General features: G+C 44.5%; 2 protein-coding genes, 1 long non-coding RNA gene and 1 gene segment (V, D, J or C); 2 read left to right on the plus strand and 2 right to left on the minus strand.

The window, feature by feature from the left end:
• Positions 1-3,961: 3,961 nt before the first annotated feature.
• PRSS58 (serine protease 58) lies at positions 3,962-9,490 on the minus strand (the record flags this gene model as incomplete). The annotated part of the gene is made up of 5 exons (XM_082632499.1): positions 3,962-4,113; positions 4,515-4,651; positions 6,604-6,854; positions 8,476-8,629; positions 9,451-9,490. The coding sequence occupies 5 exons, from the start codon at positions 9,488-9,490 to the stop codon at positions 3,964-3,966; spliced, it is 732 nt and encodes a 243-aa protein (XP_082488625.1). The 3' UTR covers positions 3,962-3,963.
• A 6,847-nt stretch (positions 9,491-16,337) lies between these two features.
• On the minus strand, positions 16,338-20,357 carry LOC309810603 (trypsin-like; the record flags this gene model as incomplete). The annotated part of the gene is made up of 5 exons (XM_082632717.1): positions 16,338-16,487; positions 17,021-17,157; positions 17,714-17,967; positions 18,719-18,878; positions 20,318-20,357. 5 exons carry the CDS (start codon positions 20,355-20,357, stop codon positions 16,338-16,340), a joined length of 741 nt encoding a protein of 246 aa, XP_082488843.1.
• A 7,828-nt stretch (positions 20,358-28,185) lies between these two features.
• LOC309810489 lies at positions 28,186-34,499 on the plus strand. Its single transcript, XR_014294996.1, has 3 exons — positions 28,186-29,036; positions 30,617-30,691; positions 34,417-34,499. It is a non-coding gene; the product is annotated as an uncharacterized lncRNA (long non-coding RNA).
• A 2,545-nt stretch (positions 34,500-37,044) lies between these two features.
• Positions 37,045-38,620, plus strand: LOC309810487 (T cell receptor beta variable 4-2-like). The segment is given in 2 exons: positions 37,045-37,104; positions 37,217-38,620.
• Positions 38,621-72,089: the final 33,469 nt, after the last annotated feature.

Consider the following 72,089-nt stretch of genomic DNA (forward strand, 5'->3'; position numbering starts at 1 on the left):
CTCTCAATCAATCAATCAATGTATAAAAATGCCTGCTCAGTTGTCAGTATTTTACTAGATAGGGTGTGACTTTCAAGAAATATGAGGCATGTTTTCTCTTTACTTCCTCCAAATTTTACCCCTCTTATTTCCTTCCTTATTCTTTCATTTAGAAGGTCCTCAGAGAGCAGAAAGCATGAGCTCAAAATTTCGCTTGTAGTTTCGAGTGGCAAAGAAAGGAGTTATATACCTTTGTGTAACATCTTGGTTATAATTCAGACTCTGGAGCCCCAAGCAGAAACACAGCTAGTATTTAAGACCCATATGCCAACGTTTCAGGGCCCCTGAGTAGGGGAGCAAGAGGGGGTCTAATGTGAAGGTAAGGGATTAAATACAGGTGGGCTTGGGGAGAGGGGAGTTGATAATGAGTTAATAATTGTTAGGGTTTCAGGATCCACGCAAGGGTCCCTTGAGCTTAGGCATACACACAGAGTGCCCTGGTGGGAGCTTGTTGATGATAAACTGGGATGAACTAGATAAACTGGATTTGGGATGAATCCTGACATGTTTGGACATGAAAATAGTTTTCATTCTTTTTTTTTTAAGATTTTTTTTTGATGTGGACCATTGTTTTAAAGTCTTTATTGAATTCGTTACAATATTGCTTCTGTTTTACATTTTGTTTTTTTTGGTGGCGAGGCATGTGGGATCTTAGCTCCCCGACCAGGGATCAAACCCATACCCTCTGCATTGGAAGGCGAAGTCTTTACCACTGGACCACCAGGGAAGTCCCAGCAAATAAGTTTAATTCTAATTGAAGAAATAAGCACAGATGTAAAGAAATGGTGACTGATTCCCAGTCATCCCTTGGTAAAGGCTTCAGTGGAATTATGATTTCTTGAGTGCCTACTATGTGCTAAGTATTATGTTATGTGCCTTACATAAGTTATTTATGCCCAACAATCCAGAAGAGTATTATGGGTCCCATTTGAGAGAGAAATACACTAAGGCAAGAGAGTTTAAATTACTTAATTACTTGCCCAAGGACACACAGCTAGTAGCTGTTGAAGCTAGGATTAAATACCAGCTTGGATCCCAAATCCACACTCCTTCAACTACACTGACCCTAGGTCACTCTTTGGGGGAATCTAGAAATTAAATGAACTTGCAGTGGTGGGGCAGATGGTAGGAGTCAAAGAGCGGATGGGGGTGACAATAACAGGAGGGGGTCAGCTAAGCTAACACCAAAGCATACTGAAGTGAGGGTAGAAGGGCATCCAGGCAGGCTGTCAGGGCCAGGTGGCCAGTAGAGGCGTGGCAGGCCAGGGAAACTAAGTGTATGGCAGGCACTTAGCAGCAGGATGTTCTGAGAGCAAGAAGCTGGCCTCTTATGGGTTTCTAGCACCACCTGGGGAGAGTAAGGCAGAGTCCAGGCTTATAGGAGCCAGAGAATCAGACAAGGTTGTCAAGTCAAAGACAGCATTAATGCAACTGGGATACAAGGGGTGAGTTTACTGCAGGAACAGAACAGAAGCCCAGTCATTAGAATTGGGCCTGTTAAGGTAGAAAAATGTAATAGCAAGTTTGGCTTGGTGATGAGTCACTTGAATAAGGAGGATGTTTAAACTCCTTTCACAAAGGATAGCATTGGACCCCGGTCTTGGGCTGCTGTTGTAGATGGAGCTCTACGGATTATAGATGTGCCAATTAAATTGATCAGAGCTATCTTCTGAGGGTTTCAGTCTCTCTCCTCCCAAACCAGAGGTCGTCTGCTGAAGGCAAGCCCTGAAAGTTGGAGGAAGAGAGGAGAACATTTGAAATGGTCATCATGGAGAATGTTACAGATGATGATTTGGAAAATATAGGATGGTCAATAAGTGCTGAAGATGTAATTGAAGAGTTACGTGAAGTTAACTGAATCACTTTGCTGTACACCTGAAACTAACACAGTGTTGTAAATCAACTATGTCAATTAAAAAAAAAAGTTACAGGGGCTTCCCTGGTGACGCAGTGGTTGAGAGTCCGCCTGCCGATGCAGGGGACTCGGGTTCGTGCTCCGGTCGGGGAGGATCCCACATGCCGTGGAGCGGCTGGGCCCGTGAGCCATGGCCGCTGAGCCTGCGCGTCTGGAGCCTGTGCTCTGCGACGGGAGAGGCCACAACAGTGAGAGGTCCACGTACTGCAAAAAAAAAGTTACAAGAAGTGATCAGATGAGCATTTTATTAAAAACTCTGGAACAAATATAGATGTGATTCAGTAAAGGGAGCAGGGAGCACTCGTCAGTGAATCAGAGACAGGAAGCAGGGCGTAACTGGGGACAAGCCCACTGGAGAAGAAAGGCAAACACAGGGGCTTGTGGTTCCGACGGGCCAAATATTACAAGAAAAAGAAGTGTAGTTGAATTAAATGGCCTTAGTGTCCAGATTTGAGGATATGGTTTTTCTCTATGTGCCAGGATAAGCTGTGGTCTTAGTCATAGCCCGGATGGTTTTTCTGTTTTGTTATTGTTGTTTTGTTTTGCTTTGCTTTAGTAGGAGAGAAAAAGCATCCATGCTCAGAGTATTATCAATGACCAAAACCCAGCCCACCTCAGCAATCTCTACAGACACACAGATTCACCACCTCCCTCATGAGATGCAGCTCCAAATCTCTTCACTCTTTGCAGTCTTTTTCTCCTGTGTCATGATTCTCTCTGCTCATCTCACTGGCCCTCTCTGTTCCTCTTTCCCTTTTTAACAGGTAATCCCATATCACACTGCCCCTCCCCTACATGTAACTCTATAGCCTCTCATATATCACTTGAACCCCTACTTTTGGGTCATTCAGCATCCTCTAAATTCTGTATTCTTAGGTGTCCTGGTCAATGGGTTTGGGATGCTGTACATCTTCTCACTTTGTGCCAGTGTGAGAGAAGCACTGAGCATCCATCAGAGCTCTTCCCAGTAGCACAGAGCTTTACTAAAGTCTGCACCTACTACCTATAAACACAGAACCCACCCCATTATTATTTGGATATCACCTGAGAGCCAGATCTTTGTCTGCTTGAAACGACCATCTCTAGTTCCTTCAAGGACCTCAAATATAACATGCCCCATCTCTCTGATTCATAACCATCGTTCCTGACCCATTACACATGAAAACATTGCTTCTCTTTAGATTACTGTTTAGAACCACCATCTAGGCCGTTGTGAAAGTCAGAAACTCAGCTGACTTTCCCTGACTCTGCCCCTGTTGTTTCTACTCACAGTCAATATGTCTAAAATGTACAGACTCTGCTTCCCTACATCTCCCAATTCAGAAGTTTGACAATGTTTCATTTACCATGGTGGCTTTAATGACATACCCTCTGATGCCTACAAGATAAACATCTAAATTCCTTTACCAAACAGGTCAGGCCCTTTGCTATCTAACACTTACCTGCTATAAATAATACTCTTTTATCACATTCTCTCTCCCCCTCTGCAAACAATTTTCTACCCTCCAGTGTTACTTATTTACATATATTTTCCAGCACACATCACAGTTTTTATGCTTTTCTGACTTCTACTTAACTAAACCTCAGTTTTACAATATTCTCCCCTAATTTGTCTGCCTCTTGGGTGGTACCTCCCGTGACTCTGATACCCTAATGTTTTTTCGTCTATACTCCCATGGAACTTATTGTTCATTCCATTGTAGCAATTGTCACAAGGTATTGGCTAACAGATGGCAAAGTCTGTGTCATAATGTATCCCTGGCATATGCAGTACCTACCAAATAGCTGATATTTCAATAATTTTTGAATGAACAAATGGTGAGGATGTTGCTAAATTTCTCATCATGTTTACAGTTTATGTGATAAAGAGATCAGGGGCCACGGCCCAAGTTTTTAGTGTCATTCTTGTTTTTAATGAATTCTGTTCAAGAACAAGAAAGGTAGAGTCGTGGATCCAGTGTAGAAATCAAGAAGAGGCTGTGCTGAAGGGATGGAGGAACAGAAGAGCCTCAGTAGCTTTCAATGATGCTCACGATCCATCTTGCATAAGGATTAACTTCTGTGAAGAATCCTTCACTTCCCAGGGTGACACTTCCTTTTGCCCAAGTCAAGATGCCATGCAACCTCCCACCGCAGATGGCTGGAGCTGCTGAGACTTCCTGCCAGAGAGAGGGAACAGGAGATCAATCGTGCTTTGTCCTCGTGGAACAAGAATTCATTGCAAGAAGTGGCACATTATAGTAGCAGAAGCACCTCACGGCCTGGAATCATTGTTCTTGAGAGGTGACAAACCTCTCTTCACATCCACGTAGGGCTTACCTCTCTTGGTTTGAATTTGACCAAACTGAGAGCAAGTAGGGGGAGAAAGGACAAATGGCTCCTCGCCCCGAATCTCTCCCACGGTGAAGGAAGGCAGGGGAATTGATGAGAAATCCAGACACTGAGGAGAAAGAGCAGAAGGGCTCCAGGCCTTCCTGTTGGGCACCATTTGGTTTCCCATGGGCACCTCTCCTCCTCATGGACCCCTTGCTATCTTCCTGTCTGGGGAAGGGAAAGATACCTTATTTTCAGATAAGGTCTTTAGAGGTTGTCCCACACACATGATGTTTATTGCCACTCTTTCATCTTGCATATTCTGGCACTCATTGTAGGGGAGAGTATATTGGTTGATCCAAGTCAGCATGTCAGGGTCACTAACTGTGGGGAAGAGAAATGAAGTCCAGGGTTACTCTTCTTATCACATATACTCTTGTGATCAGCCTCTATTTTGTGAATACATTAATACCCGGGAATATTTATGGCAGGTATCAGACATTCCATCCTTCTTAGAGTCCCTTGTTCAGTATCTCTGTGTCAGAGCAGTGGATTCAGAGCATTATGTGAGCCTTACGTCAGATATCATCAGATCTATAATTCTCTCTGTAGCGTGCATAACTTAGAAAGCTTGAAAAACCCACAGGAAAATTATGAATGATTGTGAGAAGAGAGAGACACAAAGCCATTGTCCCCAAGAAAGCTTCATTTTTGGCACCTACTTCATCATCTTTACATTTAATCATAAAGGTAGAAAACTATTTTTAATGTGTCTAAACATGCTTTTTTAGTGAGATAATTTATAAATGGATTATTTATAAGTGTATGTGCGTGTATATGTATAAATATACGTATATATTTTCCCCTAAGAAGTAATATTGCTCATCTCACTAATAGCAATTGTTACTATGCTGTTAACCTCAGGATGCAAGGAGTCTAACCAAGGCATTATATAATTTTAATCTCTGGTAGAGAGTAACAAGGAGGAAGGAAACAAAAAATTAACCAGAGATTGCTCAGGCTAAGCCTAGTGTTACTTACAGAGAAGGATTTTTCTGATATATATCCAATCTAACGTCTTAAAGCAGATTAGACCAGAAAATGTCAAGTCAGAAAAGAACAAGAAGAGTTATGTTCAGTTTTAAGTTTTTATGGAAATTGAATTGAAATACATAGAACAAGCTAGGTGAAAATAACCTAGTTACTTGAAATAATGAACTCAATAAATATTGGGAGGCTGGCACCAGAGAGCTTATAGAATTGGTTTGTCACTATGATTCTGACACGCAGAGCCTATGGGATAAAACATTTATGTAGTTTTATTTTGTTTTCAAATGGTGTGTAATGAATTACTTTGTAAAATGTGATACAGTTACTTTGAATAAGACTTAAAATCTTCAATTTGTTCATAAAATATGTTCACTTAGATTCCCTGGAATGTTGCTTCTAAATTGAAAATGAAGTTGCCAAATACTGAGAATACAAAAGTTCCCACTTTCTACTGTTGTTTTCACAAAACAGACTGATAGACAACACAGTCTCCCACTTTTTTTTTTTTTTTTGCGGTACGCGGGCCTCTCACTGTTGTGGCCTCTCCTGCCACGGAGCACAGGCTCTGGACACGCAGGCCCAGTGGCCACGGCTCACGGGCCCAGCCGCTCCGCGGCATGTGGGATCTTCCCAGACCGGGGCACGAACCCGCGTCCCCTGCATCGGCAGGCGGACTCCCAACCACTACGCCACCAGGGAAGCCCCAGTCTCCCACTTTTTATTTTTACAGAACATATGAATTGTTCTGTAACTACCAGAGAAGGGTTTAAACCTGATTATCACCCATGACAATTTGCCTCAGTGAACAGGCTTTGGCAAGCCAATCAATCAATGTCACTTTTTAAAGTCAGCAAATCAGACTCGCCTCCAATAAACATGCTGAGTGCCAACCAATCAACAACAATCTCACCCAGGTAACCATGCCTCTACAGATGATGTCAACTTTCTTAAGCCCCAGAAAGTCTTCCAAACCCTGTATGGAAAGCTTCCCACAAACCCCATATAAGCCTAGGACTCTGCTCCTTGAGACTGTGTCTGCCCAGCATTGCTCTTCTATAATAAGCAATACATTTAGCTTTATCAGTTCATTTCAGATATCGAGTGGTGGTTCCAGCATCCTTTGGTAATACTGAAAGAGAGTATAATGGTAGTGTAAGGCCCTGCAGTAATCCCTCTAGGGTCAAGAGCATTACCTCATAGCAGCTATTTCCTTCAGGTATATCCCTCCACATTTTCCCCAGTGCCAAAACCTTCTCAGGATGAAGAACACAGAGTCAAACACTTACGGTTTTTATATTTACTCCAGGTCCAGGTTGGGATAAAGCAGGAATCATTAAGTGATAAGGGTTCCATAGCTATGGCTATGGTTCCCACTTGGTTGTTGAGTGCAGCAGCCTTAGACAGTTTTATCATCACCAAGTCATTGTTCAGAGATCCTGCGTTGAATTCAGGGTAGGGCACCATCATTGAGAAATTCCGTACCTGCTCTTTCTTATTTTCGATGTTGGGTTGATAAACTCCCAATCGGATTTTAACACTATGGAAGAAAGAAGGCAGGGAGTTGGGAGAGAACAGGGTCACAGAATGTCAGAATTGCAAGAAGTGTCAGAGGTGACCTCCTCCAATCATCTTAATCTTATCTCTTAGACCTGAGAACTCAAGTGACTGGCCTTGGTCTGTAAAATAGTAATAACAATAGTTTATAGGACCGTTGTGTTAGACTCAATGTATATACATACAACCTGACATGGTGTCTGCCACCTAGAACATACTCAGTGCGATCTAGTTGTGATGATGGTGATGCTGGTGATGATGCTGGTGATGATGGATGATCTGAATGAATAGGTAACAGAGATGGCACCACAATCCTTTATTCCAGAGGTCGTTGTCTGCACTACACTGTCTCAAGAAACTCTTGAGCAAGCATATTGTACCCTTTGTTTCTGGATATTCTTAGGCCCTTCCCAGCTCCTCTTGGGGCCATATCATTGTATTTACCATGTGCTGCCTACACCGATTATAGATTCACAAGACTCTTAGTAGTCTATCAGGACTCCCATTTACCATCTTCCATTATATTTCCTGGACAAGTTCAAACCCACAGACTTCCAGTGTCAGGAGTCCAGTCACGTAACAGATACGCTGGAACCACTGCCTACCAGAAACAGTTCATGCATTAGGCCTGGCTGAGAGAAGAACATCCAATTTACCAGCTCCAGTTCTTGGAGGGGATGAACTGTCTTTATTTCCTTTGTATGTCTCATAAACACACAGAGCACGGCTTCAATCTGGGTCTGAGTAAACTGTCTTGAACAACCAGATGGCTAAGAGTTCTGAGTTAGAAATGACCCTTATATACGCCTGAAACTCTGGCTAGGTCCCAGTCATACAACCGTTTCTCACACACAACAGAGACACTGAGGTTTGTAAGGGACAGCATCATCTCGTGCAGAGCTCCTTTGCCCTTCTCCTGTTACCTGCATCGCGTGGCTTCTGCTAACACTTCGACCTCAGCCTGTGAACACCCATCCCTACTCATTACACCCACTCAGCACTGGTCTCTCAGTTTGGCAAACACTCAGTTATCTTTACTGCTTCATAGACTCTGTACACTATTCCCTCTGCCTGGAATTTTCCCCAGGATTTATTCACTTGGTTGCATCCTCCTCTTCCTGTTGGTCTCATCTCTTCAACTAGGCCTGACATGATCACCCTAAGTAAAGTAGATATCTTGCTTTATTCCTGTATTTTACAGCTTGGCACTCTTTTTAATATTTTATTTTGGGACATTTATTTGTTATGGCTTACTTCCTCTACCAGAATGTGAGCTCCATGAGGGAAAACGAATTTCTGTCTTGTTCCCTTGCTGTTTTTTCAGTGCATTAAGCAGTCCCTAGAATATAGTAAATGTTCAATAAGTATGTTGAATGAATGAATATTATTTACTCTCTGTGAGAAAGAGTCTTCTGACACCTTCCTCTTCATCTCCTCCTAAACCACCCAAGTGTGTATTATTTTCCCCGTTGGGAAGATGACCCTCTCTCTTCCTGGGTCTTCTAATTCCCTAGGATGCCATTAGAACTTGCTGGGATGCCTCATCAGACCTGATTTTGTTTGAATAGAACCCTCATGGCTCCCAAGAGCAAACGGATACTTACGGTAAGGGGCAGTGAGCAGCGGTCAGTACCCACTCAGGGTGAATGAGAGACCCCACACAGGGTTCTGGGAAGGACTGAAGATAGACCATGTAAGGAATAGTAAAATCTTCTGCTATGTTCATCTTCTCAGTGTTAGAATCTTGGGCCAGAATGACTCCTAAAGAATCAGTGGGGTCACAGGTAGAAGGAGAGACAGGGCAAGCGGTGAGAGTTGGCTAGGATAGTTTTTCCCACCTTAAGGTTTTCAAGGACAATGTCAAGGTCTTCAAGTTATTTTTAAATATTCTTTTAAATCAAAGGGCAATCATGCATGTCACCTGAGCTCTACACATGAAGAAAACTGACACATGTCTTTGCTTGAGATGGAGGTATATTAAAGTTCTGTGAAACTAATGCAAAGGCTTATCTGAGGCTGATCAAAAACACTGATTGGCAGTGCTGTGTATTATAAAAATGAAAAAAAAAGACTTAACTACTTTAAAAATAGTAGTTTAAATTAACTTTTGCCAGGAATGAAAGGAAAAAGTTAAATACTACCTGACTTTGGTGGTGAAAGGAGTGGAAAAGCTTGGGATAGGGCCACGAGGCTCTCAGAGCCCCTGACCTAGCCCCCCTTCCTTTCCTGCACTCACTCCTCCAAAGTCCATCTGCTCAGAGAAAGGGAAGATATACTTTTCTGGTGTCTGTCCAGGAGACACGGCAATCTAGGAAATCACCCACTCAAGAGCCTTGGGAGAGTGCAGGGGACTTATAGTGATGTATCCTAACATGCTCACAGGCACCGGAGAAGCTCAGAGAGGCTGCTGGTGGGGTGAGCTGTGCATCGAGAGTGGTTCCTTTCGTTTGCATCAACAGTTACTTGAAGGAAATGCCCACCAACTCCTCTCTCTTCAGTTGTGGCTAGCTACCTCCCTCTCTGACCCTCCCACACACCACCGCATCTCTGCCTAAGCAGCAACAAGACCTCAGACTCACCAGCTGCGCTCATGAGTGCAAAGATGAGATAGCACTTCATGGCAGGCTGGGATCTCACCAGGAGCAGACAAGTCAGATCAAGCTGTCAGCTGTCTCAATCTTTAGTCCAAGCGTCCTTGGCAAGAACAGCGGGGAGAGAAAATATTAAGTTGGGGGGGTAGGGGAGAAGCAAGGCTTTTACAGATGTCTTCAAACAAGCCCTGATCAAAATCCAGTTACATAAGGCACACCTGAGATCTGTCTCTGATGTGGGTGAAAGGGAAAGGGGCAGACCAAGTCCAGCCCCTGGTGCCTCTTCTCTGACCCTAAAAATCCCAGGAGTACCTGCTGACATTCTCCTCCCCTCTCTGTGACACAGTCTTTCTTTGTTGTCCTCTCCTCCCTTTGTGACTGTGAACCTCTCTCCCTGCCCTCACTTGCCATCTCCCTTTTCCCCAAGAGTCCCTCTGCCCCTCTCAGAGACTCTTCAAACATTGGGGTATGAAATAGATTTAACAAATCATCCTCCACTCGCCATTTTACTGACAAGGATGCCGTAGGCCTCGTGGAAGTTAACAGGCAAGTCAGGACTCGGAACGGTGTTTCCAGATTTCCCCTGATGTGTAGAACTTTACCTGAGCCCTGTGCTCCAGAAAACAGCAGTGGGTGAAAAATTCTTGGAAATTCTGTATTCTGAGAAATGGCTTATCACAAAGAGTGACCCTTCCCCACATGAGTTTGAAAAGGCTCCATCCACTCTTTCTCATGGCTCCCATAAGACTTTGGATGACTCCTTTGTGGACGTGTGACAAGGACAGCCACAGACCTTCCCGCTTTTGCCTGAACCATGCAGACCCTCCAGCTCCCCATTCTTTCTCTCATCAATGATTAGCTGAGCTTAGAACTGTTTCCTCCCCCGCCCCCCCCCCGAATCTAACTACAACTAGAGATAAACACTTCCTGTTCAGCTAACTGAGAATTCCCCTGATTGCAAAACAACCTCAACTGTTAATCTCCCCACCTGTAACTTGTCTACATCTCCCTACAAAAGTCTTAAGGCAAAAGCATCCTGCTGAGGCACTCTGATCTCCAGATCTGGGATATTCTTATTGCAATAATCTGAATAAAATCAATCTCCCTACCTGTTCAGTTTCTGTGTTTGACACTTAGTACTCTTTTTAATGCACCCCACTCCTTCTTTTTATAAGTTAGCCTTAACTTTCTGACTGCCCCCCCCTCCGAGATATGTAACAAATAGTGGTTTCAACCATGGATATTGGTCTATAGTTTTCTTGTGTTGTCTTTCTCTGGCTTTGATATCAGGGTAATGCTGGCCTTGTAGAATGAGTTGGGAAGTGTTCTCCCTTCTTCAACTTTTGGAGGAGTTTGAGCAGGGTTGGTGTCCATTCTTTGAATGTTTGTTAGAATTCTCCAGCTAAGCTGTCTGGTCCTAGGGTTTTCTGTGTTGAGAGGTTTTTGATTACTGCCTCAATCTCTTTATTCATTATTGGTCTGTTCAGATTTTCTATTTGTAAAGTGCTTAGAACAGCAAGTTCTAATGGTAAATAGTAAGTCCTATATAAATGCTTGTTAAATAAAATAACTATAACCTTAGGATCCCCGTATTTTCTAGGCCTCTGGGGACACTTTTTTATCTATGTCCAAATATTGTTGTAAGTCCTTAAATCTTTGTAACATTTCCATGTTTATTAATAGCAGTGAAGAGCATAGACTCAGGAGTCAAGCTCCTAGGTAGGGTTCAATTCCTGGCTTCAGGACTTTCTAGGTGCCTTGTCCTGATAAAAACATTTAACCTCTTTAAGCCTCAGTATTCTAATTTATAAAATGGGAGGAATATTAGCACCTAATTCATAGGATGGACATCTTGTTTGCTTCCAGGTTTTGGCAATTATAAATACAGCTGCTATCAACACCCATGTGCAGGTTTCTCTGTGGAGATACATTTTCAGCTCCTTTGAGTAAATACCAAGGAGTGTGATTGCTGGATCGTATGGCAAGAGTATGTTTAGAAAGTTTCCACAGCTTAGATGGAATATAAATTAAAAAGGGATTAGACTGAGCTACTCAGAAAAAATGGTTATTTTTAAGACTAAATAAAGACTTTTATAGTCGCATTTTTTCAACAAGGCAGACATTCTTACTTGACTTTTAAAAGTAAGGCTAAAATCATACCAAGATAGTAAATATCTTTATTTTTTAAAGGTCTTTTAAAATTTGATTTTAACACTAAATTTACTTGCCATAAAAGATAAATGATTAAACTAGTTTTCATTTAAATAATGAATTAAATAAGATTTCTAGGGAAGAAGAGGCTTCTATTTGTCTTATTAAGGCAAATATTCTTAGATAAATTCATCTTGAGTATACCTTAAAATTTTTTGCTCGTTAATGGGAAAACTAACAGATTATGGAGTGTACCAGTCTGAAGGGAAGTTACTTCTATCCAGCTTATATATCCCATGTGAAAAAATATTTACATAAGTAGCTAAACTTCCAAGTGCAAATATTGCTTTATTTTACATAACCATCAAAGGTCCTAACCGTGAAGTTGACAGTTGAGAGCCGTCTGAGAGTTTTCAGAGCAAGTGATAAATAAATTAAATCTATCTGTTACTGTAATGAGACACAGCAAGCAAAAAAACTTTTTTCCTAATCTCAGACTGTTACCTCTTTACATTGCCTTAGTTTTGCTATGAAATATCATGTCTTCCTGGATTTTATTGAATCATGAATTAGGTATTTATTTGTAGTAGATATCTTTTGGTGAGAGATATCTCTTCTGACTACAAAATGGGTTTTTAAATCATAGTATGCTTTCACAGGTCTTTTGATGTTTTTCTTTTGATTATACTTTGGAAGCAGATCTTTGCTTTCCATTTATCCATTCTTTGATCCAGTTTTCTTTTCCTGTGGCATTTGCATTGATTAGCATAATATTCTCTAGTCTCTATTTATTTGTTTTCTGTTTACCCAATCAGAATGAATACACCGTGAAGGCAAGGTTTTAACTGTTTTCTTCCCTGCTGTATCTTTAGTGAATTAAACACTGTGAGGCAGGTAATAGGCCCTCAATAAGTTAAGCGGTTGGATAAATGAATAGAATAGTTACATTGTCTCTACTGTACAACATACCACGTTTATTTAATCAATCCTCTGTTAATGACTATTTGAGTTATTTCCGGATTTTCATTGTTATGTAGACAACACATCAGTAAGCATCCTTGATTACTCTGGTGGAGACTGTGGCTGCCTCCTTAAAATCTACACCTCCTTTTCTTGATAGCTAACCTTATAATTACTCAGTTAACCAAATATATACCAAGTAGGCCATGTTTATTGCAAAATGAATATCCATCGTGCTCTGATGGTGTGCCATGTAACTTAATTATGTTCAACAGCATAATCCTCTTCAGTTATTGGCTCAGGGATGTGAGAGTGACCAAATTCAGTTAAGGAGACACAATGTGTCCGACAGGGGCTTCTGGGGAAAAAGCTTCTTTCTCCCTAGACACAGGCAAGGGAGAGTATGGCTCTGACAGCTGTCTTGATCACAAGGCTTTATCCTTAGGATAAAGCTGACAGTGATGCAGAGGGCAAAGACAGAAATAAATTGGGTCCCCTGATGGCATTTTTGAATTGCCGAATCAAACCATTCTTGCAGTGCTCACTATTTCTAAGCTTCCACCAGTGCATTTTAAAGTACATGTTAAAGTATGAGTTGGACATTCTGTTCCTTGCAACTGAATGATTCCTAAATGATACACTCACACTTACACATTTTTGTTTTTATAAGCACATTTTAATAGGATAGGATTCTAGAAGTTTAGCTGCTGGGCCAAAGAGCATATAGATTTCACATTTTAATATAATTTCACAAATTGTAACAAGTCAGATTTTAAACAAGAGATAGAAAATGCCAAGATATGCTGAAAAGGGACTATTGGATGGTGTCCAGAAAAATGATTTATTTGCCTTTTCATACTTTACTTTGGGCCTGCCCTGATCTCTCATCTTTTATGTTATCTCACTTATCTTTTCAGGTCTCTGAATCTTCCCTCTACCTGAGGTGGTTAGGTGAGTAGGCGTATATTGGTGGTGGTGATGGGTGGGGTAAAAGAACGTTTCAGAGGGAACAGGGAAATCTTTAAACTCATTTGTTTCTGTAGAGAAGCCTAAGATGTTTATTTAAGGTAGATATAAGGTACCATTTAAAAACAAAAAAAAAGAGGAGTTATATGTGAAATTATTTTAGGCCATAAGCAAACATAAAAGCAATTCGATAACAACTAAGGAAATACACAGGACAGATTAGTTATAACTGAACACTTAAGAGCCCTGAATGCAAGGCTAAGGAATCTGGGCTCCATCCTAGTGGCATGATAAGGTAACATGAAGGGCTTAGGACTGCTCCCTGCAAATGTGCCATCCAGAGGTATACAAAGGGATAGAAAATTGGTAATAGGGGAATGTATCTTCCCATACCTTCCTCTTCTGAGATACCTGTTATGGACTGCATATCTGTGTCCCTCACCACCAAAATTTGTATGTTCAAACCCTAACACCCAAGGAGATGGTATGAGGAGGTAGGGCCTTTGGAAAGTTTAGATGAGGTCATAAAGGTGGAGCCCCCATGATGGAATTAGTGCTCTAATAAGAGGGAGATACTGTTACCTAACACACGTCTGTGTGCCTGACACACAATGAGGCCAAACAATACCAAAACATCAGAGTTCGGAGCAGAGAAAGGTTTATTGAAGGGCCATGCAAGGAAACGGGTGGCTCATACCTTAAAAACCCTAAACTCCCTGAAAGCTTTCAGCAAAGCCCTTTTATAGGAAAGCTGAAGGAGGGGCATGGTTAGTTGTTACAGATTTCTTGGTGTCAGATCCTTTGTTCTTGAGGTCAGGTCGCGGTCAGGTCACGATGTTCCTGTAAACCTCCACCAAAACAAATGTTGTTCTCTGTTCTGACAAGAAAGTGCAAGGTCCCAAGGCTGGACTTTCGCCCTCTGAGGTCCAGGCCCTGGCTAAGAGGAGGGGGTCCCTGCACGGGAGGGTTACCCTACCCGGGAGCGCTCGTCCAGCATCCAGGCCCTGCCGTAGAGGTAGTTCTCCGCTGACGGTGCCCTCAGGGCCAGGTCCCCAGACCCTGCCCAGCTGTCATCACTGAGGGAGCCAGGCGCCCAGGACCCAGCCAGCGCTCAGGCTCCTCAGGCCACCCAAAGCGGACCTGGGGAGCAGGTCCTGTGGACCCGTGCAGACTGCTGTGGCCATTAGGTCGCAGAGGCAGGGATGGGGGAGAGGTTCCCCCTGCCTCAAGGCCTGGGCCCGGCCAGTGGGCTGTCGTAGCGAGGACTCTGGAGCTCTGCAGGACACAGCACCCAGCCTGTCCCCGAGGCCCCCCCAGCTCACCCACTGGCCCTTGATACACCTCTTACCACACGCACTGCCCCCCGCAAGGACCACGACATGGCCAACCATTGGCCAAGGGGGACCTCCACCCGCCAGGTGAAGGGTCTCCTGCTTCTGATCTCGCAGTAACAGTTGCTCAGTAACAGGGTAACGGCCACGTGCTATTGGCTGCATGCCTGCCCCGCCCCTATTACAATACTAGAGTCAGTTCTCTCAGCCATGTGAGGATACAGCAAGAAGGCAGCTGTCTACAAGCCAGAACAGGGCCCCCACTACCTCCTGTGTCACCTTGATCTTGGACCTTCCAGTCTCAACAACTGTGAGTAATTACTGTCTATTGCTTAAGCCACGCAATCTGTGGTTTTCTGGTTACAGCGCACCAACTAAGATCATACCCATCCTTCACCGTATCCCATTCTCCTACCGGGACTGCACACGTATTTACCTTTCAGAACTCCTCGACCTATTCCAATGCTGTTACGCTCAGACCATATTGTATCTTTCATCCTTGATTCATACCAAATACACATAGGAATCATGTACTGGGACCTGTACTCCTAATCATCCTCTAGATGATCCAAGGAAAAATGAAAAGTTGCAGGGAACAACATTGAAGAACTAAAGCGGGGTGTCTGTGCTGCCTCTCGGGATAGGGCGGAAGAGAACAGAGAACACCACCCCTATAGTCAAGACTTTTATGGTCTCGGTAACAGATCAATTTTCCACAAAACTTATCTGCATTTGCACCTTTTTTTGCTTACAGTTCAAAATAGTACCTACGTTGAGCTGGGATTTGGGCGGTCTAGTGTGGGAGGGGGTACAGATTACTGGCAGAAATCATGCATGCCGTAGCAGTAAAATTCCAGATGGAAAACAAGAGTATCTTGGAGAATAAAAGAAATAGGTAGATGAAACCTTGGAAATGCAGGATCTGTGCTTTTTAAAACATTCTCCATGTCCTAGTCTAGCCTCACAGAGTTTCAGGTAGATTAGAGACAAAGGGAGAGCACAGGGTCACACAGCAGCAGCAAAGCGATGGGATAAGAATGGCTGGGGCTTCACTTCAGCTGCACAATGAACTAGTTGAGTGACTTTAGTCGATTTTAACTTTCTGCATTTTAGTGTCATTATCTGTGTAAAAATACAGTGGTAACAGTGATGGCTAACCTTATTCATCTTTATAGCCCAAATATCCACCCGGAGTCTGGCATATAGTAGGTGAGCAGTAATTTATTTTCATGAGGCTGAATGAATGAATGACTAAATAGCCTTTCAAATTCCATCTTCATGTAATAGTTCAACTCTATATGCACCCTATTCTCAGTAGCCACATTGAAGAGAAAGTACACAAACCAAGTAAGGACACTTCTCGGATATATCTGGTACAGGAGAAAATGTTTTTATTTAGATACTGTTTTCAGGATGGGAGGAAGGTGAAGCTGACTAACATGTAGGGTCATGAAGAGATGAAGCCGTTTAGTTGGCAGCGATGGTCTTCTCAATCCACCTCACGAAGTTGCAGACCTTGGTGTAGACACCAGGTTTGCCTTTCTGAGCACAGCCATAGCCCCAGGAGACAATGCCCTGGAGCTGTCCTTTGCAGACCACAGGGCCACCAGAGTCACCCTGGGCAAGAAGGAAGAGCCAGTTAGAACTCACAACTGTGCCCAGATGGGAGAAAGGCTCAAAGGTGTTCCTCCTTTACCCGGGACCACCTTCCCAGGCTACTGATCCTCCATGAAGCCCTTCTCTTTGACTGGAAAACCAACCCTCAATCTCCATACTGGACCCCTATTCTTTCTCCTCCTTTGAGCTCCCTCTTTCCTTAGTTGCAGGGCTGTAGTGCCAAGAAGAGGTGAGGACTGGGCAGTGCAATGCTGCCCATCTAACCTGCTCCTTTCAAAGTTTCCTTCTGCTCTAGCCCTCCTCAGAAGCCCACCTGGATGTACTGTTTGCACATGATCTTCTGTATATCTTTTCCCCTGATCCCGAACCATTAATATGGCAAAATGAATTTATCATTTATCCCAAATCTGTCCCTCAGCCCTCATAATCAGCCCCAGGGAGAACTTTTCAATTTTCTGAGTTTCAGGAAATGGGAAATACTGTGGAGATATGTGAGGCTGAGCTGGAAGGAGAAGGCGTGCAAAGCAAGTAACCTGGCAAGAGTCCTTTCCGCCCTCCAGGAAGCCCAGGCACATCATGCTGCTGGTGATCTGGCCGGGATAGGCACTGCGGCAAGCGCTGTCAGACAGGATGGGAGCTTTCAGACACTGCAGGAACTCAGGGAAGCTGGCTGTTGGGGGCAAGAGTGGAAATGGAAGAGGATTACCCATCCAATCTGGGGCATTTCTTTCTCAGGATCTCTCCCCCCTCTTCCCAATATTCCCATTCCTTCTCTCAGATTGCCGGTAACTTCTGTTTTGGAAGAACAACTTATATCTGGAGGGTCTTCCGAACGGTTTTCATCAACAGATTGTTCTCTCTCTGACACTAGCATCAGTGACCATAGATCTCAAATCTAGAGATTTTATTTCTGAAGCAGGGCTATGCTTTGAAAAGTTCCAAATCTCTTAGTCTCTGTTCTGTGTACCTCCTCGTGGTTTGGTTCCCTGCAAATCACTAATCACATTTTAGTTGCATACCTGGCAACTTTACCATAGTCCTTTTTTTGTGGTGTTGTCAAGCAGAGGAACGTTACGCATTTCAATTAGTATATTCTAAGACTCCATAGAATCCCACTATTCTCTGGGAACATAGCCTTGAGTGACAGCTAGGGCTAACTGACTCTGAACACGTTTTTCACCTCTAGGATTCTCAGACTTGGTGATTCTGTTCCAGGTGACACTTACAGCCACTGCTCTTGGTGTTGCCCCAGCCAGAGATGAGACACTCGGTACCAGCACGTGCACAAGATCTTGGCAGAGGGACAGCGGCTACTTGAGCATTGAGAGTGGCAGGTTTGTTCAGTTTAATCAGCATGATGTCGTTACTGAAGGTTTTTTTGCTGTAATCGGGATGGACGATGATCTTGACTGCTTTGACGAATTGCTCATTGCCGTCAAGGACCTCAATGTTGTGTGCTCCCAGACCCACCTGCATTCGGCTGGATTAAAAGGTTACAAGTTCTCTAAGTCTCCAACGTGAGCTCCTTCCCATTCCATGACAGCCCAGTCTTGAGCATAAGCACAGACAGAAGCCCCCTGAAGCACTCACATACACACACAGGTTAGCGTGCACTTAAGGTAGTCCTACCACCTACGGTGCAGGTTAGAGGATTCCTTGGGTAGGCGTCACTCCAAGGCCAGACTCACAACCCAACATCTTGCTAGATTCATTAGGTATAGGAATGGGAACCAAATGGTGCCAATCCAGCAGTGGGAGGTGAAAAGGCAACTGGTGTTGGTTAATCTGGTTGGGATTATCAATTATTGTAAGGAGCCGTGGCAGGCCTCAGAGATATGGCAGAATATTAAGGGAATAGAATGAGTTGTGTTTATCTTTAGGTTGTACTGGAAATTTCCTGTGTTTTGTTACTTGCATATGCCATGTTTTTCCTGGTTGAGCTATAATGATTAGTGCTGTTAAGGTACTCTAGGTATAGTTAATCACTCACTATTTTTCTTCCTGTGTCTTTATTGCCCTCATTTGCAAGGCCATCAGGGAACTCTAAGGGTATCTTTTTGTGGGAAAATCCCTCAATGCATACAACGCCTGGGCAGTGGGGGGATAATGAGGTCTTGAAATCTGAATGCTCCCCCCTCAAGCATAACTCTGTAGTTCTCCCTGATTGTGCTTTGTCAGGGCTGGGGATGACCTGACCTCAGAGAACAGGGCTGTGAGTATTGGTTACTTACGACTTGTAGCAGTGAGCTGCGGACACCACCCACTGACTATTGATGAGGGAACCCCCGCAGAAGTGGTAGCCAGAGTTCAGGGTCACCTGGTAGGGGACAGAATGCGCTGCACAGGTGTAGCCCCCGACAATCTTGTCATCATCGTCAGTGGGGAAGGCAACTGACAGAGAGAAGTTGGAGCTATTGTGGAATTTCTACTCAGCAGCAAGGTTTTGCAGATTAACCAGAAAAAAAAAGGTCATGTTTTCTTGTCATGCATAATCAGGAAACAGTGATTTTAATATAATTGTTTTCAAAATCTTATTGTTCTATACATTTAACACATATGCTACTTATGCTATTATAAGTATCTAATTTTTAATTTATGCTTTAAATTTGATCAGTAGACTGATTTTTTTTACATATGTCACACCCACACACACACACACACACATACAAATCAGAGACTCCTTACATAATAAATGCCTTGAAGCCGACTACCTGAGAATATAAAGAATACTTTTTACATAAAACCTTGCTAAGGAGACATTTAAGTATGTGTTCAATTAAGCTTTGCAGTCACCATGATTGTGTTTATTTGTAGAGTTCAGTATAGGATAAACACCACATGAGGTAACAGAAAGGAAACTTTTAAATACCACCTGAGAATGTTCTGACCTGGAAAAAATGGGGAGTTTTGTACTTTTGTTTCCACAATCTCTTCTTGGTTCTCACCTAAAATGTTAACTAAATAATCTCATAGAACGTTATAAGGTTTCTCTCTCTAATCTTTCCCCTCATCCCAATTATATTTCCAACATTTTAAATTTATTCAGCACTGTAAATTTTGGACCACTGATTTATTATGATTTCTAAGGACTCCAAATGTCTGGGATTATATGATATATGCCCTGTTGTTCATATATTTTAAAGTAATTTGAGATAGACTTTTTTGATATGTAAATATGTGTATTGAATTTATTTATAACAACCAAATTCAGGAAAATTCTGTAGTAAGTTTGAAGTGTACAATAGTATTGAATAGTATAAAAACAGAAATAGTCATTTCTCTATTTCTTTTCATGATTGCATGACATGTTGTTTTACATCAAAGAGATTTCATTAGTGAAGATGTGGTAAAACCAGCCCATAGCTTTTATTCATGAGAAATAGAGTATCTTTTCCTGTTAAGATCTCTCTTAAGGTGCCCTTTAGTATAGAGGAGACTCAGGCTGTGATGCTCACAGCCTCTTCAAGGAGCACAAGATTAGTCATTAGTCCCAATTATTAACTCCAAGTTCTTATAAAGATCAAAACAACGTTCCCTTAACATTGACTATCTTTTCTTTTTCACTCTTACTTCATAGACTGTACCTGAAATTCAGGGCAGATTCTTCCTCTTAATACTTTCTACACTGATCACCCCTGCCCTGCATCATCTTCTCCAGCAAGTGAGATTTAGTTATCTACAGACATATGTACTGTACATTGTTGTTTCAACACCTTAAGCCTCTTGAGTACAGAGATTATATTCAGCATTCATTGTTGTCTTCCAGAGTAGAAAGTGCATCCTTAAAAAAGTCATAGACACCTACTGATCACTTATTGATCAAGACTCACCAGCGACTCCCAGGAGAGCAAGAAAGATGAGGGTCGTCATGGTTGCTCCCCGGATCTGGACTAGGGACTATGCTGAAGGGTTTCCATCCACAGCTATTTATACCACCACGTTTGTCATTGACACCCATGGCCACAGGTGCCAGAAATGTGATTTCACTGGAAAGTCACAAATCCAAATTTAGAATTCAATTCCATGCCACATTCAAGATGATTCAGCATCCAATTTAAACATCCACTTTTGTCCACTTTTCCAGAGGTTCTGGGAATGGAAAAAATGAGCCCACCTGGTAGAAACTGTTCCCCATAATAGAAAAGTAAGTTGGAGTAAGGTCACATAACAGGGCTACAGGTGTCCTGATTCCCAGAGAAAAAATTTAGGTACTTGGTTGTCTCAAGCATGAACTTTTATGCTGAGGATTATCTTGAGAGCTATACCCTTGATGTAATTAACATTGCCTGTTTCAGAATTATATAATTTGTCTTGTAGTAGCTCTGGCCTTGTATACCCATGTTAATATTTCACTATTGATAGGAATACTTGTTCTCCTAAAAAAAGAAAAACATTTCTGATTTGAAACCACAATAGTTCAAAATAGGAAAGGGAAAGAGTGAGAATAGTTTATCCTTATCTGAACTTACTATTTAATAGGCATATGCTAAATACTTAGCCTGTTTATTAAATTAGTAATTCTCAAAACAAGCCTATTATAATTCCCATTTAACAGTTGGGAAAACTGAGGCTCACAAAAATATAAGGGACTTTACCAAAATCACAAGGCAAATCCATGGTAGGGTCAGGATTCCAGCCCCGGAAATCTGGCTTCACCGTCTGTGCTCTCAAGCACTACGTAACATTTCCCTAGTCAGTTCACCAAAGTCTGGACACCAAGATAATACAGAGTTCTTGGCCAGCGAAGAGACAATGGGAATTTATTGAGTGCTTACTATAATATGTATCAAACCCTGTGGGTGGGATTTTGATACATCTACTCATTCAGTCCTTACAAACAACTTTATAAGTGTTGTGCTCTAATTTTTGCCATTTTATAGATGGGGAGGTTGTGGCTTAGAGAAGGTAAAATTTTTTTTCTCAAGTTTTCAGTACCATGAGGTGATCCATACAGAGTTCAAACACAAGCAGCCTCACTTCAGAGCCCATACCCTCCACTGTGATGCCGTTACACATAATACAGGAATGATGAAATAACATTTATATTTTAAGGCAGGACGATAAAAATTCAACATTCCATTCTCTCTGTGCCACTTTGGGCTACCCCCCTTCCTCCTAATGTGCAGTGTGCATCTGCTTTTCATGTTAGAGCTCCTCAAAAGTGGGAATGCCTGCTCGATGGTGAAGATCAATTTTTTTCCCTTTCTTCTGAAGCTAGCAATATAACTTCTTAAAAGTTTTTTCCCAGCTCTGTACGGGGTCATGATGTCTTATGCTCACTTTGTACTTGCTTACCTGGACTGTGTTTCCTTGGTGAACTTTATGTAAAATATCACTATGTCATTTTGATGTACGGTCCTGTGTCTCGAAAATGTATACGACTGTGCCTTTGACTTCTAACAGGCAGAACAGTCTTCAGAGCTTCTTACAGTCTGTCTCACTGGTTGTAATCCTCAGCTTGGCTCGAATAAAATTTCCCATTTTCCCCCTTAATTTGATAGTTCTTTTGAATTTTTCTCGATCGGAGAAGATTCTGAACTCTACCAAATTAAGGGATGATGACAAGGATCACATGGAATTCTGAAATATCTAAGAAATGGGTTCCTGGAGCAAGAATTGTCATAATTAATGGGACATGGCAGAAGTATCCAGAATAAGTGAATCTGAGCGAGAACTAACCTTTAGCTAGATATAGCCAAATTCTACACCTATACAGTGCACCTGAATGGCCTACCAGGATGCCATTTCTGCTTTAGCAAATTGTCACTCCTGAAGTAGGTTCTGTTTCTTCTTCATTTGAAAATTTGTCAATATGAAGATGATTTAGTAGAAGGCAGAGTTTCTCAACTCTGGCACTGTTGATAACATGGGCCAGATAATCTATGTGGGGTGTTGACCAGCACACTGTAGGATATTTATCAGCATCCCTGGCCTCTAGTTACAAGTAGCATTAGTCCTTCTCCCAGTTACGACCAAAAATGTCTCCAAACTGCCAAATGTCCTCTTGGGGGTCCATTTCATTCCCAGCTGAGAATGACTGAACTAAGGTGAAAAGATGGCAAAGCAGCTTCTAAGGCTACAGCCATGGGAAAGTGCCTGTATTGTCCCTAACTGAACTCAGTAACACTGAGTACATGGTACACAAGGCAGGAAGCTGCCATTCATTGATCCCTAAAAATTAAGAAATACTAAGGAGTAAGGGGAGAACCAGTCCCAGAATGAGGAACAGGGTGTCTTCTCATCCTGTCTAATTATCTTCCATGTTGACATTTCCACAGTGAAGTGTTATGTGTTGTATAATTCTACATCACCCCTGAAACTTCCCCCAAACTTCATCAGGGATCTTAATCCATATGAAGAACACAGCATCTTAGAGAAGAGTTTACACAATAATTGGCTCATATGCTGCTATATCCTAGAGGCCTGTCTGTGGTGTGCCCTGGGCTTTTTTTACTTGGACCCATTCTATTAGGAAGGGAAAGAGTGAGGGTTGCCAGCTAAGGAGAGTTATCTAGGATCAATGGCAAATTCCCAGCTAAACACCTGGAGACCTGTCTGGTTGCAGTGTGATGGTTCTTCACTCATCTAAAGCAGTAGTGGGGATGTGAGAAAAATGCCAAGTGATCATTTCCAGACTTCAGTAATTCCCATACAACTCTCATACATGTTGCATGTAAACCACTTAGCACAATGCTTGTACTGTAGTTACATTCTCATTTTCAAATTACACTTCTTTTCCTGAGTCTCTTCTTAAACAAAGATGTTGATATTGTATGTCTTTGCGGATTTTTATCTAATGCACATTTACATGAACACATGCTATTTTTTAAAAGCTATTTAAGTAAAAATGGTCACCCATGAACTACCTAAAATCATGCTGAGGAATTTTAATGATGCACATAACAACATGGGGCTAGACTGATGGTTGGACAGCATGAAGGTGGGAAAAACCAAGGATAGCTGTTGGCGGTAGGGGAGGTGGTGGCTGTGAGTGGAAAGGGTAAGGAGCAGAGTAGGCCTGGTATTAAGTGAAGGAGCTTTGTATTCTAAGTGAAAGTCACTAGGAGAATGGTCCCTACTGAAGAGGCCAGTGGAATGCTGGATCAGTGTGAGGCATCTCTATATCTATGTATGTGTGTTTGTCATTTCTGTGAAGTGGGTTAACAAATCTGAAGAAAACATCTTTGCATGATTGAGTGGGAGCTTGGACCTTCAAGATATCTTATTCTTCTGAGATATTTCTGTGAAGTTTGACCCTAGGCAATTGAGTTGGGTCTCAGACTAAATAAATATTCTTGTCTGCATTTTATGTGGTTTGGTACTTATACTTCTTTTCCTAACTTCAAACGCATGGTGGCCCAGAAGCATTTGTCTGTGTTCATTAATCTGTATTTGTCACCTTTATTTTCCATGCACATGGCTTAGGGGCCTTAGAGGATCATTTAAACTTGTGCCTAAATTGGGTACTGATTGGGCTCCAGCAAACATATTGATATTTATATTGACAAGAGCAAGAGTCACTGACCATTAAAGGTAATTTTATGCCCTTTCCTTCAATGAGTCTGTTTTTCCTTTTCTTTGGCTTCTCTAGTCACTTTCCTGGTTAATACATCACCAGTCACTGAGGCTGTGCTGTGCTGGCTCTTTACCACTACAATGTGTAGGGAAATTTTAAATAAGAATTTCTCCCCTTGAAACATAATATACTAAGAAACTTACTAAAAAACTGAAGTAAACAATCAGGGCAAATCGGTGTTAGTGAATAGAATGTTCTTTCCTGGTAAAGTGAATCCTGGAACCAGGCTGTGTTTTCCCTGAGAATCCTGCTCAAGGGTGCCATTCGTCTGGGGGCATTTCTCTTCTAGCCATATGTGGTTCTCTCCTCGTTTTATGTGCAGGGTCAGAAACCTTTTCTTTTTCCTGTAAAGGGCCAGATAGTAAATGTTTTAGGCTTTGCAGGCAATATATACGGTTTCTGTCACTACTACTCTGCTCTTGACCATGAGCAACTCTAAAGAGTACATGAATAAGTGAGTGCAGCCCTGTTGTTGTTGTTTTTTTTTTTGGGGGGGGGTGTCCGGACTTTAATATCCTCATGGATAAAATGAATACCCAGAGAAAATAATGGGGAAATGGGGGAAGTTAACCTTTGATCCACATATCAGACTTTTGTTAAAGTGCCGACTTAATTCAGTTATGTCTCTGTCAGAATTCACTTCACATTTCTCTCTCTTCCCATTTGCAGCCATATCCTACCTCCATTCCTCAAGATTAGGTTGGTAAAGCAGGCTTAAAAAAGGACAATTAAGTTTTATCATAGAGGTTCTCAGGTATGTAACCTGAGACCCACAGCTGTCAGAACAGCATGTGCAAATGCCATCTTGAAATAATTTGGAAACTTGCCACTTCTGAATATGATGGGCTAGTGAGGCATTTATTAAGAGAAAACATTCTATTGGATTGGAAGGAAATGAGATTAGGAAGAAAAACAGAGATGCATGAAGGTGAAAATGATGCTGAAGGTCAAAATAGAGCATCATAAATAGAAAATGACAAGAAAGAGGGAAAAATTATAGTACACACCCCACATTAATTTTTTGACAAAGACAGTTTTCTTTCAGATATATTTATATCCCCACCAGGAAAACTTTTTGTGATTTGTCTCCAAGCTCCATCATCCCAACCTTCTTCAATATACCCACCTTGCTTTTATGGGATACATTTCCTAAATGAAAGTACACAGATATCCAAAGAGTTCCATTACTAGGCTCAGAAATATTTTTCTATTATAGTTTTGGAAATTCGGGGATTAGGAAAAACCTAGTAGGCACCTTGAATTCCACTCTAGGAAGAAGACATCGTTCCTGGGACATAGGCTAGTGAGCAAGCATTCACAAGTGCTGTAACCCTCAAAACTCTCAGTCATTGTCACTTTCCTACTTCATCCTTGTGAGTGACAGTCATCAGACAAAGTATTTAGCAATCTTAGTAGAGAAGACAGGTTCACATAGGATAAGTCATGTCAAGCTGACCCCATTTTATTTTGGGTGAGCTCACTAGATTGAGGAATTTGGAAGAAATTGGGATTAGCATGTCTTGTTTTCAGCAAAGCACTTGACAATGTTTCCGTGGTATTTTTGCAGTTTCTACGGCATTTTTGCAGGTAAGGAGTTGATACATGCTCTTGTTGCTGTACTCCAAGGCAGATTCCCAGCTGATTAACGACTTTTCTCCAAAGTGCTGTCTCAGAGCCCATATGAAATGTAGCAAGAAGTCCCTGAGGTCTCTGATTTGAGATCACAGAAAGCCATGTAGCTGATTTGCTAGTGACCCAGAACTGAGAAGAATCAACACCATAGGTGACTGAATCAAGGCACCAAAGATATAACATCCAATGTAAAAATCTCCCTGGTTTGTCCAAGTAGTTCTTCAATCATTTTACTCCCTTAAGTGCTACTACCAGACTCAACTTTGACCCACAATTTGATATAATGCCATTCCTAGACAAATGGAATTCAAGGAGATCAAGGCTAATGACAGAGCATCAAGAAACATTGGCCAATCATCCCCCTGGGCTCTTGTCTCCTCTCTGCTCAAACATCTTAGCTGTCACCATTTCCTTGTGACCAAGTCCTCATTTGATCACCATCTCCAATTAATGGGTTTCTTTTGTTCTCAGGTTTTTGTGTCAATACCCACTTAGTATCCTAACTCCTTAGAAAAGTGTTCAGCTTTACCAGTCTGAAGCCAAACTGTCACCCCCAAGCCCAACTTACTGCCTTCTTCCCGTCCCTCTGAGGCTGACAGCCATCTTCATGGGGGGTAGGGGATGCGTCTATTCCTCTCAGTCCTGCCAGAGTAGCCCCAACCCACCTTCTGAGGTGCTGGCACAGGTCATAAAAGGGAAAGAGGGAATGTGAGCTGCAGAAACTAACAAGGGCAGTGATTCCCCAAGCACATCCCCCTCAGGACCAGGGAAGTGCACTCAGAAAGCAGGAAGCTGGGCAGGGAGACGCCAGGTCCCATCCTGTCTGAGCTGAGGAGGGCTCCAGGCTCCTCTGCTGTGTGGTCCTTTGTCTCCTGGGAGCAGGTGAGTCCTGAGAACAGATGGGACAGCTTTGTCTTTGAACTTCTAGCTTTTTTCATGGAGCTGCCTCAGGAGACTCTCTGAATGTGGTTTCTTAATTGCTCAGGCCCTATGGACACTGGAATTATATTGTTATTATAACTTCTGAATTTTGTTGCAAGATTTGATTTCCTTGTCATGAAGACAACTAGATTTTGAGCTCCTGAAGCAAACATTTTGTGTTTAAATCCCCAGTTTGTAACTCTGTCTCTGGAACGGAGTAGATGCTTAAGCTCCTCTTTGCCCCTCGGGCACTTGAGCCCCATCTACAGTATCGCCACCAAAGGTCATCCAGCCTCTGTTGCAGAGAGGAGATCATGGTATCTCCTCAACCATCCAGTTAGAAAATTCTTCCTTGTGTTGAACCAGGAAACGGTCTATTTAAAGCTCTGACCATTTTTTCTTAGTCTTGTCCCTTGGGAAGATAGAACCAGGAGAGTCATAGTAAGAAAATAAGTGGTCACTAGAGGCCAAAACCAGCAGAAGATTGTGGGTTCTAGAATAGTACAAGGAGAGTCAAGATAAGCCAGGGTTCCAGTCCGTTAGAGACTCCTTTACCTCTGTATATAGCAGGGACACATCTCAAAAGGCAATCTCAAAAGTTGTTTCACATTACTGGAGAAAGGCATGCCAGATAGTACTAGCTGAAGCTAGAGGCTAGCTTCATTTTAGACAACCTAGCAGAGCTATTTCTTAGAACGAATAAATTGGTATAGGACTAGTTAGAGAGCTTAAAGGTCTGGTTAAGCTCCTCTCCTTCAAAAACCCTTTTCCAACTCTGGCAGACCCCAAATGATAACTGTTTTTTCTATATATTCTTTCAGTGCTGGTAAATACAGTTTATACCCCATTATTTTATTTTATTTATTTATTTATATTGAAATATAGTTGATTTACAGTATTATATTATTTTCAGGTGTACAGAATAATGCTTCAATATTTTATAGATTATACTCCATTTCAAGTTATTACAAAATAATGACTATATTTAGATAAGCAACAAGGATATATGGTATACCCATTATTTTACGATTGGTGAAATATATAGTTATTTCTTTCTTCAGGTGCTTCCTCTTGATATTGGCTCTGTTTTACTGTCTAGAATATTCACGTACACCAAAAACAAATCTGTATATTCTATGGTTTTTGTTTTTTATTGTTTTATTTCTCTTTTCCACACAGAACCCATTGCTATCAGGGCACTTCTATTGATTCGCATAGAATCAATATGGTGGTTTGGTGACCAGAACATAGCATGGGACCAGTCCTTGAGGAAGCTGAGACTTCAGTTAGGCTCTCAAATGATGAGAAGAAAGCATCTGGTTGTGGTTCTAAAGCCTGGGATCCTAGCAAGATGAACAGGTGGTGATTAGACTGTTTGCTCATCTGGGAGTGTTGGAAGGTAACCCCTAGGGAGGAAATAGTGAAAAGCATGTAGCGGGCTCTCAGGAATAGCTGTTGTTTCAGGCAAAAGGAGTACACCTTTAATATGTCATGCAAGACTGACAGGTAAGGAGGGGGGTTTTGATAAGAAGGAGAAAAAAGAAAATAATTAAGGTATGTATATTATCTTGATTGTGGGGATGGTATAGGTGTTTTCATATGTCCACACTCTTCAAATGGTACACATTAGATGTGTGCAGTTCTTTTCATATCAATTGTACCTCAATAAAGCTGTTAAAAATAAATAAAACAGGGACTTCCCTGGTGGTCCAGCGGTTAAGACTCCGTGCTTCCAATGCAGGGGACGTGGGTTCAATCTCTGGTCGGGGAACTAAGGTCCCACATGCTGCTCGGTGCGGCCAAATAAATAAATAAATAAAATTATGGAGGACAACATGCAGGAAATTTTAAAAAGGAATTGGAAAAAAAAAAGATACAGCCTGTGACCTTAAAAAGAGAAAATTCAGTAGGGAAGACAAGTACACACATGACAAAAATATGTTATCATAGGAGGGGAAGAAAAAAAAAGGGAAAATCTAGGACTTTTGGAACCAAGAAACTGGCATTGCTTCCTGGAGGACCGGGTGAAAAAAATGAGAAATGCAAGTTGTTCAAAGAAGTCCAGGTAAATTAAGTACACGTTCATTAGCTATAATCATCACCGTCTGGATCTGTCTAGAGCGTATGGGAAACAGACAAGGTCTGTGTGAGGTTCCGCAAATTATGCCGTAAGCATCCTGTGAAGTGAAATATCTCTGTTGTCAGAGGACTGAACTGGTGCATTTCTTTGTATCTGTGCAGGAAGGAGCCCAGGGCAAGACGACAGAGACCATGCCAAGCGAGGAGGGCATTCCTGAGTGAGTGGGGTGTCGGAGCCCAAGTAGGGTGAGGCCAGCAGGCTGGTGAAGCCCAGCAGATTGAGAAGGGCACCCACACGGGGCAGGGCATGCCTGTTGTGGGGTATTGGAAACTGGACTGAGGTAAGGAGGGTTCTGACGTGGGTAGACGCTCTGACACAGGGTCAGATCCAAGCAGAGTGAGAAGGGCATTTACAAAGGTGGCCATTGCAGTGGACAACTGGGTACCTGCAAGGATCCACTATGTAAATCTATGAAGGATAACAGGAGCCAGGTTTCTCAGTATTGGATAAGGGGATTGCAAATATGGAAAGGCAGAACACTAGAATAAGCCTTACAATATTGGAATTGGAAACAGAAGTATTTCTGTAAACTCGTGGTTTTTCCATATGCATAGATAAATATAGAATTAAAGATACATGTAAATGTGTGTACATGTATGTACATATATATATACGTATATTCCCTAACTCTGTCCACTGTGATGACCCTAAAGTAGTCACCCCCAAAGCCCAGATGTAGTGCCCATGTCTTATTTTCTAAATACCATTATCCAATGTATTATCTATGTATGGTGATAGATGGTAACTAGAATTATTGTGGTGATTATTTTGTAATGTATAGAAATATTCAATTGTTGTGTTACGCACCAGGAAATAATATACTGTTGTAGGTCAATTATGCTTCAAAACCAAACAGGCGAACAAACAAACAAACAAACTCATAGCAAAAGAGATCAGAGGCAAGAGGTTGGGGAAGAGGGAATTGGATGAAAGTAGTCAAAAGGTACAAACTTCCAGTCAGAACATGAACAAGTACTGGGCATGTCATGTACAACATGATGAATATAATTAACATTGCTCTGTGTTATGTATGAAAGTTAAGAGAGTAAATCCTAGAAGTTCTCATCACAAGGAAAAAAATTTTTCTTCCATTTTGTATCTATGTGAAATGATGGATGTTCATTATTGTGATAATCGTTTCATGATGTATGTAAATCAAATAAGTATGCCGTACACCTTAAACTTACACAGTGCTGTATGTCAATTATATCTCAATAAAACTGGAAGAAAAAACACACAAAAATAAATAAATACCATAATCCACTCAAAGGAACCAGGACTCTGCAGAAACAGCTGATACCAAGACAGAGACAGGGAGAGTACAAGATGAGACTTGAATGTCTTCTTGTGCCATGAAGGAAGGAAATACTCAAAGAATGATGGAGACCCTGACAGGAAGGAAGGTTTAAGAAGGGAACAATTTCCATATTTCCATATCTCCTTTGGATAATACTTGATACACACTGAAAAATTATTATTCTATTCCTATCCTTTAAAATTAAAGAACAAAATAGTACCAAAAGCTCACCTCATGTCAGGCAAATTAATTTTTATCATTTACATTTCAGCCTTGTATCCTAGCTTCCGTAAAGCCGCCAGTAAAAATACACTAACGGCAACCATAACACATTTGGAACGCATGTTTAAAATGGTTAGATTGACTCATTACATATGGTCTCTTACTATTTTCCATTATATTCATTTATGCATGTGTTCATTAAATAAGCATGTATTAAGTACCGGCAAAGTGTGGAGTATAGTTAGATGAGCCAAGGACACTGGGAGGTGCCGGCACATCAGCCTGGTAAACGGCGGGGTGGGGTGGGGGGAGTTTACCCTGACTGGCTCATGCTGTTGCAGACTTGGACAGAGGCTCGGAGACCATTGTTTCAGACTCTCCCCTCATCCAGGTTTCGTGGATGAAGAAATGAGAAGGTGAGAAGATGAAATGATTGAGCCATCTAAAAACCAATTTTATTTTAACCTTCCTAAAATACACACTTTAAAACTCTCCAAACTATGCATTATCTGAAAAACCTGACTTATTGCTCCTATAAGTCTAGTAGCATTTTTTTTTTTTTTTTTTGCGGTACGCGGGCCTCTCACTGTTGTGGCCTCTCCCGTTGCGGAGCACAGGCTCCGGATGCGCAGGCTCAGCGGCCATGGCTCACGGGCCCAGCCGCTCCGCGGCATATGGGATCCTCCCGGACCGGGGCACGAACCCGTATCCCCTGCATCGGCAGGTGGACCCTCAACCACTGCGCCACCAGGGAGGCCCCTCTAGTAGCATTTTGAGGACGAGAATATTGTCTTTTTCACAAATGCTTGTTGAGCTAATTAAAATAGCCTATGTGCTCCATGAGGGTCTGTTTTACTCCCTTCTCTATTCCTAGTCCTTGAACAATACCTGGCACATATAGTACATGTTCAACAAACACTTATTGAAAAATACTTTTAAAAAAGAAGAATATGCTAAGCAAGTGTGTATATGGTGGTGGTAGTTGGTGATGTTTCGCCAGCACGTGATAGTAATAGTCGCTAAAGCTTTTCTTCAGTGCTTCAGATGTCTCCTTGCCTGTGTGTTTCTCTGCCTTAAACGTCTCTGCTTCATCCCTACCCATCATCTCTGCTCTCAGTGCTCTATCAGGAGGACTGGGGTCCCATGACTGAGATGAGGTTAACGTGCCTCTTTGACCCCTATGAGGAGCTGTGACTTTACCCGAAACTCCCGGCTAGAACGGGGGTTGGGGGGAGGGGGAGGGAAGGTGTGTGGACAGTTGAGAGCACTAAGGTCCATTGCACGTGGCACCTGCCCAACCTCAGTAGCAGTGCATCTGCTATCCCTTTGGCTCACAGCCCTCAGAGCCTTTTGTTTTGCCCCTGCATCTTCCTCTGTGTATATCTGCTCCATATTCAGGCTCAGCAATCCAAGGAGGTGAGATGCTCCCTGGGGGTACAGGTTGCAGCATATTCCTCTTGTATTCCCCTCAGCACCCACTGAGGGGTGCTTCCTATCTAGTTAGCCCCGAATTCCTGGGTCTTAAAATGACACACAGCTGGTTCCAGGGAAGGGCTCTGATGACCTGAGCAAGGCAGCCTGAGTTAAATCAGGATGAGGCTGTAGGGGGATGGTCCCGCATCCCCGAGAGACAGCAGGGGAGGATATCTGCCCGAAGTGGGGGGCAGGGATGTGTGTATGAGGGAGGAGGCGGCACTAGACAGCAGAAAGAGGGAGGAAAGACCCAGTTATTTGTTGGGCGTGGGGAGCTAATTGTAAACAAAGCAGCTGAGAAACCTCCTTGGGAAGCTGGGGCTTGGTGGCAGGTCTCTTCCTCTGCCCCTGCCTCTGTATGACCAGTCCTGACAAGCCAGCCCCGACTCACCTCTGCAGGTGCTGGCACAGGGCATGAGAGGGAAAGAGGGAATGTGAGCTGCAGAAACTAACGGGGCTATGACTCCCCAAGCAAATCCCCGTCAGGACCAGGGAAACACACTCAGAGGACTGGGACCTGTCAGGCAGACACCGGGTCCCATCCTGTTTGAGCTGAGGAGGGCTCCAGGCCCCTCTGCTGTGTGGTCCTTCTCCTGGGAGCAGGTGAGTCCTGGGAACAGGTGGGACATCTTTGTCCATGAACTTCAAGTTTTTTTCATGGAGCTGCCTCATGAGACTCTCTGAATGTGGTTTCTTGCTCCCAGAGCCCCTTTGGACACTGGAATTACCCAGACCCCAAAACACCTGGTGACAGTGATGGGGAGCAACGGGACCCTAAAGTGTGAATGACATCCAGGACGTAATTCTATATACTGGTATACACAGAATGCTGAGAAATCACTGGAGCTCCTGTTTTTCTAACAATAAGCCTCATCCAGATTGAGAAATCAGTCCAAGACAGGAGGGCCATGGGCTAATCCCAGCCCTCTGACTGTAGGCCCCACTAAGACCTCTTACTGCCTTCCTGTCTTGGTCCAGGACAGAAGAACTGAGTTTTCCCTTTGGCCACAAGGGGGCACTGTGACTCTCCCGAGATTCAGGGAGAAGAGGGAAGGTCGAGAGAACTCCCTGGATGGGAGAGGGTTGAGAGAGAGTCTGGATTTGTTCACAACACAGGAGAATGTGGTTTGCAGAGGCTGTGAGCCAGTGCTGAAATGTGAGGGGTTAAACAGACTATTGGCTTTGTGTTGGTCTGTTGTTTCTGTGCCAGCAGCTAAGACAGCCCTGCAGAGTCACTGTCTACCTGTGCACAAAACCCTGGCCTCGTCAGGAAGCTGTGGGGCAAAGTGTTCACTCAGCTCAAGGCTCCGCTCACCCCCATGAGTTTCAGCCTCCAGGACACCCTGCCAGCACACCCGATGGGGCAGTTCTAGGCCTACAGAAGTCTTACAGAATTCTACTTCTCAGCTAGAGCAGGGGGTTCCATTAATTTCACTGAAGTACTCAGGGCTCCACAAACAAGAAAGGACCCTGTCCCTTTCCCTGAAGGTCTTAACTGATGGAAGAAGCCATTCCCTGCCTTTCTCTGCTGTACATATTGGTACATATTGTACATAACATTATGACTGAAAACACACTATTTGCTAAGAATGTTTGATGAGAAAAAGCCTAAAGGACGGTAAGGTGAAGATAAAAGTTTCTAAGACCAAACGAAAATTAAGATTGTCAGTGAGATCACCATTTAATGAAAAAATATTTGGAGAAGCATGAAAGTCCAGGGTGACAGGTGTATGGTTAGGCCATTTAAGATGACTGTTCTCTTGCTCTCTGTACATCTTCTGCTCGACCAAGCCCTGCTTCACTCACATGACTATCCAGTCCTCTTAATTACAGGGCTTAATCAGTCCCTGGTAACTGATGAGCCCACCTGACATCAATTCCCCCTGTAAATAGTAGCCTCCTTCTCCCAGAGTAGCTAAGACTGCTGCCATGTCCTGCCTGCACACAATGGAGTGTCACTCCAGGACCCTTTGTGTATAATCCCCTGTCCAATAAACCACTGATGTCTCTGTCGCTGTCTCCAGGCTCATTCTTTGGTCTCGAGGCTGGGCAACCACAAGGCTTGCAGGCCTTCAGGGTGCAGGCCAACAACAGGTAAACTAGAAAGAAAGGGTGGGGCAGATGCACCCATCGAGGTTCTCTTGTGCACTGCAGACTTCCTCCCTCTAAGAAGGAGGACCAGTGCCATTGTTCCCAATTCTGATTGAGTGTCATCTTTGAAGCCTCCTCGAGAGCAGGCAGTAGCCAGATGATGGAGGATATTAGGAGGCATGGAAAGGACTTTGGCCACAAATCTCTAGGCAGGAACTAGTCAGTGGTCCTACCTTAAGTGAGATAACATGATCAAGTATGTATTTTGGTACAGGAATACTGGGTCAGAAGGGAGATAGAGTCTGGGTGGAATGTACAATTAGAAGATTTCTGAAATACTCTACATGAAAGATTATGAAGGGATGATGAGGGGCCTTGTGGATGATATAGAGGAGAGGCTCTGGATTTATCCTGGCAGGTCTGGATATAGGATTTGCTAGGAGCAAATCCTCTCAGGGAGCCTTAGCATGTGGGTTCATTGTTACAGTGCTTGGTCTTTCCGGGGTCTCCGTGGGAATCACAGTATATGCACCAATGCCTCTCACTCTAACTGGGTCTGTATGCCAATGTCTTCCAGCTGAGTGTCTTCTGAAATCTCTGCTCAGTTCTATAGCCTTCCAGAAGCTTCTAGAGTCCTGCCCTGTGTAGACACAACTGGCCAAGAAAAAAGGTAATTTCCCTTCATGTATTCTTGGGGCTCCCATAATCCAAATCTCAGCTGTCTTGGAATCAGTTATGTCTTTTCTATATATCTTCAAGGAACATATGCTATTACTGTTTGATAATGGGCAGTGTTTGAATTTACCTACATGTTTACCATTCCACTTCTTCACTATTCGTTCTTGCAATGCAGACTGTCCTTAGATCATTTTCTTTCTTCGGTCACATCCCTAATTCAGATAACTTAAACTCACCTTTCACCCCACTCCTTGCTTTGGGAAATGCTTATGTTAGCTAATGTTCTCAGGGCAATCGAGCTTTTCACTTTTACTCATTGTTCGGGGTTTTAGTTTAAATTCCATTGCTTTTTGTCATCTGTGAAATCTTGCATATGTATTGACAGCCTAACAATGCAAAAAAATTTTATTTACTCATATTTTTCTGTTTTCTTGTAGAAGGGCCAATCAGTGTCTTCTTACTACAGGGAATGGCCATCATAAAAATGTTAATAGTAACAATGCTGGCCTTTTAACTAGGGTTAATTTTTGGTTCTTATCTAAGAATGGAATATCTCCAACTGCAGTGGATTTAAGGTCCATCATATATGTAACCTGTTCAGGAGGAGAATATCCAATGCACTTTGCTTAAATTCTAACCCATATACCCTTACATTTTTTTTGTTTTATGGGCCACAGTGAAAATCTGATAAAATTTATTACATTAGAAAAATGTTAGTATTTTCTTCCTGACCCAGCACATCCCTGGGTTAAAAAACATTTCCCTTATCAACTCTTGACTTCACACATGGATAACTACCCTCCCTAGTCCCAACATAGATTTATATAGATTCTTGTTATTCCAACTTGGTAATATATATCTAATATAACAATAAACAAATGTTATATTTAGCAACTATAGATCATTTCATTTTTGTGTTTATTCATATCTTCAAATTTTCTAGAATGAAAACTCAATACTAGCATAACAGTATGTTTTAAGAAAATGGATGATATTCCAATAAGTAAGTGGACAAAAGGCATAAGCAATTTATAGTGTGAAGTAGGAAAGACTCATGGTGGGTCACGCAAGCTAGTCCCAGATTGGAAAACTGTCTGTGGATCGGATGGGCCTGGTTTGGTTTCTAACATTTTGGAAATGCACGGGGCTTTGGAGATCATTTGCATTCAGTCCACATGTTGTAATAGCTGAGGAAATATGCTATCACATTTATGAAGTGATTTAAATACTGAAATACTGGACACATTTCTCAAACTTCATATAAGCTACATTTGATTCCCTAGTGGTTGTCTGTGACTATACTGAATTACCCACGACAGTAGAATTCTGGGGGTGAACGTGTTGAAGTTTTGTGCTTGTTCCTAGCTGTTGCTCAATGAGTATTTGTTGAACAAATCAAGATGGTCTATAATCTCCACAGGGGCTGGGGTAGTATCTGCAGGGCTGCATTTTGTTCATTCTTAAGAATCCAGACATAATCAATCTCCATTGAGTAAAAACTGAATGTCCTAGATAAGTGGATGAATGGTATTGTTGCCGACTGTTTTGGTTGTTTCAGGTGCTTCTTTCTTCTTCATGATTTCCTGGAGTTTCGTACCTATCACAGCTGCTCCCGGTCTGTGGAGTGAGTGAGGGATCTGGGCTGCCGACGAAGGCTGGTAAGAGGCCTGTGTTCTGGGAAATGCGCAGCTTTGGCCACAAGGCGGGGCTGTGGCTCCACTGAGACCGCCGAGACGGGGGTGGGGGAGGGGCTGGGAGTGAGTAGAGGGAGGGGGTGAGGAGGGGAGCAGGGCATTGAGGCTTCATCCCCACATCAGTTGGGTGTGTCGTTTGCAGACTTCTCAAAGATACTAAACTAAAGTCATTTTCAAATGGATTTCCGTTTGTCCTGCACCGGACGTCTTGCGCTGTTTTCTTGCGGCAACTTGTTTGCTTTAAGCCCAGCCGAGCCCTGCACCCTCAACACAGGGCCAGAGGATGGCTTCTTCCTTGTTATGGTCCTCTCAGCACTCCTCCCAATGTCTGGTTCCTGGCTGGCATCACAGTCGTGCGTTTTTAATGATGGGCACTGGTACAGAAAAGGACCACAGCCTTCCAGTCGTCCTCCCTCCATGCAGCTGGGCAGAGGGGCTGCAGCAAGCTTAGATACTGAGGGAAAAGGACGTTCTAAGTGTTGTCCTGCCTCGGACTGAGCAGGGGAGGAAGGAGGTCTCTTCAAGGGGGTGCGGTCTGTTGCTGAGAGGGGGTCTTGGAAGGGAGGGGGTACAGAGGGAGAATCTATATAATGAGGAGGGCAGCTAATAGCAAAAGAGCAACTGTCAGAGGACTATCCCAGCCCAGTCCATTCAAATCCACCTTCTATAGAAATCTATGTAAGGCATAAAAGGGGAAGGAAGAAACATCGCTTGGGGCTGGGGAAACACACAAGGACACTGACATCACAGGCAAAAGCACCAACCACGGCCAAGGAGACCAGAGGCCACCCCCCACCCCAGGGGCATCCTAGTTAGATGATGCCACTTCGACCCTGACACCGCCATGGGTTTCGGGCTGCTCTGCTGTGTGGTCCTCTGTCTCGTGGGAGCAGGTGAGTCTTGCGTTCACATGGGCTGCCCCCGGACCCCCAACAATTTCCCTGCGGCTGCATCAACACCTCCCCTTCTGGGCTTTGTCTGAATTTTGTCCCTTTCTCCCAGCAGCCTCCACGGACTTGGAAATAGCTCAGACACCAAAATACCTAGTCATGGAAACTAGAAATAAGAAATCTTTGAGATGTGAACAACATCTGGGACACAATGCTATGTACTGGTATAAACAGAGTGCTCAGAAGCCACTGGAGCTCATGTTCGTCTACAACTATGAGAAAATTGCTAGCAATGAGACTGTTCCAAGTCGCTTCCGGCCTGAATACAAAGACAACTTCCACTTCTACCTGCATGTGGACACCCTGAAACGGGAAGACTCCGCCCTGTATCTCTGCGCCAGCAGCAAAGACACAGCCCTGCAGAGCCAACTCCTTCCTGTGCACAAACCTCCAGGGTCCAGCCAGGAAGCTAGGGGGCCAGCCAAGGCTCCGTTTGCCACTTCCCATTAGACCCTAGACAGAAATCCCAGACCACAATACTGCCCACAGATTCACGGGGCACGGCAGGGTTCAGTTCCCCCACAGACGCCAGCAGTCTGTGCCGGGCTGTCCTGACCAGATTGTGCCTCTGGGTGAATGGAGGACAGATGTTCAAGTTTAAGTTGTCCCAAGCATTTTCCAATTGGCTGGCACCCCTGGGAAGTCTTTCATGAGACACTTGACCCTCTGGCCGCAGCAGTCCTACCAATCCTCCTTCTAAAAGGTGTCTTTCTCTGACTTCCCCTTCCATCCAAGTTAGACCCTGAATCTCAGCCCAGATCCCAGCTCCAACTATGCTCAGACCTTTTTCAAAGCACCTCATTCTCTCACCAGGGTCTCCAGCCGTTCCTGCCCCTGAGGACCACGGATCCCCCATCCCGTTGGGATCCCTATTCTCTAGTTCACTCTGCCGGCTGCATGTTCAGTGGCTCAGCCCCTCGCTGGCTTCTCTTCCACTCCAGCCTTAACACTTACAGGCTTGCTTCTTTTTCCTTCTGTCTCTGTAACCCTAGCTCTTCAGGTCTTCACATCCTGTATTATCAGACATAGAGTCCGACGCGCTTGGATCGTTGCTCACAGCAGGCAGTGAGGAGTGATGGCCTCCTGACATTTCAGAGCAGGACTTTGTACCCGGGGCTGAACCCCATATCTTCCGGGCTCTGCTCCTTGTAATGGCTCTCAGGGCTGCACAACCCAGCAGCCAAGGGCTGGCAAAGCCCTGCGTCCTGGAGGGTCAGCTGTCTGCATGCGCACAAAGGCTCCCTCCTCTCTCCTGCAGAGGATGCTCCAGGGACAGGAAGACCCCTGACAGAGCCTCAAACCATAATACCCAAGTCGACCCCTGTGGTGACTCTCTATTCTATGGCTTTAGAGTGGGGGGGGGTTTCACCCCAGTGTGACTCTGCCCTGTCAACTGGTTAAGAGATAAACACATCCCCATCTACCATTTTAATGCTTTATTTGTCATGAAATAAACAAGCCTGCTGTAAAGTGGATGGTTTGGTTTAAGGTTTCATAGGGATCCTGTACACAAATGCCTGCACGCCAGGACTCACACCCTACACAGGACCAGAGGATAAGAAGGATGCCGCCCTGTGAGGAAGTGCGTTGCTTGGAGCTCGGCAGGTACCTGACTTCTGAGCCTCTTCTTTTCAGGAACCGAGGATTCCCTGTTGCCAAGGCTGTGGCACCCCAGGGCCGAGCAGCACGGAGCTTTGGGGATTCAGAGAAGGACTGCCAGGCAAGGGTCCCAAGACTGGAGACCCCGCAAAGGACAGTAAGAGACCCAGCCTTTGGGAAACGGGTGTGAGAAATACGTGTCTCTCTGTCTTCACAAAATCCATATTGTATAATCTGGCTCGTCTGTTCTCCGATTTCTCTTCTTCCCACCCAAGGCTAGACCCCGAGCCTGAGCCTGATCAAAGCTGCAAATCTGCACAGACGCTTGCTCTCAACCCCTCAGGCAGTCAGCCGGCCCCTGTGCCCCTCAGTTCAGAGCCAGCGCACTGGGCTGGGTGCTTACTTTCTCGTCCACTCTCCTTCCCTTGCACTGAAATGTCATTTTAGGTTTCAGGTTTCAACTTCTCATTAGATTTCCTCTCCACACTGACACTTGTAGGGTTATTTTTTGTTTTCCTTTGATCTCTTCACTCCCAATGTTTTAATCATCAGGCTCAGAATTATGACACACAGAGTCCATGCCTCTGGACTGTGGCTCTGAATTGGCCATTAGAGAGGGGAGTGGGTACCGCCTGTCTGTTTGGGTCTTCATACCTGGCCTCACTGTCCTGAAGCTTGTATTCTCCCAGGGTCCCTCTGCAGCTGCAGTTTTTCACTCGGTGCGTGGGAGCCTGAACGCTCCAGGGCACGCAGGGGCTGAGCCTTGGAGCATCATGTGTCCACGTTGGCACGAGGGCTGCCTGCTCCCTCTTGTGTGGGCACTCCTGAGTCTGTGGGTGCTGCCCAAGACTAGGACATCGTCACAGAGTCTCATCGCTTGGGCTGCTAAAGACCTGATGCCCCACTGGGAGAGACCTCAGCCCCGCCCCGCCCCTGCCGTGGACCACAGGTTCTGCTGGGTGATCGTTTGTCTCCTGGGGGTATGTGGAAAACTTCCATCCCATTCCCTTGATCTAAGGCCAGTTCCAAACTTTTGCCTCATTCTCTTTCTGGACTCTGTGTCCTCCCACAGGACGCATAGAATCTGGTGTCAGCCAAAGCCCTTGCCACTATATCACAGGGATGGAACGGAATGTGACTCTGGGATGTGGTCCTGTGCCCCGTGGTTTGTACCTCTTCTGGTACCGACAGACCCCAGGAAAGGGCATGGGGTTTCTGATGTCCATCTATAACAAAGTGTCTTCAGAGAAGGCAGGCTTTTTGAAGGATCACTTCTCAGCTGAGATGCCTGATGGCGTGTGCCTCACTCTGAAGAGCCAGCCTGCACAGCAGGGGGACTCGGCCATGTGCCTCTGTGCCGGCAGCTCAGCCACGACCTTGCAGACACTTCCTGGCCTTGCAGACACTTCGTGCCCTTCCACCAACCCCACAGCTTCTCAGCTCTCCCCAGGCTCTCAGCCTCCCTGCCCTGCCCGAGGCGGGTGGAGGATGTGTGGTGGGCCTGCAGCTGCTCTTCCGTAGCAGAGGTCAACATTAACTTTAATTTGCAGAAGAGGAAATATTGCACAGGATATCTGGGGCTGTGGTATTTGGGAAAGGTTCCCAGGCACCGCAGAATGTGGCTGGGGACCCCAACGATGGGACAGGTGTAGCCAGTGAGTGACCTGGGGAGCCTACAGAGAAACCTGTGTATTCTCTTTTGGTCTCTGTGTTATTTCCTATTTAGCAAAACATGCCTTCCTTCCATCTCTGAGTGGAGACTGGCTTACTGGAGAGGAGGGGAGGGGTTTGCATGAGGATACCCAGGAGCCCCAACTGGGAACTTTCCAGAAGGTGAAGGATCTCAACGCCAGAGCCTAGTACCGCTAGGAGAGGGATGCTCTGGGACAGTAGGCAGCCGAGGCAGAAGCACCTCAGGACCCTGCCAGCCAGGACAGAGAGGCTCTTTGGGGAACAGTGGTTGCCCCTGTGGATGTGATCTCATGCTCTTGGGCCAGCAGGGATCCAGGCCAACAAGAAGGTCACCACAGAGGACACACTGGGCCAGAGCAAACACCCACAGAACTTCCTGTGCCCACAACTGGCATGAACAGCTCACTCTGGGCATGACGGGCGAAGATAGGACTGACTTCTCAGAGGCTAAGACCTGAGGGTTCCTGAACAACTGGTTGGAGGGATGATGCAGAGGATACTTCACAAGGGAGATACTGGATGTCCCATTAATAAGGCAGGTGGACCTCAGGTATTCAGTTAGAGAAATAAATTGGTACTGTTGTGCTAGTGAATTAAGTATTTTGTATTGGTTACACACTTTTCTTTCTTTTTCTTTCTTCCTCCCTCCCTCCCTCTCTCTCTCTCTCTCTCTCTCTTCCTTCCTTCCTTCCCTCTTTCCTTTCGACAAAAGATTCCTCACCCCAAGATATGGGAAGTATGGCTAGTGCATCGCAGGGACCCCATGCGTCTCAGAGGAAGAATCAATCACAGGGTCATGTATGATGAGGGGTCAGCCTACCCTAAAGAACTCTCCTTCATGTTATGAAATCACCAGTTCCTCTAGAAAAGATGTGCTGGGGCTACTAAGACAGAAACACCATAGAGAGAACATGCAAAATGAGGAGGAGATGTATAGTCTCATATTTTTAGGGGAGTGAAAGTGGTGCTGTTAATAATTACCCTTGAACAACAAGGTGAGACCTATACTTACCCCACCTGTGTCCCAAACGTGGACTTCCTCTCAGAGTCCTGAACAGGAAGAGGCTTCAGGCTTGGGCAAACAGCTGTGGCTAATGGGAGAAATGTCTGCTAAGGGCGGTGGTCATGGTGGCTCATGGGGCTTTGCTGGTGGATCTCCCTGACAGGGTGGCCCAAAGGGAAGGGACACCTACCCTTCCTCCCTGAGGGACCACTAGGGGCTGAGCATGTGTCCCCTTTTTCCCCCCACATCCTGACCCCGGGAAGCAGCAGACAGGGCCGGTTTTCCAGGCAGCTGGGAAGAAACACAAGCCCCTGAGGCAACCTGAAAGACGGTGGCCTGAAGGGTCAACCCCTGCTGGGTTCAGCCTAAACTTAAGGTGATTCACAAACAATAAACAACCCTGGGGGTCCTTAGGAATTCATATGGAATCAAGCCTTTGGGTAAGGCTGGACTTTCTGGTAATGTGGGTACTTGGGGCTCAGAGCTAGCACATTTTGGATATTTGTGACCTTCCTTTGTAATGTAAAAAATTAATAAACAGAAGCCTCATTGTAATGTAAAAAATTAATAAACAGAAGCCCCAATTAAATAGAGTTGGAAGACCAGGAGTTGTAGCTCTCAAGCCCTGTGATGGTAGCAGAGCCCAAGAGGAAGAAGGAAAAGATTCCTCTTCTTTCCTGGCAAGGACTCAGTCAGTGAAAAGCCTTGGACCCTTTTTTACTACAGACCTCCCATCTTCCTTTTCCTCTCTGTAAAATGTCGTGCGGGAACTTGCATGTGGCTCGCCATGGTTGCAGAAAAGCCGTGAGTCAGGTTTTTTCAATGTCTTACCAAGGGATATAGCCAGAGAGACAGACTGAGAGAACTGAGAAACTGCTCTGAAAGGTATTGGCGGAGGGATGTGAGCGTATCTGTGATTTTGGCAAAGGGTACGTGCAACCAAGCTCGCATCTCGGTAGAAGGTTGCTTCTGGTCACAAGGAACAGACACCTTCGTTCACCGTTTTAGTGCTTTTCTAAGTATGGGAAGATGCAAGAATCCAGGTTCTTGACAATTTCTCCTGAAAATATCTATCTGAAGGCCTGTTCTGCCAGTTTTCTCAGAGCACAGAGTGCCCCATTCCTGATCTTTGCTAGGAAGGTGAGTTTCAGTTGCTTCAGTTTGTGTTGGAAAAGAAGTAGAAGCGGGGGAAGGGAGGTCAATATGGTGATTCAGAAGAGTTTGGGTGGTTCTGTAAAGGAACTTCCACACGGGAAACCGGGAGGGCTCCAGAGAGGATGCTGGTGAGACATCCAGGAAATTACCGGAAACTTTCCTGCCCCAGCTGACAATGTAAACACTTCCAATTTATTAAGAGGAGGCACCGTGGTTCCACTGAACCTCAAGATGCTGTGGGGAGGGGCAGAAAGAGCTGCACGAAATGAGGAGTTCAGAAAGCTTTGTACTTTTGTCGGGCAGATTGGTTGCCGATCTTGAGCCACTGCAAGAATACGAGCAGAGCTCTCTGTAGACAGTGGGAAATGCTTCAAAACTGGGAAGAAAAGTAGACAGGGAGGGAGTTTGAAGGAGCATACTGGGTACCCAGGGGCAAATGTATACAGAGGAGTAATAGCCTCAAAGGAAGATCAGAGAAACTAGGGCATGAGCCTATTCCCCAAACCCAGTTTCACAGAGCATGGCCCTATGTTAGAAAAGAGAAAGAGACAATGACTAATTTTAAGCCACTTAAGAGGGGATTCTGGGCTTGGAGGACCTGTAAGCATTCTGATATACCAGGAAGACCTGGCTATCAGATCGTGAAGAGGCTCAGAGAGCCAGTTCTCACCTATGAACACCAGAACACTGGGCAGAGCGTCGCCCCTCTCTCCCTGACCTGCCCTGGGTGCCAGGCTTCTCTGATTTGTAGCCTCTTGTCTCTCGGGAGCAGGTAAGTCCAGAAAACAGGAGGGAAACTCCTGATATGGGTTTCCCAATTCCAGATCCTTGGCATTTCCTTCATCTGCTTCCTTGTCTCTATCTTAGCTTACATATCCTTTTCTATCAAAACCCATGGATGCTCAGGCCAAACAGACACCAAGATCCTTATGGAGATGCAAAAGAAACTGATCTTTGAATAGTCCTAGACAAGGCACCATTTTGCCTTGTGCTGCTATTGACAAGACTCGGGACTGGGACTAAGGCTGATCCGTTAGAAAGAGCAAAACTTACGGTCCCTGGAGTATTTGAAGGTTACTGGTCTCAAAAAGATACAGAGATGTTCCCCCTGACAGTGGGGTCAGCCACCACCAGCCGGACGTCTCCGCACTTCTGTGTCAGCTGGGATGCCACAGGGCTGCAGAGTCACAGGTACTCAGTTCTGAGAAAGAACAAGGTGGCTCTCCTTCACGAGGCGCCTGCACTAAACAGAGGAAGGACAGAAGCCCTTCCCAGCCACCACCCCCGCCCCAGGCAAGCAAAGAGTGAGAGTAAAGAAAACAGAAAAGAACGCACGTTGGTGAGGTCGTGGAGATATTGGAACCCTATTGCGTTGTTATGGCAATATAAAATAGTGCAAACACTATGGAAAACAGCGTGGCAATTCCTCAAAAAACTGAACATAGAATTACCATATGATCCAGAAATTCCACTTCTGGATATATACCCAAAGGAGTTAAAGCAGGAATTCAAACAAATATTAGCACACCTGTGTTCATAGAAGCATTGTTTGCAATAGCCAAAAGGTGAAAACAACCTGTCCAACCAAGAGATAAATGGATAAAGCAAATATGATCTATACATACAATGGAACATATTCAGCCTTAAAAAGCAACGCCTTTCTGATTCATGTTACAACGTGAATCAACCTTGAAAACATGCTACGTGAAATAAGCTGGACATAAAAGGCCAAATTGTGTTTGTATCCATTTATATGAGGTATCTGGAGTAGTCAAATTCATACAGACAGAAAACAGAATAGAGGTTTCCAGGGTCTGGGGTGAGGGAGGGAATGAGGAGTTAGTATTTAACAGATACAGAGTTTCATTTTGGGAAGAAGAAAATGTTCTGGAGATGGAAAGTGGTGATGGTGGCACAATGTGAATGCCACTAAACTATAGACTTAAGATGGTAAGTTTTATGTTATCTATATTTTATCACAATAATAAAATGAAAGAACAGCTTAAATTAAAATTTAGAATAAATTAAAATTTAGAAACAGTCTTTGAATAGAGATGAGTTCCATTCAAAAAAAGAATTGGTTAACCATAATTTTGAATGCAGAAAAGTTAAATTTTAGTGTCTTAAAGAGATTATACCCTATTTCTTAGGGAGGAAAGTATTGTTGATGAGAATATTTTAATAGAAGTGCTAAATGTGGAGGGTAAACTCCAAGGACACGGTTCAATATAATACAGGTAGAATAATTTGAGATTCTGGGAAGTCTTGGAAGGGAGTGCAATGGGCAAGGATGAGAGGCAAATGGTGAAAATCTGTGATCCTCATCATACGATTCCTTTACAGAACCACCTAAATCTTCATTAGACTCTACCAAACTCACGGGATCTTGATGTACATAATTTTGTTGAGGAAATCAAAAAGGTCTTAGCTTTATGGACAGGTAATGAGACAGGTTTAGAGAAGACCAGGAGAATACAAATGTCCATGGGCATGGTCAGAGATCTCTGGAAGGGCTTTGAATTTCCATAGCTTTTGGAATTTATAACCTCTGGGAAATTTCACCTAGTTTTCAAAGAAGAGAGAGCTTCACAGATCTTATCTGGGTTATAAACGTATTAGCTGAAATCTTGTTTTTATAAAAATGGGGGGAAAAATCCCCTGATGATAGGAATCATTGTTTTAAGAAAAGGGTAATATATATTAGTTCCTACTGGAAGGAAAACGTTGTGTTTACATGAAACATTGGCTTCTTTTAGAGAATTCGAGAACATGAACATTCTTCCCCATAATACAGCACTTTGAAATGCTGATGTAAAATATACTGCGTGGGCTGCTGGTAAGATCTTCGATAAGTTGACCTTAAATTTTCTTATGTGATAGACATCTTCTATATTCTTGTTTATATTGCAGATCTTCACATAGTATATTTATCATGCTTGTTATAAATTCTTGGTTCATCGGGTTCAATAATGCACTTTCTGGGGATATATACTGTCCAGTTGGTTATCTTTTTTGTTTTCAGTCCTTTAATGGTATCACTTATCCTGCTATTGATTTCTGCAGTAAAAATGCAGGTAAGATTGTCTCAGAGCAAAGAAGAGGTCGGGTAAGAGCAGAGCTTCAATTATTTTTACCATCTTGTTTTCTCACTGCTCTCCTGGGCTCACCCCTCATCTTACTCATATTCCAGCCCCAAATAGATTCAATCTTTCCAGAATATTCTCTTGGTTTTGGTGAGTCTCTAGTGTTCATATTTGCTTCTTGCCTCATCAGGTTTCCCTGGAGAAGGAGCCAAGAGATGATGCTGGTTCACCATTTTAGCAGGATCCAGAAGTCAGTGCCCTCATATTTCACGCATTGTTATAACATCGGCTGGGCTCCTCTTGTCTGAAATGTAATGGCTGTTTATCATGGGGTCTCAGGCATCTCTTAAGCAATCTTAGATGTTCTGTTTTTTTTCAAATATCAGTAGTTAAGAACTGATTGGCAATCCGGCAATTTTATCTAACTGAAGCCAAAAAATGCCAAGGGTTCGTTAAAACTGAGAAACACACTTTCCTTCGTGTGATTTATAGTGATTGTTTATACTTCTATGATTTTGTGTAGAAACTTCTCCTTCTCTACCATTAGAAACTCCATAAGACACATCAGCTGCTATTGTGAAAGGTTTTGAGTTATGTATGCACAAAATTCAGAAAAGATATTTAGTTATAGGACATTTCCATCTTGAGAGAATTCTATCTAGTTTATATCCATGGAGCATCACTCAGGGTGGAGTTTTCCTCCACTGGGTGGATCTTATAAGAGGTACTGGTAACTCTTGGCTCGTTGGCACAGCAACTAGTTGTTGGTGACATTGACGCATTGCCCATCAGTGTCACATGCACCTGGATCAGTGATCTCTTCTCAGTGGTATTTGATGGGCTTGTTGCCTTTGGACTTTGAAGTAAAGAAATAGATTCCACTAGAATATCTATATTCACTCTATATATGTAAACCTGAATAACAGGTAAGTCAAATGTAAATATGTAAAGAAACTTGGATTGGAAGTAAACTAAAGGTCAGAAGTAGCAAATGGGAGATACTGGCTCTGGAATTGAGTCCTTCTCAGATTCTGTTTTCCCAAATCCTTCTGTTTATTTTGTTATCCTACATTAATCCAGACTGGCCTTTCCTTTCTAGCATACTAATTGCAGAAGGTTAGAATATTTTATTTCCCACACAGGCATCAAAGAAAAACCTAGAGAAATATAATTTATCTACACACATATTTATTCATATATGGGCAAATGGGCATTATATTATTATCAATAAACAGAGGCAAAAAGAGGATTTCTAAAAGAGAGACATAGAAGACAAAGAAATTCTCCAGCAGTACAGAAACAGGGAGTATTATTTTCTTCATTCTGGGGTAAACTGATTAGTGGGGACCTTGCAAAGAGACCTAAGTGGTCTGCTTTGAGCGAGCTGTCCTCGGTTATCTAAGGAAAAAACAATTTTAGGATCTCACCTAACCTAGACCAGATTTGTACCATTTCCGTCATCAAAATCTTCTCAAAGTCAAAACATTTCCGCCATGGCCACATTTCTTTTTTCGCTTAAAATACAAAATCACAAATCAGCTAGGGCCTGTGTGTGTGTGTGTGTCCCTTTAGGAAAAACAAAGCAAAAAAACCCCACAAAAAACAAACAAACAAAAACACAATGCAATAGGCAAACAGTGAAGTAGATTCTAATTTAAACACATCCCACAATTATTACATCATGGCAAAGACAATACCTTGGTTACCACCCATAGACCGCATGGGGGCACTGTGGAATTGCCAAAGTCCAGAAGTTTCTGGGGCAGGGCACGCTGACAGAGCTAGGTGCCTGGGACCAGGAGGGTTAAGAAACAGCTTTGTTTGGTGCCTTTATCCTCTGGAAGGCTTAATAGCATAGACACTAATTTGCAGGTGTGCTGTCCCAGATGGGAGCCATGAACTTCACCTATGCAGTGATGAGGGCGTCTCTGAGGTTACAAGGGAAAGTGAAGGGTGTGGAGCTGGGAGGGGGCAGGTACAGGTAGAGAAACCCCTGCCTCAAAGGAAAAGCAAAGGAGCTGTGGGGATGGGCACGTGGCCTACACCCAGCCTCGCTGAGGCCAGCTCAGTCCAGCCCCACATGTCACATAAGAGACTTTGCAGGACAAAGCAGGGTTCCTGAATCAGCTGACCTGGAAAGGGAGGCCAGGCTCATGGGAACCAGCAGAGGCAATGACATCAGAGCAGTGATGTCACTGCCTAACCTCCAAGCAGAGAAAGGATGCCCAGAACTTCAGCTCTCAGAGAACCAGAGCTCTGAGCAGGTGACGCCTGCCCAGCTCTGCCCCTTCCTGCCATGGGCTCCAGCCTCCTCTGCTGTGTGGCTCTGTGTCTCCTGGCAGCAGGTCCATCCTTGGTACAGGCGTGGCATCTCTATTCTAAGCCTGACAGTGCCTGAATCCATTGGGGTCCATCGGGCTCTCTCCTGCATTCTTTCTCCAGCCCCTGTCTCCTTCCCTCACAGGTGCAGTGGATTCTGGAGTTACCCAAACACCAAGATACCTGGTTAAAGTAAGAGGACACCAAGTGATACTGAGGTGTTCCCCTGTGTCTGGGCACCACAGTGTGTCTTGGTACCAACAGGCCCTGGGTCAGGGCCCCCAGTTCCTCTTTGAGTTTTATGAAAATATGCAGAGAGCAAAAGGAAACTTCCCGGGTCGATTCTCAGCACAACAGTTCCGTCATGCTCACTCTGAGCTGGACGTGAGCTCCTTGGAGCTGAGGGACTCGGCCCTGTACCTGTGTGCCCGCAGCTTAGCACAGCCCTGCTGAGTCACCCGCGTTCTGTGCAAACCTCCCTGCCCCAGTGGGGGGCAACCTCAGAGCTGACAGATATATGAGAGCCCAGAGATTGCAGTGGGAAAGGAAAATGACTGAGGGCGTTGGAAAGCAGCCACGGGCTCTTGTGCCGCTCAGAGCAGGGACCACAGAGGTCAAGAAGATATGTTCAGAGGATGGGGCTACATCAGCAGGTTCCCTCCAACATGACCTTCCAGGCCTGACACTTGATGCTACCAGGGAGAGGAAGAGTTTGTAACTTAATAGCTGGTGAGCTCTTTTTGAGGGAGAGAGAGTTCATTGGGGGAGCAAACTTACTTGATAAATGTGTGATTCTAATAGAATCAGGGGTTTGCTTTATATAATTTAGGGAGAAGAAATGGAGATTTGGGGAAAGTCTAGGACAGAAAATATGGCTGAGATGCTTGAGAACAGAGCTAGAGCTACAAAATAAGTAAAAACTGTGTTATTTGTAACACGATCTCTTTCCTCCTCCCTGCCAAGGTCTTCAATCACCAGAAAATACTAAGCCAGGCCTTATAACAACCAGCATCACCTGGGGGCTGGTGCAGGTGAGGTCATCACCACCCAGATGATGTGATGATGGTGTGAGAAGCCTGGACATGATTCTGACTTGTTCCTTCTTGACCTCTTACCCCAGTCCCGCCTCCTCGGGGCAAAGACGGGTGCCTCCCGCCCAGAGACGAGGGCAGGCCTCCCCTGATTATAAGCAGGCAAGGGCTCCCCACATCAATTCTGTCTCCCTGGAATCGCTTTTTAACACTTCACCGCCCAGATTCTATTTGGTCCAGAGCATCAGGATGCGTGACACTCTGTGACCAAATATGCCTGTAAAATTCCCGGAAACACCGATGCCTTTTCAATCCTCTGCATCTGCCCTTGCTCTTCCCATGGCCTAGGGGGCCCTCCCTCCTCCTGAAACAGGATCAGGCACTGCTCATCTTTCAAGCACTGGCTCGGACATGCCTTCCTCTTTGCTTTTTATCCTGACATTCACGGCTCTATACTATTGATTAGTTTGCTCAGGCTGCCATATTAAAATACCACACGGGCTTCCCTGGTGGCGCAGTGGTTGAGAGTCCGCCTGCCGATGCAGGGGACACGGGTTCGTGCCCCGGTCCGGGAAGATCCCACATGACGCGGAGCTGCTGGGCCCGTGAGCCATGGCTGCTGAGCCTCCGCATCAGGAGCCTGTGCTCCGCAACGGGAGAGGCCACGACAGTGAGAGGCCCACGTACCGCAAAAAAAAAAAAAAAAAAAAAAAAAAAAATACCACAGACTGTGTGGCTTAAACAACAGATATTTATTTTCTCACAGTTCTGGAGGCCTGAAGTCCAAGATCAAGGTGCCAGGGTTGGTTTCTGGTGAGAACTCTGTTTCCGGTTTGTAGACAGCTGCCTTCTCCCTGTGTCTTCACGTGGCCTCTCTGTGCTTCACAGAGAAAGAGCTCTCTTGTGTCACCTCCTCTTCTTCTAAGGGCACCAGTCATGTTTTATTAGAGTCCCACCCTTATAATGTTATTTACCCTTAACTACCTCCCTCAAAGCCCTAAGTCCAGATACATTCACAGTGGGGCTTAGGGCTTCAACATATGAATTTCGGGGAAACGCAATTTCATCTATAAAAACTACCTTGCTCCCTTTACTTTCATAGGAAAAGCTAAGTGTGTATATACTGGGGTTGGCCAAAAAGTTCATTTGGTGAGTGAATACATTGTTCAATAAAATTCTTGGTGAAAATGAAAAATGTGTCTTTTATTTTTACTTAAAACTGAATGAACTTTATTTTTACCAATATATAATTGATACCCTTTGACACCTATGAAATGAATTAAGTAATGCCCACTTATATATAGCTGCGTGGAATACTTTTTTCCCAGCACAACTCAGGTATTTATCCTAGTGTATGAACAACTGGACCCAAGCCCAGGCTTCCAATTTGTGTGAACATTTTAACATTTTCTTTTCTGGGTATGTTTATGTCAGTGTTAAGTCTGATCATAATATTCCATATTCAGCCCTCTTCAAATCAAAGTACACTTGTTGATATAGTTCCCAGTGAGTACAGTGTAAAGTGTTAATGGAACGGTAAAATAGAATTAAAAAAAAAATATATATATATATATATAGGTTTTATAGTTAAACGCGGGTTTGAATCCAAACTGCCCCTCTCTTGTAATTTCCCTAATCTCTCTGAACTATAACAATTTCAGAATTTGGAGTTGGGATGTTTTCAATCTCTTCTTTGCATTTGTCTGTATAGTTGATTTACATTGTTGTGTTAGTTTCAGGTGTACAGCTCAGTGATTCACATACACACACACACACACACATATATATATGTATATATACTTTTTCAGATTCATTTCCCTTACAGGTCATTACAAAATATTGATTATTGTTCCCTGTGCTATTCAGTAGGTCCTTGTTTATCTATTTTATTTATAGTAGTATGTACATGTTAATCCCAAACTCCTAATTCACCCCACCCCACCTTTCCCCTTTGGTAACCATGAGTTTTTTTCCTATGTCTGTGGGTCTATTTCTGTTTTGTAAAAGAGTTTATTTGTATCCTTTTTTCTGTAGATTCTACATATAAGCAATATCATATGATATTTGTCTTTCTCTGTCTGGCTTACTTCATTACTATGGTAATCTCTAGGTCCAGCCATGTTGCTGAAAATGGCATTATTTATTCTTTTTTATGGCTGAGTAATATTCCATTGTGTATAGATACAAGATCTTTATCCATTCATCTGCCCATGGACATTTAGGTTGCTTCCATATCTTGGCTAGTGTAAAAAGTGCCTTATGAACATTGGGGTGCATGTATCTTTTCAAATTATAGTTTTGTCAGGATTTATGCCCAGGAATGGGATTGCAGGATTATACGGTAACTCTATCTTTAGATTTTAAGAAACCTCCATAATCTCATAGTGGCTGTACCAATTTACATTCCCACCAACAGTGTATGAGGGTTCCATTTTCTCCACACCCTGTCCAGCATTTATTATTTGTAGACTTTCTGATGATAGTTATTCTGACCGATGTGAGGTGTTACCTCATTATAGTTTTGATTTGCATTTCTCTGATAATTAGTGATGTTGAGCATATTTCATGTGCCTTTTGGCCATCTGTATGTCTTCTTTGGAGAAATGTCCAGTTAGGTCTTCTGCTGACATGGTTGTTTATTTCAGGATTTTATGAGTTCAGAAATAAATGGGATAATATACATAAAACCTCTTTATAAAATGCACTACCTAGAATTTGGTAATACTTAATTTAAATATAAAATCTGGAAACTATGGACCCAATTAGTCAGAAGGAGCTATGGAATACATGCTTCCAGCCTGGTTTCACTTGAAATCATCAGAGTGTTTATTTTTATGCCCGTATTATTCCGTCTTAGCATACTGCCATCATTGCAATGGTGCAGCAAGTATTTGCTTCTTAATGGAAATGGATCATACAATCTTTTACCTCCACAGGCTAAGAGTGGATTTGAAGATCAACCCTAATTCAGCCAGGCTGGGAAGGCAGTAGAACAGGGGTGTGTGTGTGTGTGTGTGTGTGTGTGTGTGTGTGTGTGTGTGTGTAGTGGTTTGCAGGTGGGGTTGTGGGGAATTTCTATTCTTGATTTAGACAGAAGCTGTAAATCCATGATACCGTGGACAGTTGGCCACTCGGAGGCACTGTGGGCCCAGGGTACTCATGGTGCTGTTGATGGGGTTGACAGTCACCCAGGAGAGGGCAGCTTAAGGGAACCTTGGCTACATGCCTGCATCAGGGGGCCTGGTTGACTTCACTAAGTGGTCCCAGGACAGGAGGAGCCAGCACAGACTTTTCACTACTCAGGGAAGTGGAGATGCATCTTGAGCCTCAGGATGCGCCAAGCAGGCGTCTCCGGGAGACCGCAAAGGAGGTGGAGGGTGAAGGGGTGGGGATGGCTGGGGAGGGCTGGGTGATTGTTGTCAGGCAGGGGCAGGCAGAGGAGAACAAGTGTGTCGTGGGCACATGGGGATGTGGCGATGGTACTCACCTCACACCCACCCTTTGCTGAGGGGCTGTGCAGGACAGGGAATGGCATAGAGTAGCCGGCCTGGGTCTTGCCAAGGGGTGCAGTGGACCAGGAGGCAGCCTTCAGAGACATCAGGGTAGTGACATCATGGGCAAATCTCCTCCCAGGGAAACAGGAGGTTCAGCTCTTTAGACCACTCACCCCAGGAGACCCGCCCCGAGCTAGGAGTTGTTTGGTTCCTGACGCTGCCATGGACTCCAGGCTCCTCTGCTGTGTGGCTCTTTGTCTCCTGGGAGCAGGTGAGTCCTGGGCACAGTGTGGAAGCTTCTGATGTGCCTTTGCCATCCCGAGATACAAGCCGATGAGGGCTGCAACAGGGGGCTTCCCAGCGCTCTGCCCTCAGCTTTCTTCTGTCTCCCCGCAACAGGCCCGGTGGACTCTGGAGTCACCTAGACCCCAAACTACGTGATCAAATCAAGACAACAGCAAGAGACACTGAGATGTCCCCTTGTCTCTGGACACCTCTCTGTGTCCTGGTACCAACAGGCCCTGGGCCAGGGCCATCAGTTCCCAGCTGAGTATTACAGAGGGGAAGAGAGAGGAAAAGGAAACATCCTAGATAGATTCTCAGGTCAACAGTTCAGTGACTCTAGCTCTGAGCCTGACTTGAGCTCCTTGGAGCTGACGGAGGTGGCCCTGTATCTCTGTGCCAGCAGCCAAGACACAGCCCTGCATGATCAGCTGCCTCTGGTACAAAAACATTCCTGCCCTAGCTCAGGAAGCGGCCGCGAGGGCGTTGACTGCCAGCCAGCCAGTCCCAGGCCCTGGTAAAGCAGACAGCCTTTCCCAGATATTATTTCTTTGATATGTATGAACACTCCCAAAAAGCATGCATAATAAGTATTATTTTACCTGTTTGTATATCTGAGGAGAAGTGTCTGCCCAGATCTCATATTTCATACCTGTCAGAGCAAGGAATCAGACTCAGGTCTGTTCTCAACACCTGTGGTCCCTGCCCTATAGAACAGTCCCCCCATAGAACAAATATATATGTGTGTGTGTGTGTGTGTGTGTGTATGTGTGTATATATGTGTGTGTATATATATGTGTGTGTGTATATATGTGTGTGTATATATGTGTGTGTGTATATATGTGTGTATATATGTGTGTGTGTGTGTATATGTATGTGTGTGTGTGTATATATATATATATATAATTTAAGGGAGTTGGTTCACATTTTTTTTAAGGCTGGTAAGTCTAAAATCTGCAGCTGGGCTGGTGGTACTAGAGATCCAGGGAGAGCTGATGTTTAAGTTCAAAGGCTGTTAGGCAGAAGGAACTGATGTTCCAGTGAAGGCCATCAGCTGGACAATTCTCTCTTACCTGGGAAGATTAGGCTTTCTGTTCTATTCATGTCTTCGACTGATTGGATGTGGCCCACCTACATTATGGAAAGTCATCTGCTTTCCTAGCTAAAATGTTAATCTAATCTAATATTAAAGTCTGCCTATTCACATGTTAATCTCTTCCAAAAACACCCTAACAGGAACATCCAGAATAGTGTTTAACTAAATACTTGTGGCCCAGCCAAGTTGACACATTACATTAGCCATCACACCATCTTCCAAGGTTGCATAAAAATTTAGTAAAGCATGAAGTACCTGGCACATAACAGGACTCTGCATGTCTTGACTCCCTTTGCTAATCTCTGACAGCCTCTTCCACCGTTTCCCAGGGGCAAAGTTAGAGATGGACATATTTTGCCTGTAGTTGAGGGCTTCAGAAGTCACAGAAAGGTGAACATTTATGCCTGATGATTCATTATGTGAAATTAACCAGAGCATGTAATATACATCCCTCATCAGGCATTTTTAAATCAACTTTATTGATGGATGAATTATAGTTAAGCCTTGAACAATGTGGAGTTGAGCAGAGGCTAGGGGTTCTGAGCCACCCCCAAGCCCACAGTCAAAAATTTACATATAACTTCTCACTTGAATGTCCATATCCACGGTTCTGCATCTGAAGATTCAACTAACTACAGATCCTGCAGTACTGTAGTATGTATTTATTAAAAAGTGGACCCACACAGTTCAAACCTGTGTTGTTCAAGGATCAACTGTATATACAATAATCATTACACACTTTATAATTGACAGGTCAATGGTTTTGCTCAATATATACGTATATACCCATGTAATATCTACCCTATTAAGATATAGAAACATTTCCATCTCCCAAAAAGTTCCTTCATGCCCCTTTCCCATGCCCCTGTCCATCCCTGAAAACCAAATAAATGATTTCTGTTGCTATAGATTCATTTTGCTCAGGCATCTTTTTAGTGAAAATTTAAGGTCTCTAACCATTGAAACGATTCCTCTTTAGCACAGGGTTAAATATTTAAGACAGTTAGGTGCTACTGGAAAGTGTTATGGTTAAAAAAAGTGCTTGAAATCATGTGATACACAATATCCACTTCAGGGACAATCCTCACTGGGGATGGACAGTTTGATAAAATGACCATCAGAAGGTCTTGCCAGGTGGTAGAGGATGTTTTTTTTTTTTTTTTTTTTTTTTTTTTTTTTTTTTTGCGGTATGCGGGCCTCTCACTGTTGTGGCCTCCCCCGTTGCGGAGCACAGGCTCCGGACGCGCAGGCCCAGCGGCCATGGCTCACGGGCCCAGCCGCTCCGCGGCATATGGGATCCTCCCAGACCGGGGCACGAACCCGTATCCCCTGCATCGGCAGGCGGACTCTCAACCACTGCGCCACCAGGGAGGCCCGAGGATGTTTTTATAAAATTTATTTATTCACTTATAGAAATTTCTTTTCTCATGCACCCATTCCCAGAAATCATTTTATAATGATATTTTGATAAGAAGTCATCATCTCCCAGGAAATTATTTTGAGATCCCATGAGACACACACAGAGCAAGGCTTCATGTTCACACACTGTGTGCTGGGCTGTGCAGACAACAGGCAGTAGCAATTTCGGTGAGACATCATTTCATGTCAGGAGATGGGTTCCCTTGGCTTTTATCCTCAGTATCCAAGACACAGGCCTTGATCTGGAAAGTCCCCCTTTCTGTTCTGGCCTTGCCTGTGCACCGGTCTCCCACGCTGTATGTCCTTCTGTCTCGTGGACTACGGAAGTCTGAGCACAGATGTGGAACCACTCCGGGGCTTGCCAGGCCCCAAATCAAGGCTTCTTGCTGTGATTACATCACGATCCTTCTTTGCTTCTGACTTTAGTTTCTGTGTCTTTCTCGCCCAGACCCCAGGAATGCCGAGTCACCAAGACCCCAGACATGTGGTCATGCTCAAGGGAAACCAGCACATCAGGAAGTACCCACAGGTCCAAAATCATGTACTCAGGACCAGCTACATAATTTGCAGGGCCCGTGATTCAAAACTTATTTAGAATGAATATCATGGCAGCAGAGCATTGCAGCAAGTACGGGGTCCTTCTCCGTGTGGGGTTATGTGCAACAAGATACAGTTTGGGGCTCTATGATATTTGTGACTCAATTAATGGCAGATGCTACACCAGAAGGTATTCCCCATGGAATGGATGTCTCAGGTAAAAACAGAGCATCTTTCATTTACCCTGGAGTCTGCCACCTCTCACCCCGTCCCTCCCACGTCTGTATTCCTCTGTGCTAACATGTCATCTGCGGTGCTGGGCAACCATCTCTCCACAAAGGAACGTCGGTCATAGGCATGATGTGGTTCTGCTGCTGCTAGATGTCCCCCTCCTGACACAGGAAGCACGTGCTCAGGTGACCATGAAGGAGTTGCAGCTGCATTTGCCAGCTGCCCCTGTCGTTGAATTGAAGAGAAATAGAGCCAAACGATTCCTCAAATGTTGATGAGCCTGAGGCTGGGAAACCAGATACCAGAAGAATCATTGTAGGCAAAAGGACAGGACCAGGACTGTGATCAATTAAACAAAGTAAAAACAGACACTTGAAGAGTATTTGGGTTGCATGAGTCATACAGTGCAGCAGGAAGCCATAAGGATTTTCCCCAAAATTCAAAACTAGATTAGATAAATGAAACCAATATACGGTATTAATGAAGAATTCTCTCTGGGATAAAAACACATAAAGTTACAAAGTGTTTTACAGAGAAGTTAACAAAACTTGTAAGACAGGCATCCATTCAGAGGAGCACGTTCTTCCTGTTCTGAGCTGTTCACTGGAGGTTCATGTCTGATTTCAGCCTCTGCGGGAAGGGGCGTGGCCCCCTGTGACGGGTTGGCTCTGGGGCCTGGCAGGGACAGTGACACCTCAGAATGACTCCCTGGAGAGCCCCTCTCCCCTCTCATCAACACACAGAAGACCCCTCTGCCTGCGCGCCCCGCCATGGGCATCAGCCTCCTGTGCTGTGTGGCCTTCTGTCTTCTGCAGGCAGGTGAGTCCCGGGCAGGGTCCCTTTCGGGGTCCCAGCACCAAGCGTGTCCCCTGTGTCTGCAGCATCAGCTTCTCCTTCTCCACAGGTCCAGGGAATGCTGGTGTCACTCAGGACCCAAAATTCGGGGTCCTGAGGACAGGACAGAGCACGACCCTGAAATGTACCCAGGATCTGGACCACTACTATATGTACTGGTACCGACAAGACCTGGGACACGGGTTGAGGCTGATCTATTACTCATCTACCACTGGCACCACCAACAAAGGAGACGTCCCCAACGGGTACAGCGTCTCCAGATCAAACCTCGAGAACTTCCCTCTCACGCTGGCGTCTGCCACCCCCTCCCAGACGTCTGTGTACCTCTGTGCCAGCAGTTACTCCACGGCACTGCACGGCCACCTCCTCTCTGCACAAAAAGGCAGGGGAGGCCCTGCACCCCGGGACTCAGCAGAGCCCCTTGCAGGCTCCTAGCACCTGGAGCCTTGGAGCCCTGGGTGCCAGGTGCCTGCAGTGTGACCCTCAGTGTGTGGTCTCGGCCGGCCCAGACCTGACTCCATGGCCTTGCAGACATGTGTCCACCGTTACTCTCTGTCTTTCCTCTGCAGCTGCCCTGTGAGCAGAAAGATGCTGCCCCAGCTCTGACTCCCAGCCATCAGCCTGAGTCTGAGACCTCCAGGAGGGAACGTTATTGGTAAATCACATACACCTAGATCCTCTTGTCTCTCCCCAGGCACCTCATTTCTGTTTCTCTGGAAGGTCCTCCCCCAGACTGGCCCTTACGTGCTCTCTGCTCTTTCCTGCCTTTCCCTGGTGCGGCAGGTCTTCCCACCCCCCTGACCTCAGGTCTCCGGCCCTCTCTACTCCGGCCAGGCTGCTGCCGCCTCATCTGGGTCATGTCCCTTCCCATCTCAGAGACGTCAAAAGCTACTTCCTCTGCACTGGACACAGACCATTCCTTCTGCTGTGATTAACTCCTGCCCATGTTCCTGTTCACGGTCCCACTGGGTGGTCAGGCAATTCTGGGCACACTTGTTTCCCAGGAGAATTGTGAACACGGTCGGGGAGTCTCTGTTCGAGCTTTTCCAGGTCCAGACTATAAACTTTCCCCTTGTTACTGTGGATTACGCCTCCTTCCTACTCATAAGCGGGCCTCCGTCTTCTGTGTGTGTGTGTGATGATTACAAGTATGTTCTTCCTTACTGTCTCCAACTTCTGTCCCCACAGGCCACACAGGAGCCGGACTGTCCCAGTCCCCCAGGCACAGGGCCACAGGGAGGGGCCAAGCTGTAGTTCTCAGGTGTGACCCAATTTCTGGTCATGTTTTCCTTTCTTGGACTGACAGACACTGGGGCAGGGCCCAGAGCTTTCAAAACAAGGATGCACCAGAGGCATCGGGGATGCCTAATTATTGGTTCCCCGCTGAGAGACCTGAGGGCTCGTACTCCCATCTGAAGATCCAGCCAGTGGAGCCTGGGGACTCGGCCGTGTATCTCTGTGCCAGCAGCTTAATCAAACGGTGTCACATAGTCGCTTCCTTCTTGTTCACAAACCTCATCCTCTCTCCTTGCAGTTCCTAGAGACCTTAAATAGGCTGTTGTTCGCTTTCCATTTACCAAAAAAAAAAAGAGGTTGATGTGGACATCAGCTGTTCTCTGGATAGAAAGAGACCACAGGTTAACTCCTGAAATATTGTGGCTGTAAATGTCGGTGGATAGAAATCATTATGGCTCCTGTGTTCTAGGAGTCCCAGGGCCAGCTCAGTGTTCCAAGGCAAGGACCCAAAGTCCCGGACATAACAGTCTTCCATGGGACCTTCAGGGGGCTGCCCAAATACGTGGCTTTGGTTGCCTGTCTGTGCAGTGAGCAGAATCTCCTCTGTGCTTGTGGTTGGCATCTGGAAAGTTTTCAACTACCTCTTGGGGCATATTCTTTCTTCTAAAGCCTCGTCTGTCCCTGTCACATTGGAAGTTTTCCACAGCATAGCATCAAGACTCTTCCTGTTTTATTTATTTATTTATTTATTTTTGCGGTGCGAGGGCCTGTCACTGTTGTGGCCTCTCCCGTTGCGGAGCACAGGCTCCGGACGCGCAGGCTCAGCGGCCACGGATCACGGGCCCAGCCACTCCGCGGCACGTGGGATCTTCCCAGACTGGGGCACGAACCCATGTCCCCTGCATCGGCAGGTGGACTCTCAACCACTGCGCCACCAGGGAAACCCTCTCTTCCTGTTTTAAGTAAAGTCCTTACTACTTTTGTGCCAGTTAATTGACAAACACAATGTTGAAAACAGTAAGACTTCATTTCCTCTGCCTCATTTCAGCAGCCCACTTTATTTTGCTTTCATGTTTTCACTGCTCCAGTCCTGACAGGTACACTAGAGCATACTTTTACAACCTCTCCAGTTTCATCTTGATTCCCTGAGTAAATCTGTTCTCGAGAGACTGTTTAATTTCATGCCCTAGCCTTTCGATTTGAAATAATTTCCCTGAACTCTTTATCTTATTTTCTAATGCCCTTATTCCTTTTTATGTATTTGCTATATTATATATTGTTATAGATATTCATTATAAGTATAAACACCTATATTGTAAATAACATCTTCCATACATCTGTGGGCGAAGCTGCAGTTTGAATGTATGAAATCTAAGGCCCTGGTCAGAGTGGATATTATTATGGATCATGTCTTCTGGGAGTCCTAAGAGATAACCCAGCTCCGAGACTGGGATTGAATGTCACGGCCATGGTAGAGGCTCCCTGAGCCTTGCATAGCAGGTAAGGGGAGTGACAGTTGCCCCAAATCCACTTATCAGAAACTGTAGTGGCTCAGTACACCAAATTTCTTTCCCCAGGGAGTAAGCATCCATGGGAGGGAATTTTCCTGGTCTTTAACTGTGGCACCAGCAAAGCTCCCCTTGCTCTGTTGCCCTGTGCCTCTGGGGAGTGATGAAAGCCAGGGCACACATGGGAATTCCCTGCTCTTGGAATCCCATTCCAAGGACTCCTTTCTAGACTTCATCTTCAATTTTTTTTCCATTTTTTTCCCCATTTTTGCCACATGAACCTGGCAGATTCAGCCTCCTTATAATACTATTTTGTACCGATGTTTTCACATCTCCTAACACCTCTGCTTCTTCCAGAATCATCTCTTCCCTCCCTGCTGCTCAAGTCAGCAGATGCACATTGTACAAGTTTTCATTTAGTGGAGACTGTCCCTTGCTGGTCTTAATTCCATCCATCCTTATTTCTCCATCAGATACTGTTTCCTCCATGATTGCTTAATGCCTTGTAAGATGTTCTTATTTTTCTTACATTCCAATTTTACCTTTTATTCGTACACATTTGACCCCATCTCGAAGGTAATTTCATTATCTTCCCAGTCCTTTGCTAATCTATATTTTGGAGTTAACATTGATTGTCTTTTATTTTCTTCAGCATTTTTATTTGTCTTCTGTAATGAAGGTAGAAGAACCTCCTTACACTTCAACGTCTGTGTTTTTCTTCCTACTTTAAACATTAGTTTAAAGTAAGCATTAGTTTAACTAAACATTAGTTCCTTTAATTTCTCCCATTCTATCCCTCTCCCTTTCAGAAGATAATTTTAAGGGGGAAGAACTGAGTTGGCCTATGACTGCCAGATAATGCGATAGTGTTAAGCAGAATGAGGGTGGCCTATTAAGCATGATAACTCAAAGGAATAGTTTGGGTTAGAACTGGTGTTGGGATTAGGGTTGGAGGAAGTTGAGTATAAAAGGTCATCATGCAGACACTTCCAGCACCCCTTGGGCCACTGCAGAAGAAACAACGATGAAACTTCAGGTATTGGCCACAAGATGGCACTATGACGCCACCGAGATCTAAGGGGCTCTGGGCAGAGTCTGGGAGAGCAGCCTGGGAGGAAAAGGGTTAAGAAAAACTTAGGCGTGGATCCACTACTCCACAGCTGTTGAGGAAGTTTTCAGTTATTGCCCAACTACCTACAGCTATGGAAGAAGTGGGAGGCCCCTCTAAACTGTAATGAGATCCACAGTTGAAAGATTTGGGCGAAGCAGCCTTGATGTCAGGGGCAGGTGCAAACAAGGAGCAACTGTGTCAGAGGAATACGGGAAACCCAGGGGGCGGAGTGCACCCAAAAGTCAGTGCATCGCAGCCCCACTCCATCTCCCCTGCAGGCACGCTAAGCAACGTCTAGGAGAGGAGACGCTGACCTCACCTGAGCCAAGTCACAGGGGATCCTCCCGGGGCGGGGAGAATCTGCAGGGGTAGGAGGAGTGACATCCCAGGCAGACCCACCTGGCCACTGAAGAGGAGCCCCCCAGCTCCCTCTCTCAGGCCTGTGGATCAGAGCATTTAGTGCGGACGGCCCTCTTCTCGCCCTCACCCTGCCATGAGCCCCAACCTCTTTTGTGTGATTCTTTGTCTGCTGGTGGCAGATGAGTTTGGAACTCAGATGAAACCTCTGCTGTGGGTTTGCAGAGCCCCAGCTCCAAGGCTTTCCCTTTCCTTTGCAGATCCAGGTTACTCACTGAGCCTTGTCTTTACTGTGTGTCTGCCTCTTCAGCAGGTCCCACGGATGCAGCAGTCACCCAGAAGCCAAGATACCATATTATACGAGCAGGAAACAAGATGGTCCTGGAATGTTCTCAGCATGTGAACCATTTGGGAATGTTCTGGTATCGGCAAGATCCGGGACGGGGGCCAAGGCTGATCCATTATTCAAATGGCGTCGGTAGCACTGGCGAAGGGGATGTCACGGAGGGGTACAGTGTCTCCTGAAACAAGAATGAACATTTCCCCCTGACCCTGGAGTCGGCCAGCACCAACCAGACCTCCCTGTACCTCTGTGCCAGCAGTGAATCCACAGCACGGCACAGTCAGCTGCTCTGCACACAAAAAGCTCAGCCACAGGCGTGGGGTGGACACTTCTTCCTGAGGCCACGTCTCACCAGGGGAGAAAAACTGCTCATCTGAAGCTCTCACCAGACTAGTGTGAACAGAGGTCCATCAGCATAAGGGGTGTGTGTGTGTGTGTGTGTGTCTGTGTGAGTGTGTGTGTGTGTGTGTGTGTGCGCGCTCTAATTTGAAAAGACACATGACCCCAATGTTCACTGCAGCACTATTTACAATAGCCAAGACATGGAAGCAACTTAAATGTCCACTGACAGCTGAATAGATAAAGAAGATATGGTGCATATATACACAATGGAATATTACTCAACCATTAAAAAAATGAAATGATGTCATTTGCAGCAACATGGATAGACTTAGAGATTATCATACAAAGTGAAGTCAGACAGAGAAAGACAAATATCATATGATATCACTTATACATGGAATCTAAGAAAGGATATAAATGAACTTATTTGCAAAACAGAAATAGACTCACAGACATGGAAAACAAACTTATGGTTACCAGAGGGGATAGGAGGGTTGGGGGGGGCAGGGATAAATTAAGAGTTTGGGATTAACATATACACACTACTATGTATAAAATAGACAAACAACAAGCACCTACTGTATAGCACAGGGAACTATATGCAATGTCTTGTAATAACCTATAATGGAAAAGAATCTGAAAAAGATTATATGTATGCATATATAACTGAATCTCTTTGCTGAACACCTGAAGCTAACACAATATTGTAAATTAATTATACTTCAATTTAAAAATGGTTAGAAAAAGTAAATGCAAATAGCACTTAGTGTTACGTCACTCAATTCAGAATATTCTGGTAATTGAATAAAGCAGAGGAACAGCAGCATCTAACATGAAATTTATATTTCACTTTCTTTTTCAGTGCAGAACTAAGCAGAAAGCAGCCAGGCAGCTTTAAATTCCCTGAGTGATCTGGGGCTCTCCAAGCTTGAAACTGTGACACAAAGTTGCCTGGGGCTCATTGAATACGAAGCAAGAATTCTTTGGAGAAAAACAATTCTCAATAACGAATTATGAAACACATAAGTAAACAAACCACTTAGGGGAAATGTTAGCAGATGCATCAAACAGCAGCATTAAACCCTGAGATGATCAACTGTAGAATTATCAAAAAAAAAAAAGATGACAAACTAAGTCTCTCCTGTAGGCATAGGGCAGTATTTTGCATCTTCTGAGGTTATGAGGTCTTTTGAGGTCACTGAGAACTTCTCACATTCTCAATATTTTATGCCTGTGACTGTTCCCATCTTCTCTTATTTGTGTGTGATTCATTTCTAAGTTGAACTACATGCATAAAATTGTATATGATTCCCATCTTTTAGGCAATTTGTAAATTAAGAAAGAACCCCATTTTTATCATCCCTTTGGCTTGGATTAAAATCTATGAGCTTTTTGGGCTTCCCTGGTGGCGCAGTGGTTGAGAGTCCACCTGCCAATGCAGGGGACACGGGTTCGTGCCCCGGTCCGGGAAGATTCCACATGCCGCGGAGCGGCTAAGCCCGTGAGCCGTGGCCGCTAAGCCTGCATGTCCGGAGCCTGTGCTCCGCAGCGGGAGAGGCCACAACAGTGAGAGGCCCGCATACCGCAAAAAGAAAAAAAAAAAAAAAAAATCTATGAGCTTTTCAATTTTTTTTTCTTGCAAAATATTACAAAATGATATTGGCAACAATTTATTCTCTCCCAGCCTGTATCCCTCCTCAGCTTCTTACAGGTGGAAGTCCATACACAAGAGCAGGGTTTCTTCACGTGGGATCCAGTAAGTCCAGGTCTGGGGGTCCATAGTTGGGCTTCACAGGAAGGGCAAACCCCATGTGTTGCTCACCACTTGACGTGCTGTGCCATGTACACCCTGGGTTGGGGGAGCGCTGGCTGACCCAGGACCTGATTGCAGACAAGGGAGCAGGCTGTTTGCTGGGCAAAAACTCAACTCACTAATTGGCCAATCTGCTGATAGTCTAAATGGTGAAACTGATGAATGACCAATTTTGCCAAATTATGGCGTTTACAGCAGTTCAGGATGCTTGGAATGATTTCAACAGACTTTGAAGATTTTTTGTTGTTGTTGAAGTTTTTGTTTGGCTACAGCTTTCCTTCAGCCATTGATCCTCGGCTATTTCTGAGCAAACTTGTCAGTCCAGCTTAGTTTGAGGTCAAATTTGGATGTTGTAATACTTCAGTCCCTGAGACCTTCTCATGTTCTCAATATTTATGCATGGAATTGTTCCTGTCTTGTGTGTGATTCGTTTCTAAGGTGGACTACATGGAATACACACAATGAAATTGTATGTGACTCCCATCTCCTGTGTACTTGTTTATTAATGTTTTAGTCATACTTTATTTAAGGTGTAAATAGGGAGAAAAATGCTCAAATTAATACACATATTGCTTGGTAAATTTTTTTTTTTTTGGCTTGGTAAATTTTGTCAAAGGCATACACCAGTGCAACCATGACCGAAATCAAGATAAAGAACACTTCCACCACCCAAGAAAATTTCCTCATGCCTCTTCCCAATCAGTTTACTTCCCAGAGCTAACCACTTTTCTGACTTTTATGACTATAGTTTTGTCTATTCTTGAACTTCATATAAGTGGAACCACATAGGAAATACTCTGTTTTATTGACTTCTTGTTCTCAAAATTATTATTTCTGAAATGTACTCATATTGTTGTTTATCAGTACTTTTTTCTTTATAATACTGAGTAGTATTCCATTGTATATCACAATTTGTTTATCCATCCTCCTATAGATGGATGAGTAGGTTGCTCCAGTTTTCAACTATTATGAATAAAACTGCTCTGAATATTTTTGTACAAGTCTTCGTGGGTAAAAGCATTCATTTCTCTTAGGTATAAACATGAGTGGAACTATTGATTCACAGGGTAGAGGCATATTTGACTTTATTAGAAGCAGAGGCATATTTGACTTTATTAGAAGCAGTTGAATAGTTTTCCAAAGTGGCTGCACCAATTTACAACACCAAGGGGTGGGGGTTCCCTTGACCCCCCGATCACACCAACATTTGGTGTTCTTTTTATTGTTAGCCATTCTATTGTGTTTGTAGTGGTGTCTCATTTACACGTCACTGATCAGTAATGATATTCACTTTTTTCATATCTTCCTATCTCCTCTTATAAGGTGCCTGCTTTTGAATTTGTCCATCTTTAAAAATCAGGTTGTCTTTATATTATTGATTCGTAAGGGATATTTTAATATTCTAGATAGGAGTCTTTTGATCATTAAATAGCCTGAGTTGGTCTTCGCCCACAGTGGCTTGCCTTTTCACTTTTTTAATGTTGACTTTGGTTAATTGAAGATTTAAATTTTTAGAAAGTCTAACTTAACAGTTTTTTCTTTTACACTTGGTGCTCTTTGCATCCTGTTTGCCTACCCCAAAGTTATGAGGCTTTTCTTTCTATTTCTTGCTCCACTGCTTCACTTTACTAACATCATCCCTTGTTCCTTGCCATCATCTGGAAAGGACCCACCTCCAAATTCATGAGTTAATCATCCCACTCTGCCCACAGCTTCCTATCCTCCCACACTTGTTCTTTGACATTACCGGGATCTCCTATCCATTGGTAACTATTCTTTCTTTTTTCCTATTCCTTAGGGTCCTTCCATATTTTCATCACCTCCTGATAGAGTAGAATTGATGATGTTATAATACATTCTTTTAACACTATCTTGCAAACATTCATTCTTTTACCATGACCCTCTTAGGTTGCCCTCACATTACAGAAACCCAAACCCGAGTGAATGCACTGATCTCTCTTTTTCAGGGCAGCAGCTGAGAGTTGTCAGAATGAATCACACCTGCACAAACTGGTATCTAGCATGATAAATGGGGTCACTAAGCTTACCTGCCTTTACATCTCTGTTTTGAGATTCCAATTAGCTCACTCTCTCACTCAACAGAACATTATCTCAAATATTTCAAACATTTCCCACTCTCTGTAAAATTTGCCCTCTTCTTCTTTTTTTTTTTTTTTTTTTTTTTTTTGTGGTACACGGGCCTCTCACTGTTGTGGCCTCTCCCATTGCGGAGCACAGGCTCCAGACGCGCAGGCTCAGCGGCCATAGCTCACGGGCCCAGCCGCTCCGCGGCATGTGGGACCCTCCCGGACCGGGGCACGAACCCGTGTCCCCTGCATCGGCAGGCAGACTCCCAACCACTGCGCCACCAGGGAAGCCCACGTTTTCAATTTTTTACAGTGTGTTTTGATGGACAAGAATTTAATGAACCTGACATTATAGTTTTCTTTGTGTCTCAGCCAAACAAATTCTCCCTCAAATAAGTACCTGGAAACAGGGGCTTCCCTGGTGGCGCAGTGGTTGAGAGTCCGCCTGCGGATTCAGGGGACACGGGTTCGTGCCCCGGTCTGGGAAGATCCCACATGCCGCGAAGCGGCTGGGCCCGTGAGCCATGGCCACTGAGCCTGCGCGTCCGGAGCCTGTGCCCCGCAACGGGAGAGGCCACAACAGCGAGAGGCCCGCATACCGCAAAAAAAAAAAAAAAAAAAAAAAAGTACCTGGAAATATTTTTCTTAATTTATTTGAGTAAAATTTAAATTTCACTTTTCATGAGTAAGAATAAAATATACCTGAAATATATTTTCATGTAAGGAATGAAGTAGAGATCTGGGACTCTAAGGAAGGGATATAGCTCAGTGCACAAGGACTAGCCTGTAAAAAGATCCCTAGGTTGGAAAAGAACACAGTGCCTACGAGGGAAAAACTGAATGTAGATAGGTATGCTTGGTACAGAGAGAGCAGAGCTGATGGTGAAGAGACAGGTGGGGGCAAAAAATATAGGACCTTGTAGGGCTATTGCCCCATAGAAGAAAGGCAGCCAGGAGCAGGGACCATGTGAGTGAAGGTTTATGGCTGTCATTTGAGGGGTAGTAGAGGGTGGGGGAGGGGCAGAGGGTAGATGAAGGAGTCACTGGCTGGTAGGACAGTGACATCACTGACTGGTTTCATCAGTGACACCACTGAGAGCCATGTCTTGTTTCCCCAACACACAAGCTGGGGCAGGCAAGTCCTCCAAAGCCCTTCCCTGGGCTCGCCAAGCTCTAACAAAGCCTTTCCTCATGTCTAACTCATTGGGGTCCTTCTTTGGCATCATCTCCAGTTTCAGCTTCCTTTGATCACAGATGTCATGGATGCTGGAACTCCCCAGACCTCAAGATAAAAAGGACACGACAGAAAGTGACATTGAGATGTCCGTGATTGTCGTCCTCAGGTAATGTGTATCAACAGAACTTGAAACTGGGGCTCAGGCTGATACAGTACAGCCTGCACAAAGGAGGAATCTGCCAACGGGTCTGTGACTTTCTTTCGCAGCCAGAAACGTCATCCTAGCGGGGGACCCTCAGAGGCCGTGAGCCCTGTGCAGGAAGTCCTCTCAGGTCAGTGTGAGCTGGGCCTGCATCATGATTTGAGGGGACTTCTCTTCCATGACCCCTCTTCTACGGCTCTGTCATCAGAGCTACTACACCTCTGGCCTTTCAGAGGAATTCCTCCTACCCAGCTGCTTGCAGGAAGGAAACTGTGCTTGAAATTAGATACAGACAGATACCCTTGATGCCACATGTCCATATTCTTTTCTCTGCTGGACTTTTATGAGTCTGTCTCTCCCACACCATTTTCATTTCAGTCATAAGCTTTTTTTTTTTTTTTTTTTTGCGGTATGCGGGCCTCTCACTGTTGTGGCCTCTCCTGTTGCGGAGCACAGGCTCCGGACACGCAGGCTCAGTGGCCATGGCTCACGGGCCCAGCCACTCCGCGGCATGTGGGATCTTCCCGGACCGGGGCACGAACCCATGTCCCATGCATCAGCAGGCGGACTCTCAACCACTGCGCCACCAGGGAAGCCCCAGTCATAAGCTTTTATCCATGTTGTGTCCATTCCTGGTTGTCTTTCCCCTACCCCTGAGCCCTCATCTCTGCTTCGACCCTGCTGGCTTCAGTTCAGTCCATTCCTCCTGTGCCTCTTGCTTCTCCCTCCGGAAGGCTTTCCTGCTCCCAGGCTCTGTCTCTCTGCCAACACAGGTCTCTCCTCTTTTGTTCTCTTTGCTCCAGATCTCAGCTTGACCATCACCTTCTTAGAAAAGCATCCCTTCTCGATATTACTAGCTCAGGCCCCTTTGTTATAAGGGCTCATAGCTTATACTATTCAGTAACATTTAGCACAGTTGTCATTTTACATGAATCTATGTGACTAACAGAAACCCCTTTCACTCTCTATAAATCTCACATTGTAGTGGCCGTGGATGTTTTTGTTCCCTGTGTTAGTTCCAACACCAACAGTTGTCCAGGTACCAGTGGACAGTCTTTAGGGAGTGAATGAATCACGGAAGAGTACCTGGTTCCCACGTAGGCTATTCCAGAAGTCTGGCTACATCAATGGGGACCTTCCATCCCTTTGTCTCCTGAGATCAGGTGAGTCCTGGGAGCAGAAGAGAAATCCCTATCGTGGGCTTGTGTAACCGGGTCCCAAGGCTTTCTGCAGTTTTGTGTCTTCCCATCAGCTTGCTCAACTTGTCTCTTCCTTCAGTCTCCTTCCCTTAAAGGCCCATGGATTTTGGAGTCTCCCAAACATGGGCTACCTCATCACTGGCGGAATGATCAGAAACAGAACGTCAAAAACTAGTATTAAGAGTTGATGGAGGGGCTTCCCTGGTGGCGCAGTGGTTGAGAGTCCGCCTGCCGATGCAGGGGACACGGGTTCATGCCCCGGTCTGGGAGGATCCCATATGCCGCGGAGTGGCTGGGCCTGTGAGCCATGGCCGCTGGGCCTGCGTGTCCAGAGCCTGTGCTCCACAACGGAAGAGGCCACAGCAGTGAGAGGCCCGCGTACCGCAAAAAAAAAAAAAGTTGATGGAGAAGGAAACAATAATGGCCTCTCTATTATGTGAGGGAAGGTCTTCCCAAGGCACAAATCCCTCGGATAAACTAGAGGCCACGAGGCCTGATACACTGAACCGTGTCGTGGATGTCCACTTCCATGGATCGCTGGGCAATGCCAGAGACACAGAGCTGAGGGTCTCTCACCCCCAAACCCCAGCTTCAGCCCACACCCTGCCTGTGGGGCAGGATGCAGGGCAGTGTCCTTTCCAGCTCTCCCTCCTCGGCCATTTCGGAAATGCTGTTTGTGACAGCAAAGGCTCCATTTATAGAGAGAGGCCATGCATTAGTCCTTGAAGAATTGTGTGAGTCTTTCTGGGCGGAAATAATCAAATGTACAATTGCCTAGCATGGCCCAAGGATAGACCAAAGCCCCGGTTTTGCCTGAATGATTCACATCAATGCTTTAGAGACTAATGCAGCTTCATCTCCTTAGGCAGTGAAGACCAAAAATAGACTACTTATTTCAAAGAGTCAAACTTTAGAAAGACTGGAGTTAGAACATGTTCCCTGGGGACAGCATCCCTCACCCATTTGAGAAAGCTGTGAGCTATTGGTGAACACTGGAACACCATCACAGCCGACACTGGAATGAATGATACTGCTACTTGAATCAGAAGTAAAAGATGAGCATTTCTAGAGCCTGTGAAAATGTAACTTATTTTTATTGAGTTTGAAAACGCAGGCAGTAGGAGGCGCTCATTTACCTTCCTTTTCAAATAAGGGGCTTATTCAAGGCTTGTTCTAGAATGAGTGCTCAGAGCCTCCACTCCCGGTGGTGGCCGTTCTTGGAGACAGAAGCCACATTAATCCACAGTCAACACAAACAGAAGCCACCATCGACCTCACCGCTTACCCAGTTCACTGGTCAGGGGCCATCCATGTGCACAGGGTGCTGTGCTCCTTCACCCTTGGCTTATTTTTTAAAATGGGCATTTATACCCATTATATATACACACTGTATATGTACAATGTGCATATACAATGGAATATTATATAATATATACAATTATATAATGTGGCATATATATATATATATATATATATATATATATATATATATATGCCACATCTTCTTTATCTATTCATCTGTTGATGGGCACTTGAGTTGCTTCCATGCCTTGTATATAGTGCTAAGCTATGTTTTATAATGAAAAAGCATCAACAATGTATAAGGAAAATGTTAAATGTTAATAATCCTCCTCCCTTTCCAAACACACCCCTATCCAATCCCACCTTTAGGGGTGTGTTTCTTACCTTCTTCTCTATGCTCGTGCAAACCTGTCTACCCAAATACCCCTACCAAAGCGGGGCCACCTGTACACATTAACTGCAACTTGCATACTTTTTTCTCTTAGTCTACTTTGGACTTTATTTGTTCAGATCGGTAGAGAGAGATCTAACTTGCTTCCGTTAGCTGCTTCATATCGCATAACAGGGATAGACAGGTAGGTTAATGGCCTCGGGCGTGGTCTCAGAGTTGATAAACGATGGAACCAGATTACAAATGACAGTCTGTTTACATCTGTGTGGGAGCCCCTGGGAGCCTGGGGATTTCCAGTCTGCAGGTAGGAGCGCCCGTGTGTGTCCTACACCACTGCAGGTAAGAGCAGCATGATGTTGGCAGAAGAGAAGTTCTAGAGATGGCTGATCAGGGCTTAGCCCCGGACAAGCTGAGATTTGAGCAAATTATTCCAATCCCAAGATGTATCACAAATACGAATGTGATTTAGGGAAGGGACCTTTGTGAGAAGCTATTATTAAAATGAGAAAGGCGGGGAGAGAGGCAACTAAGTGGTCGCTTCACACATGTGAAATGTAGGGGAACACAGTGTTAGCTAAACTCCAAGCTGGTTCTGATCAGTTTTGCTTTTTAAGGAGGTGGAAATGGGATAATTTATTTCAAATGTGAAGTTACCAGCTGTACTGCTCCTTTTCCCTGTGAAGGCTGGTGACGAAGAGAGAAGCGGTGAGGCTGGGGGCCACAGTTTACCTGTTCAATGGGGCACACTAATAAAACAGACAGTGCCCAAGGACACTCTCAGGGGCCGGAAATAGCTCTATTTTCCTGCTTCATCAGGTTGGAGGAACCCCATCTTCTTCTGGAAAGGATCGTGAATCTTGTTCCTTTTCTGAAGGGGGCCACCAATGAGGTTTTGAGAGTTAGCCTAGGAGTGAAAAGGAGAAATGAATTACTCATAATGCAGCCTGTTAGGAGTCCCGAGGGTCAGTTCAACCCCCCACCGCGTTTTTATTGTATGACTCTCACCCGAATGTTAAAGGTAAAACACTTCTGACTCCTCAAGGTAAGGTTCTGTAACATTTATTTATTTTAGAAGTGACGTAGAAACACAGGAGGCACCCCGATAGGGAGTTGAGGACAAAAACTGTATGGAGATTCATGAATGAATCCAGGGAACTGTTTTTGTTTTAACCTCCAGAATTACTAGAAGATTTGAACTTAGATCGGTATACACCAGAGGCGCCGTTTCACCCCTTGCCCAGAGCTGTGAGTTCAGACTGCCTTTGGGACAAAGACGTGGCGATTCCACCATCCACCCTCCCCCACCACACACACATAGCCCGTTCCTGCCCAGATCATGCATAGGACCAGGCGAATGCAGGACCGAGGTCAGAAGCAGGAGTCTCAGCTGGAGTTGATAAAATCAGCATTTCCTACCGCAAATGCGAAGTGCTGTTGAAGCATCCAGGTGGAAATGTCCAGCTGATGAGGAGAAAAGAAGGAGAGAAGCAAGAAGGCCAGGTAGGGGGTCTGGGATTCACGCCCCGGGACACTGGGGTGACAGCAAGGACCTAACAGAATCAGTGCCTATTTAGACCCACTTCTGAATTTCCATTTTTCATTAATTCTATGCCTCACAAGTTTTCACCTTTTAATGTTTCTGAGGATGACTGACAGTCATTTTTTTCTTTCTTAATGGTACATAATAGAATGGTGCATCTCCGCGTTGCAGGCATCTTAGATATACTTAATTAATTAATTAATCCTGAGGCTCAGTGATGTCACCATGGGAACTGCCCTGTGGGGACAAGGACGCCCCTCCTCCTCTGCTCTTGCTTACAAGGACCCTGAGCTGGTCAACCTCCCACTGCTGCCCTGACCCTGCTATGGGCTCCAGGCTCCTCTGCTGAGCGAAACCCTCTGTCTCCTGGGGGCAGGTGAGTCCTCAGCAAACCAAGCAGTTCTCTGTGTGTGTGTGTGTGTGTGTGTGTGTGTGTGTGATGATTACAATTATTTTCTTCCTTACTATCCCCACAGGTCACACAGGAGCTGGAGTGTCCCAGTCCCCCAGGCACAGGGTCACAG

Source organism: Mesoplodon mirus, assembly GCF_964341445.2.
Source record: "Mesoplodon mirus genome assembly, chromosome: 9".
Lineage (NCBI taxonomy): Eukaryota > Metazoa > Chordata > Mammalia > Artiodactyla > Ziphiidae > Mesoplodon > Mesoplodon mirus.